The sequence below is a fragment of the Helobdella robusta genome (assembly GCF_000326865.2).
Source record: "Helobdella robusta unplaced genomic scaffold HELROscaffold_23, whole genome shotgun sequence".
NCBI classification, from domain to species: domain Eukaryota; kingdom Metazoa; phylum Annelida; class Clitellata; order Rhynchobdellida; family Glossiphoniidae; genus Helobdella; species Helobdella robusta.
Window position 1 is genome coordinate 2,252,036 of NW_008704216.1, and position 72,089 is coordinate 2,324,124.

At 36.4% G+C, this 72,089-nt stretch overlaps 7 protein-coding genes across 7 annotated transcripts; 4 read left to right on the forward strand and 3 right to left on the reverse strand.

The window, feature by feature from the left end:
• Positions 1–5,865: 5,865 nt before the first annotated feature.
• On the forward strand, positions 5,866–8,697 carry HELRODRAFT_172416 (hypothetical protein; the record flags this gene model as incomplete). The annotated part of the gene is made up of 2 exons (XM_009019071.1): positions 5,866–6,930; positions 8,365–8,697. 2 exons carry the CDS (start codon positions 5,866–5,868, stop codon positions 8,695–8,697), a joined length of 1,398 nt encoding a protein of 465 aa, XP_009017319.1.
• Positions 8,698–12,254: 3,557 nt separating this feature from the next.
• Positions 12,255–13,742, forward strand: HELRODRAFT_126953 (hypothetical protein; the record flags this gene model as incomplete). The annotated part of the gene is made up of 3 exons (XM_009019072.1): positions 12,255–12,465; positions 13,537–13,605; positions 13,681–13,742. Coding segments are annotated over 3 exons (342 nt in total), but the record flags the coding sequence as incomplete, so codon positions are not given.
• Positions 13,743–17,428: 3,686 nt separating this feature from the next.
• On the forward strand, positions 17,429–19,235 carry HELRODRAFT_172418 (hypothetical protein; the record flags this gene model as incomplete). Its single annotated transcript, XM_009019073.1, has 2 exons — positions 17,429–17,956; positions 18,795–19,235. 2 exons carry the CDS (start codon positions 17,429–17,431, stop codon positions 19,233–19,235), a joined length of 969 nt encoding a protein of 322 aa, XP_009017321.1.
• A 3,646-nt stretch (positions 19,236–22,881) lies between these two features.
• Positions 22,882–25,765, reverse strand: HELRODRAFT_172419 (hypothetical protein; the record flags this gene model as incomplete). The annotated part of the gene is made up of 6 exons (XM_009019074.1): positions 22,882–23,039; positions 23,095–23,098; positions 24,287–24,429; positions 24,547–24,672; positions 25,031–25,202; positions 25,586–25,765. The coding sequence occupies 6 exons, from the start codon at positions 25,763–25,765 to the stop codon at positions 22,882–22,884; spliced, it is 783 nt and encodes a 260-aa protein (XP_009017322.1).
• Positions 25,766–26,886: 1,121 nt separating this feature from the next.
• Positions 26,887–29,391, reverse strand: HELRODRAFT_78883 (hypothetical protein; the record flags this gene model as incomplete). Its single annotated transcript, XM_009019075.1, has 6 exons — positions 26,887–27,549; positions 27,746–27,802; positions 27,940–28,011; positions 28,232–28,401; positions 28,564–28,903; positions 29,176–29,391. Coding segments are annotated over 6 exons (1,518 nt in total), but the record flags the coding sequence as incomplete, so codon positions are not given.
• A 3,105-nt stretch (positions 29,392–32,496) lies between these two features.
• HELRODRAFT_172421 (hypothetical protein) lies at positions 32,497–41,799 on the forward strand (the record flags this gene model as incomplete). Its single annotated transcript, XM_009019076.1, has 17 exons — positions 32,497–32,506; positions 33,178–33,321; positions 33,632–33,717; positions 34,543–34,654; positions 35,334–35,459; positions 36,025–36,133; positions 36,420–36,538; positions 36,653–36,796; positions 37,023–37,148; positions 37,282–37,409; positions 37,787–37,834; positions 38,017–38,145; positions 38,720–38,843; positions 39,113–39,194; positions 39,668–39,773; positions 39,918–40,060; positions 41,757–41,799. 17 exons carry the CDS (start codon positions 32,497–32,499, stop codon positions 41,797–41,799), a joined length of 1,779 nt encoding a protein of 592 aa, XP_009017324.1.
• A 2,501-nt stretch (positions 41,800–44,300) lies between these two features.
• Positions 44,301–50,648, reverse strand: HELRODRAFT_99632 (hypothetical protein; the record flags this gene model as incomplete). The annotated part of the gene is made up of 12 exons (XM_009019077.1): positions 44,301–45,446; positions 45,624–45,815; positions 46,268–46,384; positions 46,670–46,856; positions 47,210–47,340; positions 47,594–47,730; positions 48,084–48,294; positions 48,552–48,678; positions 49,190–49,302; positions 49,556–49,799; positions 50,035–50,144; positions 50,573–50,648. Coding segments are annotated over 12 exons (1,738 nt in total), but the record flags the coding sequence as incomplete, so codon positions are not given.
• Between the last annotated feature and the right edge of the window lie 21,441 nt (positions 50,649–72,089).

A 72,089-nucleotide genomic window follows, 5' to 3' on the forward strand; every position in this document is an offset into this window, starting at 1 on the left:
AAAAGTATTAATTAAATTTTAAAATAATTTATAATAATTTATGACGTCATCTAAATTGCAAAACAAAAAAAATACGTTGTCACCTATCGAGTAAATTAACTTGCACCATGCCCCCTATCGAGTGAATAAATTTCGCGTTGAAAATTTTGCAGTATTTTTAGTCAGCATTATTTCATAATTCTGACACTATATATAGATATATATCTGAAAACCTTTCTTGGGAATCTCATCTACAATCTATCTCCTCTAAAATTAACAAACTCATAGGTCTTTTCTACAAAATCAAGCACAAATTAACCAAATCCGCCTTATAAAAACTCTACTATCTTCATTGTATGATATTGTCACAAAAAAGAGCTATACGCTTAATCTTCAACTTGAACCCTTTCTCTCCCACTAGCTCTTTTTTTATTAAACATAATATTTTGTCGATTAGTTGTTTATACATTTATTTTACAGCTATTTTGTTTTCAAGTTTTTAAATAATTTACTTCCCTCATTTTTTTCCAACTTTTATACACTCAGTGAATCTGTTCAAACTCTCAAAACTAGACACACTACTATCTTTTACTCTGTAAAAACTCGCCTTAAACTCATCTCTACAAGTTTAAAAACAACTGGCCCTAAAATTTGGAAAATATTTGTGCCCCATGCCATTCATAACATAACAAACAAGCAACTCTTCAAAAAAAGAGTGCGATCTCAGCTTTACTTACTTCACCCCGAAACCACCATCTAACGATTTATATACATTAATATATAGCTGTTGTTTAAATATGAATGGGTGTGTGTGTGTGTGTGTGTGTGTGTGTGTGTGGTGCGTGTGTGCTTTCGTCTGTCCGCTCTTATTGTGATTATTTGACTACTTCATAAGTATTATCTGAATGTATTTCATTCTAGTTAACATTTTTATAAAATTTTGATATAGTATTTGAATGCATTTGATCGCTGAAATGGATTTTCTTAATTTCTAACTTTTGAACTTTTATATTTATTTATGTGACTTAGTTAAGGGTGGCCTCTCCCCAAGTTTATTTTAAACTTATTTGGTCCTCTTTAATGAAAAATAAATAAATAAAAACAAATAAATAAATAAATATATATATATATATATAACAACAACAAACAACACACGTTTAGACGACATTTTCCCCGAGATCGGGAGTTGCCGTTTGGCTACCTATGATGAAACCGAAATACCCCTCGACGCCATCCACATCTGTCACTCGCCTCAGTATCACGCAACCCCGCTTTCACCCTGACCTTCTCCATCTGCTCTCTCCATCCCAATCGCGGACGACCCCTTCCTACCACTCCTTCAACCTCGAACTACAACGCTCGCCTAATCCCGTCCCTTTCATCCCTTCTTAACACATGTCTATACAATTGTCCTGCTTATGACATTAAACTGACCCTCACTGCCTTGTGAGTGATGTTGAATCATCAAAGGCTAGTCCCACCGCTCATAACTGTGGTTGCGTAAGGAAGGGCGTCCTGCGTAAAAACTAGCCAAAAAATAATACTTATGATGACGGAAATATATATATATATGCAATCAAATAAATATTCTCCTTCATACGCTCAGTACATCCATACATACATCCATCTATCCATCCATACATACGTACATACATGCATGGATACATACATACATGCATACATACTTAAATGCATGCATGCATGCATACATACATGCATACCTATGCACCTATGGCGTGCAGAATGTGCACTACCGATGTATGCAATACAGTGTGCACAAGGAAGAAATGCACGCTGGGAACGGGGAAGAAATGTATGACACGTTCATTTCGGTGGCTCTGGAGATTTTAACTTTTGAAATTTTTCACGTAATTGAAGTTAATAACGTGTTGTATTGTAATGTATTGTAATTGAAGTTAATAACGTAACTTGTTGTGTTGTAATGTATTGTAACTGAAGCTAATAGCGTAGCGTGTTGTATTGTAATGTAGCTTGATTATAATTTAATTCGATACAAATTTACTGTGAAATCATGCAATATCTTAATGTAATTTAATATGGTATTTTTTAAATAAGACTTTTATCGTTTTAAAATTATTAAACTTAAAAAAAAATAAAAATAATTCAATCACTAATAAGTCGTTGATAGAAATTTATTTAAATGACTTTTAAATAATTTTTAAAAAATTATTTCGCTGCCCTAACCCTAACATTCATTGGTCGATTGTTCCTGTGTATGTGAAATGGGTTTGTATGTCTTGCTGTGCGTGTAACAGGAAGTATTGGACATTCCTAACTTAGGTTACACCCAATCTATATTTGCACATTCCTAAGGGCAGTGCATTTGTCACCGCCATAATTACGTCATCATCATCGCTGACGTCATCATCGTTGACATCACTCACTGTTGGTATCGTCATCACTTTCATCATCATCCTCATCACCATCATTGACGTCATCATCATCATCGTAGTCATAATCATGTCATGTGCATTTTAAACTTCGTCATCATGTTGTTATATTTGACTTTATCATCACCATAATCATTTCTATCATCATCATTTTTTTCATCACACCATCATCATCATCATCATCATCGCCATCATCACATTTATAGTCATCACCATCATCATCATTATCATCCCCTTTTCATCATCATCATCTTCCATTTTTCATCATCATCATTTCCACCATCATCATCGTCATCGTCATCATAACATTTATAGTCATCATACCATCATCATCATTTTCTTCTTCTTCCCTTTTTCATCATCATCACTTCTACCACCATCACCATCATCATCATCGTCACCACCACCCTTCCAAGTAAACGACCATCAATTTTAAAAGCATGGGAATTTGCTCGAGTCGGAAACGGAAAAAGGCCAAAAGTAGCACCGAGAGACCCGGGGGCGGCTGCGACGATGATGATGATGCCAGTGTCGGTCCTGATAATGATGTTGTTATTTGTGGTGGTGGTGGTGGTGATGGTGATAAAGTGAATAACGGTGGTAGTGGCGTTGATGGCGATCATCAACAAGAGCTGACTAGGATCGGTAAATGATAATGATGATAATAGTAATCGCTATTGTTATTATTATTGTTATTATTTTTTTTTTTCTTTTTTATCTATTAACATTATATTTCTCTATAATAATAATAATTATGATAATAATAATAATAACCATATTATTTTTATTTATATTATTATTATTAATGATTATGATGGTGGTGGTGATGGGCTTGGGGCTGCAACTCACAAATGACGTCATCGTCTTTTTGAAGTTATATAACGATCATTATTGCAAGAATGATCGTTCTGTTGGAATTGCTATCATTACAAATTGTTATCATCGCTACGTCACCATCACAACTATCTACTTCATCGTCGTCGTCTTCATCTTCATCACCATCATCATCATTTCTTTCATCATCATCGTCATCATCCTCATCCTTAATTCTCCAAACTATCTATTTTTCACACGTTAAGAATCAGGTGTCGATCCGGGCCGGAAGTCCTTTGAAGATAACGACGATGACGTCAGCAGGACCAACCGGAAGTACAACGATAACCATCATCAACGTCATCAACATGGCGGCCACGGTGACGGTTATGATAACGACGGAAAAAGAAAGGACATGGCCGCTACTAAGATACAGGCGGGAGTGAGAGGATACATTTGCCGGAAGTGAGAGGATGGATGGATGGATGGATGGATGGATGGGTGAATAGATGGATGAGTGGATAAATTGCAGAATGAACGAATGAATTATTTGATTAATTAAGAAACGAACGAACGAACGAAAGAACGAATGAAAGAACGAACGAACTAATGAATGAATAAATGATTGATTGAATGAATTGAGTAACTAATGGATGAATGAGTGAATGAATGATTGATTAAATGAATAACATGATAGATGGAGGGATAAGGAATTGAATGAATTCAAGTAGAAATATGTAAAGCGACAATTCAATGATTCATCGGGTATTTAATGTTTGCTTGGGATAAATATATATAAAGAAATAAAAGAAATGAAAAACAACGAAATGATAAATAAATGGCGTATGCATGAATGGATGGATGAATAAAAAAATGAATGAATGATTGAATGAATGATTGAATGAATGATTGAATGAATGATTGAATGAATGATTGAATGAATTATTGAATGAATGAATGATTGAATGAATGATTGAATGAATGAATTAGTGAGTGAGTGAGTGAGTGAGTGAGTGAGCGAGTGAGTGAGTGGGTGAGTAAGTGAGTGAGTGAGTGAGTGAGTGAGTGAGTGAGTGAGTGAGTGAGTGAGTGAGTGAGTGAGTGAGTGAGTGAGTGAGTGAGTGAGTGAGTGAGTGAGTGAGTGAGTGAGTGAGTGAGTGAGTGAGTGAGTGAGTGAGTGAGTGAGTGAGTGAGTGAGTGAGTGAGTGAGTGAGTGAGTGAGTGAGTGAGTGAGTGAGTGAGTGAGTGAGTGAGTGAGTGAGTGAGTGAGTGAGTGAATGAAGGAGTGAGTGAAATTAATTATTGCGTGTATATATGGATCAATGGTTGAACAAATTAATAAATTAGAAAATAAAACTCAATCATCACTCACTCACCCACTCACTCACTTATTGTATCATTCTTTCATTCACTCATTCGTTAATTCACTCATTCACGCCTTCCTTTTTTATTTCTTTCTTCTCCCTTCTTTTATTTCATCATTTACCCACTCAATCATATAGGGAAAGAAAGACGATGAGTCCTGGCAAGGTTATTATTTAACAATATTTATATAGAAATATGTAAAATATTATTAATATTTCACAATTATTATTATTATTATTTCACAATTATTAATATTATTATTAATAATATTTCGTATGAGGCTTTATGATTTTATTTTTGTGTTTGAATCCACAAAGTAATTATTAATCGATTAGATAGGTAATCAAAATATTACTCACCTATAATATAATCATAATTAATTGTAACAATTAACAATAACAATTAATTATTATTATGATCAATTATATTTCAATTTCAATTTTCAACTCCTTTCACTTTCAAAATATCGGTTAAACATTACCGCTATTACGATTACGATTATTGCAATTATTATTTGTATTGCTATAACTATTATTATTATTACTTTTATCATTATTATTATTATTATTATTATTATTACTCTTATTATTAATATTATTATTTATTGCTAACTGATTCTGCATACAAAACTCCACTTGCCAATGGCGAAACCTCGCAGCAGAGCAGCCTAAAAACCAAAAATTAGCTACGGACTTTGTGACATTATTTTGTGCTTCTTACTAAACTTGTTTGACAAATTTCGTTATCGGGACCGGTGATTTCATGCAAAATTTAATTCAGTTTGATTGTTAGTGGAATCTGAAATGATTAAGATTATTATATTATTATCTCTTATTATCTATATCAATTTGTCAATCATTCAATCAATCTTTCAATCCTCCAATCAATCTTCAATCATCCAATCAATTTTTCAATCATTTCATCAATTTATCAATCATGCATTCAATCTTTTAATCACTCAATCAATCTTTCAATCATCCAATCAATCTTTCAATCAATTTTTCAATTATTCTATCAATATGTCAATCTTTCAATCAATCTTTCAATCATTCAATCAACTTTTCAATCACTCAATCAACCTTTCAATCGTTCAATCAATCGCATAACCAAATACAAAAACCAACCGAACACATCACTAAAATAGCAAGTGGGCAAGGATGACAACAGCAGAGATCCAATTAAGGATTTTAATGATGGTGGCGATGATAATGAAAATGATTATGGCAATGATAAGAGTAAGATGCATGATGACGTTGAGGGTAAACAACATTTAATTAATGATGACGACAACGAAAAAATGATGTCATCAGCGCCAAATAAAATTTCTATTAACGAGAACAATGATGGTAACATCAACAACAACGACAACATCAACAGCATCAACAACAACAACATTATCAACAACAACAACATCATCAACAGCAACAACAACAACGTCCTCGACAACAAAATGACAACTTCAACGATAACAAATGACGTCATGAACGTTTCAGAGAGCGCTCGTGAAGCTGCATTGAAAACTTCAGAGGCTTCAACAAATGTTGACGCAACAAAATTAACGGCTGTTGAACAGAACAATTCAGCAACAGCAACAACATCAACAAGCGTAATAACAACAGCAGCAGCAGCAGAAACAACAACAACGTTCATTCCTTCCCATCTAGCTTCTGCTACATCATTCTCGTCCTTAGCTTCATCTAATACTAACGTTATTACTACCGGTAGTAGTACCACTCATATTAAAGCTGTAGTTACTGCAACAGCCACTACTTCAAACTGTAGCATGGAGGGTAGTGTTCATTCCATCGCCAGTAATAACGCGGCCACAACAGCTGCCACAACAGCTACTACAATTATTTCTAATAATCCTGCTACTAACGCTAGCATTGCTGCTGCTACTACTAACGCAAATATTAATATTACTGCGGCGTCAACTGCGTCCGTTTCGACAGCGGCGACAACAACAAATATGATGTCAACAACATCAACGGCTTCAACAACATTGAATAATATCACATCAACAACATCGACGCCACCACTTATTAGCAACAACAACAACAACAAAAGTGATGTTGACAACAAAGCGAAGATGGCAGCTCCACAACCGGAAGAGGAAGTCGTTGACATTGATTTGGAAGATCCTGAAGTGAAGAAAGCTGCAAACCTCATACAAGCTGGCTTCAAAGGGAGAATGCTGAAGAAGAAAGCGGCCGCAAGCAAGAACTCACTGGTCAAAGTAGATGTTGACGTCAATCCTAATCCAATTCAACAAAAAATACCAGAACAACAAAAAATACCGGACCAAAACATATCAGAACAACCAAAAATACTGGAACAGCAAATATCTTCTGAACAACCTGAGGTACAAAATTCAAAAACTCGCTCAAAAACTCAACAAGTTGTTTAGTTAATTGTTATAAATAAGAAAAATAACAGCAGAGTGAAAGGAACAGGGATCGCAGAGATGTTTACTTACCTTTCGATTATTTTTACTTATTGCATGTTCATATACTAGCAGGAAAGTGCATGCATGGATCAGTTATCAGTGTGATAGCATAGTTCTAAAATTATTGATACGAATGCTTCAACATGATGCATACAGAGGCACAGATACATCACTCACACACACACATACATAACCACATACAAACACACACACACACATAACCACATAACCACATACATTACACACACACACACACACAACACCAACAGACACACATACATTTATCTTTTATAATGTTGCTCTGACAATGAGCGCAAAGCTGCCTTCATTTCTTACTCCCTTAGTTACAATTGAAATTTTCTGTCACAAAACCGCCCATGTGACGTTACACTACACGCAGCACACAGAGATTGCAGTCGAACCAGGTCACCGCGCGATTATAGCAATGCAAGACGTGTAGCTCTTCTACCGTTTGAGCTAACTCCCTAGCCAACAACATATGCATGTTTATATGCACTGTGAATCATATGTGATAGTTTACTCGTTTATATATTATTTTATATAGAATATACATGATAGTTACCATTGATTTTAGTTTACGTAATATCTGGAATGCATTTATTTGAGTTTGCTTGTATTGCTCTGATGCTCCCATAGTTGTTCATTCGATTGCATGCCTTTTTATCCTCCTGTTTTATGTTTATTATTATTATGTTTATTATTATTATATTTATTATTATTTTTATGTTTATTGTTATTATGTTTATTCTAAATTTCATTGCTTATTTAAGCTTGTTAATGTCGTTCATGTTTTGGCTGGGCTTCGTCTACGCACCCTTTAATTAATACTATCATTCGTTTATTCACTCGTTTTTATCTTATTTTCTGCTTCATTTCACTCTATTAGATAAAGCACGTTCAGATAATTTTTATATTTCAACGATTTTGATACAAATGTAAGATAAATATAAACACATAATCCTATACATATCTAAACATGCATACGTAAATACAAACATACAAAACAAGCATCCAAGTGAGCAAAAACATGCATGTGTTTTTGCATTGAAGACAGTTTTTCTGGATAAACCTGCAAAGCTTGGATTCATTTTGCGTCGTTTGTATTAATAATTGATTTCCAAACACGACGCACTGATCCTTATGCTGCAAGCTGCCTACCTGCCTCGTCTAATTCATCTTCTCAGAACGTCTCCAGGCCCTAAAATGTTAATTTGTTAGCTTCTGCCGCCGCCATGGTTTCCCTACAAAACTCAATGCTGCCCAAGGATAAAAATTACTTGAACAACCAGAGAGTCCAAGTTTTTGATAGTTGACGTGCCACGCATGAAGACGCTGTTGATTTGCAGTCATGTTTGCAAAATAGCTGGCATGAACCCTACCTCAAGATCTCGGTTGAAGAGGTTTGGCCAAAATAGTTCGGCGCTGAACAAAGCCAGAGTTTTGGCAGTTAAAAGCGAGCTTGGGTCAGCGTGGTTGAGGACGGTGCCAAACACCTCTTGTGGCACAAGGCTAGATGATTCAGTCATCCGAGTGAGTTTGGGGTTGAGATTGGGTTTGCCAGTTGTTACCGAGTATGTTTGTCACTGCGGAGCAAAGTTTGATCCACCATTGGGCTATTATGCCGTCTTAGCTCTGGACGCCGGGCAAGACATTCAGCGATGAATGATTTCCTGGTTCGCTGCTTCCAGAAAGCTGCCCTACCGGTGATGAAGGAAGCGGTAGGCCTGATCGCGGATGGGAACTTTAGACTTGATGGACACACAATTTCTCCATGGGCTATGAGACGTTCGCTTGCCTGGGATGTGACGTTCCTCTAGACGGTGGTCGAAAAATACATCTCTTTTACAGCGGTCGAGGCAGGTACCGCGGCTTTTAAAGCATAAGACCAAAAAATGTCTAAGTTTGCTACTCTCAATGACACTAAAATTTTTAAACCAACATGCATCGAAACATTTGAACCAACCGACAACAATACCCGTCTGTTTTTAAAAGAACTTACTAATAAAATTATCTTAATATCAGAAAACATTTTAGATAAAAACTGCAATAAAGAATATATCTCTGTTCTGCTTCAAAAATGTAATTCTTTTTGTATACTTGATGGGGCTTTAAATAGCCTTTCTGTGCGTGACCCAATAACATAGAAGATAGCAGAACCTGACATTGATTATAGCCAATCAATAGCTAGTTAATCAACGAAGGGTCTTATATACATGCATGCTTGCATACATACATACATTCATTCATACATACATACATACATACATACATGCATACATACATACATACATACATACATACATACATACATACATACATACATACATACATACATACATACATACATACATACATACATACATACACACACATACTTCCCTACATGCGCACAAACATACATACGCATGTATACAATTATACATATCTATTTATACATACTCACGTGTATACAACTGTATCTGCAGGCAAAACTCAAACAAGATGAGCATCGCAAGGACATTACAGGTAAGATGTATGTATGTATTTATGTACGTTGGTATGTGTGTGTGTGTGTACTAACTACTACTACCACAACTACGATGCGGTTACTTTGATGTACCCTGACGTACGATTTCCAGCCTGCGGTTTCCAATGCGTACATCATCTACAAGCTATCCCAACGCAACAACAACAAGCTATCACAACACAACAACAAAACATAACAACAACTGAGTAATAACACGTTTCAACTACATGGAACAACACAGCAACAACAATAGCACAGCAACAACACAACAACAAAAACAACACAACAACAACAAAAACAACACAACAACAACAAAAACAACAACAACACTGAACAATAACTGAATATAATGCAAAAACAGTGCACAACTTTGTAGTAAGGAACCAGCAGAGCAAACCCGCTCAAATTGACTATTTCCTACATATGCACTTAGTCACATTTGGATTATTTCTAAGCATTCGGATAATATCAGAAGAGTCAATGCTTATGAATTTCTACAATTCATACATATACAAATACTAATACATATACATATACAAATCAACAAATACAACTTGTACGAATACATGCATACAAATATCCATACATCAGCATGATACAATACATAATACAAGCGTGCAAGAACCCACTTATCGCTTTATACAAGCGTACAAATACTGACACATCAGACGTACGCACACGTACACACAAGCAGCCAACCTATACGTCAGAGAACGCTGTTGAATTTTTTTAATTATTCATGTCATTTGGATTGGAAAAAAATTCAAAAAATGAAATTTTTTTCATGGTGAAACATTCCTCTGATCACACCCAGAAAATAAAAAGATAACTTGGCTTCGACTCGTCATACAACTAACAAATTATTTATAGATGATTTTTCCGCAATTTTCGGCAAAAATTTTATTTTGAAATTTTGAAAAATTTGAAGTGTGAAAAATTAAAATAAATGGAGAAACGTGAACGGTGGCACTAGAGTTTCGGGAAGGTAAAGCCAGACGGTCCTGTTTGATTTTTTGAAAATTATTTATTCTGAAAGTTCGTTGCGTCGGAAGAATTTAAAATTCATAAACATACATACACTGATACATCACGTTCAAATTTCATTACCATACATCATACCTACCAGTCTAACAACCAGTTAACTATCCAATCAACCATCCAAACAATCAACCAACCCACCAAAATATCAACCAATCAACCATCCAATCAATCAAACAACCATTTAACCAACCAACCCTACCACATTATCAACTAGCCAATCAACTATCAAACCAATCAACTATCCAACCAGCCAACCAACCAATCAACCAACCAGTCAACCAATCAATCAACCAACATATCAAGCAACCATGTTTAAATCTAAACACAAATACCTCAATAAACATGCGACACAAGCATGCCATTTGCCATCAACTTTTGTTTGTATAGACATTAAGCATCTATAAACTTCTATAATGCATAGGAAAATAACTCTATTACACAAAAATATAGTTATAAACATCGATATACATAAAATGCGGTACATACAAGCATACAAACTCATACTTACAAACCCATACATACAAACTCATACATACAGATAAACATTTACACAAATACGTACACACACACGTACATACATTTTCTCAAAAACAAACAAACATGTAAAAAAAACAAAGGGCAAACATTTTCTCAAACATGTAAAACGTAAACAAAAAACATAAACAAAACGAAAGATACAAAACAAACCACAAAAAAACTGACGGTATGAGCAATATTGTTTTCTCCGTGCAATCAATTCCCACGCACTTTATTAGGCATTTAATTAAACAAAAAACAACTATAAAAAACAAAAATACTACTGCTGCTACTACTACTACTACTACTGCTACTACTATTACTGTTACTACCACTACTACTAGTTGTAGTAGTAGTAGTGGAAGTAGTAGTAGCAGTAGTTGTAGTAGTAGCCGTGGTAGCAGCAGCAGCAGTAATAGTAGTAGCAGTAGTAGTAGTAGCAGTAGTAGTATTAGCAGTAGTAGTAGCAATAGTAGTAGTAGTAGTAGTAACAGTAGTAGTAGTAGTAGTAATAGTAGTAGTAGTAGTAGTAGTAGTAATAGTAGTAGTAATAGTAGTAGTAGTAGTAGTAGTAGTAGTAGTAGTAGTAGTAGTAGTAGTAGTAGTGGTAGTAGTAGTTAGTACACAAAAATATATATTCGTAATATAAATTATGACAACAACATTAGTTATGACATTAGCGACAATGCAGTACAGTAACAACAAAAACAACAGCAACAACAGCAGCAGCAGCAACACCAATAGCAACAACAGCAACAACAATAACAACAACGACAAGTGCAACAACAACAATGGTTACAACACTGAACGCGCAACATTAACTATTCCTGTTCTAATGCATTAAAAAGATGTTCAACGTTCCCCATTGTTATTCGTTGATTAGCCGATAAGATTTAATTATTAAATAAAAAAAATCAACAAATCGTTCGATCAACAAAACAAAATTTAAACAAATTTATTGACTAATAACAAATAAATCAATTGACCCTGCAATAAAACTACTAACGCACAAATCAATCAACCAATCAACCAACCAATTAAATAACCAATCAACCAACCAATTAAATAACCAGTCAACCAACCAATCAACTAACCAATCAAAAAACCAATCAACCAACCAACCACTCATTGATTTGCAGGCAACGAGCGAACGTCAGCAGCAGCCACAAAAATTCAAGCGGGCATCAGAGGCATGAACACGAGGAAGCAACTCAATCAACAACGGAAGTCGAATGAGGAACACAAATCACGTGACGGGAAAGCAAACAACCAATCAAAGTCCAGATCGTCCGCAAACGCCCACAACGATGATCGCAACGACGACGACAACGATGTTGATGAGGGGGGCAAATCGTACAGAAGTCAACGTAGCGTTCATAATGATGAGCGTCGTAAAAATAAACATGACGTCAGAGAAGATGATGACGAAGATGAGGAAATGAAAATGCGCAAAAACAAAGCGGCTACTCGCATTCAAGCGGGTGCCAGAGGCATGTTCACCAGGAAGAACATGAAGAACATGAACAATACGAACAATATGAACAACGCTCAAAAAAAGAATCAGCCTGATAAAGATGGCGACGTTGAGAGTAACAATGGTGACGACGATCATGAGGCTGACAATGATGATGACGAGTACAGACGCAAAAACATGAACGCAACAAAGATCCAAGCGGGGATCAGAGGCATGCAGACGAGGAGGCACTTGAAGGAGAAACATTTTTACGACAACAAAACAAAAACGAAACGAAACTCCGACAACGATGACGAAGATGATGAATCGAACAGCCGGATGAAAGTGTTGAACGATTCCGCCACTAAAATTCAAGCCGGTGTGAAGGGGATGAATGTGAGGAAGGAGGTGAAGCTGAGATCGTCGAAGACCATCGACCACCAGGAAGATGCCCTGAAGAGCGCCAGGGATGATTACTCAAAGTTATTTGTGGACGATTTGGACCTGGCTGCCACGAAGATTCAGGCGGGAGTGAGAGGGATGAAGGTGAGGAGGACGCTGACGTCCAACAAGCGACAGCGACATCCACACAATGCAAATGACGACGATGGCGATGATGACACGAAAGAAGAACGCGAGAGAGCAGCGACAAAAATTCAAGCAGGAGTGAAGGGGATGATGGTGAGACAGCAGATGAAACACAACAAAACAGACCATGACGATCACAAAGACAGAGAAAACGAAAAACGCGTCAAGAAACATTCCCACGGCTCTAACAAATTCAACGACAAGGATTTGGCGGCCACAAAAATTCAAGCCGGTCTCAGAGGCATGAAAGCCAGGAAAGATTTCAAAAGAAAGCAACATCACTCTTTGGACGGGAATCATTCGAGACAGGAAAATGAAGAGAACGCTGGCGGAAGCACGGGCAACTCAACCACGAGACGTCCAGTCAACAAATTGGATGATGAACAAATGAACCGAGCCGCTACGAAAATTCAGGCTGGAATTCGAGGCATGCAGACAAGAAGATCCGTCAAAATTGAATCAGTCAGTCACAGACACGACCAGCAGCAGAGTCCCAGACCGATATCTGAACTCCACAACAGTACCAACAATTTCGACCGAGACACCGCAGCCACCAAAATCCAAGCAGGCATTCGCGGAATGAAAGCTCGCAAGGACGTGAAAATGATGAAAAGAAGTCGGTCAGTTGAAGGTCCGTCAAAAGTGAAAGGTCAAACTGATGATGAACTGGACAGGGCAGCCAGCAAGATTCAAGCAGGTGTCAGAGGAATGAAGGTGAGAATGGATATGAGGATGAACTTGAATGAATTTCAAGGTGAGTAGTTGATGGTGTGGTGGCCGTGCTGTTAGGAGAGTAAGAAGTTGAAACGCACGTTGCACATTTCAAAGCGTGAACACTATTTTTTAGAAATATTTAAACATTAATCTCATGAAACGAGTCGACACCATGATATGCAATCCGCACTGAACATTCAACCTCGTCACTCATTATGAACATGGCAAAATCGTACAACGACAAAACATATCAACAATGATGAAACATGAGAAGTGCAGCACGACAGTAACAACATTCCACGCAACATCATCAACAACTACTAAATTAACAGTAAAACATCAACAACAACGGCAACAGCAACTAAATTAACAACATAACATTAACACATTAGCAACGTAACAGCAACAAAACATTAACAATTGTCACGATCACCGTCTGCAGCTCACATGTGCGAAGCGTGCCAAGATGGCAAAATTAGAAATTGAAACTCGGTAATAAATTTAGCATGCCCACACATAATCTCACATACACGTATATATATACTCACACACCACACACACGCACGCACATATACAACACGCACACACTGTCATGTACACATTCACACACATATATACACACATACCACCTATATTCACACGTACACTCACACACACTCCTACACACAATCCATATGTATCTATCCACATGCACAAACACGTATACAAACATGATACAGATTTTCGTACACTTGTATCCCGACCCATTCATACATACATACTCCATATCTTCGAGTGTGTGTAAATATCACTGGTACATCCATGTTTACGTTAAGAAATCGAGAATCAATAAGAGAATCTTTGATTTAACTGTTGTTGCTGCTGTTGTTGTTGTTGGAAAGTTCACATCATTTTTTGGACTTATATGATGGATAAATTAACTTTTAAAATTATTTTTTAATCATATTCTCGTGTTTGTACTTTTTAAAACTGTCGTCGTCGTCGTCTTTGTCTTTATTTCAATCAATCAATCAATCAATCAATCAATCAATCAATCAATCAATCAATCAATCAATCAATCAACCAACCAACCAATCAATCAACCAACCAATCAATCAACCAACCAATCAATCAATAACTAATTAAATGAATAATTAGTGATTGTATGTGTAGTAGTATTGCGCACGTACAAGCATGTAAACAACAGTTAACGTGTATTTTTTGCACACACACACGCACATGAATGCTAATTGTTGAGGTCATTTTTGAAATTGTCACAGAAACGCAAGGAACGCAATGAATACATACCATCAATATTTTTTTTTATTTATAATTAAATGAATGACTCATTCACTTGTACTCTTTTTTTAGATTTTCCACCATTGATTAATTAACAATTTTACTTCAAAACTCTTTACAATTAGAAGTTATCAAGATAAGTTTCAAGTTCATGCTATACAAATCAATTCATTCTTTAAAAGTCATCGTCATTAAGATAATAATACTACTACTAATAATAATAATTCACTTGGGATTTTCACATTCTTATATTAACTTTACATTAATTTCGTATGGTTTTCGCTTTATTTCTACATCACGTTGATATTATTTACTTAAAATTACTCCAAAAAAAAATTTTGATCGTGCTGGCATCTTCGAATTATCACAAGACTCACTGATCATTATCGATAATTTTATTCATGTTTTTCACAAATCATACTATATTATCGACAAATTATTTTTTTACAAAATAAATTATTTTATACAAATTATATTATTTACTAGATATCAACTAATTTATTCACAAATTATTTGTACCGTGCATAACTCCCCGTATCGGTAATGGTTATTCTCTACACATACGTAAACAAACACGGACAGACAGACAGACACACACACACACACACACACACACACACACACACACACACACACACACACACACACACACACACACACACACATTACTTTTGATTTTATGATAACAGATAGTAATTACTTCGTTGTTAACATTTAGTAACAAATTATTTCTATTTATTATACTGTGAAGTAAATCGACAACTAATCAAATAACAAAACCACACACACATACACACATACACACACACACACACATACACACACACACACACACACATGTATTTACAAACAACACATAAACACACATATGTATCTATCTACAATAGGAATGATTTTTATTTCAAAGACTCTCACGTAATCATGATCAACATAATAACAATAACAACATAACAATAATAACAATAACAATAAAGACATCGGTAATGATAACAATAACAATAATAATTTTTTATAATAAATTCGGTAATAAAAATCGTCTATTTTTTTCCTTAAAATTTCAAAAAAAATTAAATAAACTCAAGCACTCTTATTAATTATCATAAATCGATTAAAAACTAAATAGACTAAATTAAACGACGTGAATTAATTAAATTTAATTAATTAATTAATTTAACCTAATTAGTTAATTAAATTTAATTAAATAGGTGAAAAAAATGGTCAGATGTCAACAGGCAACGTTAATGATAAATAGTCTCAACAATATTCAATCGATAATAAAAATTCAAATTATGATATCAATAATAATAATAATAATAAAAATAATAATATAATAATAATATAATAATGATAATAATACTAATAGCGAAAGTCGAAACAAATGATTCTGCCGGCGAAAAACATTAAAACGTTGTTGATATGATAGAAAAGATACTATGATTGCAATGCTAACTCCGCTGCCTAAATGAAAAGTCTTCCAGAGCTGAACGGCGCGAAACACACACACACACACACACACACACACACACACACACACACACACACACACACACACCCGTATGAACATACATCACATACATCACTTAAGTTGTACGTACATATACTATGCACACATATTTTGAAATATGTAACGCGTAAAAGATGAACAGAAAGGAGAGAACTACATTGACTGATAGATGATTCGATGTATGTATAAAAATCTAGATAGATAGATAGATATAGATAGATAGATAGATGGATGGATGGATGGATGGATAGATAGATAGATAGATCCCCTAAAATCCACTCTGACCCTGGTCTAGGCCCTAAGTTTTAGATAGGTACCAGTGCGTCCACGTTGTGGGGGATGGGCAACAGCACTGTGGGAGATGGAGACAAAGGGTATGTCGGCGGGCCAAAGGAAAAGCTGAGGCTGTGTTTAATCACAGGTCCAGATTACTTGGATGCCAAAGCTGAGTACGATTAACCTGGTAGCGCTACGCATGTCGGACACGCGGAGACTCCATCTTCACCTTTGCTGGCTAAAGTTAGAATGGTCAGAGGAAAGCCTCTGTAGATAAGTTAGGATACTTCTCAGAGGACTAAAAATGGAGTGGTATGGCTTCTAGTGGACCAAACACCCCAAGTCAAGGTGCTAGATACCGTGCCGAGGACTGAATGGCGCCGGGGGGATATGGCGTCGCGAACGGTTCGCCCTGGGGCCTAGGTCCAACCCCAAGTAAATATTAGTGGCCTTGCTTCAGCAACCAGGGCTCTGCTGAGGTTGACCTTGTATTTCCCGTGGCTCTCGAGGGACCAACATGATAACTAACGTAAACAGAAAAAGTGGAGATAGAGAAAAGGATGATAACAACTGCCAGGCATCACTGAATGCTACTACTGATCAGGCGAGGATCAACGCCTGGGAACAACTTGGGCAACTCATTGATGGACTTTTGGAATTCGTTAAGCCAAAATCGAATGTCCACAAAGAGATCAAGACAAAGATAACAAAAATCGCCAATGCTTTTCTTAAAGTAAAGGCATTGGAAACAGGTAAAGAGGCGAAGCAGCCTCTAAGTCAGCTGCCAGAAACACAATTCCTGCCACTAGAGATAAGGACACGGAATATAGAAGAATTATCGGCCATAGATACCGGAGCCGATGCAGATAGCGAGTTTGCTGTAGACATTCTGCCTCGGCCTGTCAAGCGAAAAGACCGAACGCCGCCAAAGACTGGAACTAAGAAGAGGAGAGAGGAAGTACAAACAACTCTGCCTTCCCCAACAATGAGCAAAGATGAAGAACATTCAAACACTGAGACAGAAACTGGATGGCAACGAGTCAAGGTAAAAAAAAGGAAGCAGAATCAAAGTATGGAACAGAAAAATAACCGTCCGCTTCAGAAAATGATAAGGAACGTGGGAAGACTAAGAACAAATGTCCTAATTTTTCGTCCCAAAGACAAGGAGAAATATGCAGACATTCTTTGCAGAGTGAAGAAAGAAGTTCCGGATGAACAAGTATGCTCCACGGTTGAAAAGATCCGCAGGACAGCTACTGGCGATCTGCTAATAATTATTAACAAAAATAACGCTGACGGAGGCCAAGGATTACAGAAAACCATTTCGGAAATCCTTAAAGACGAGGCAACGGTCATATGTAAAGGACCACAAGAGGACCTTGAAATAAGAGATTTAGATGATGTCACAACGAAAGAGGACATTCTAACAGCCTTACAAAAAGCGGCCGGAGATGACTCTAAAATAACAATCGATGACATAAAATTGCTTCGTAAAGCGTATCGAGGCACACAGGTTGCATCGATAACCCTGGCGGCTCCTATTGCAAAAACGATAATGGGTGAACATGGCAAAATTAAAATTGGATTGGTCAACTGCAGAATTGTGTCAGCAAAGAAGCCAAATAAATGTTTTAAATGCTGGCATTATGGTCACCTTGCAATACAATGCAAGAGTCCCATAGACAGATCAAAACTTTGCATTAGATGCGGAAAAGATGGTCACAAAATTGCAGAGTGCAAGAACGAGGCCCGTTGTGTTTTATGCATTGAAACAAACCACGTGGATAATTGTGCTCATGCAGCTGGTACTGCAAGATGTCAAGTTTATAAAAACGCGGTGCTGAGTATTAAAGGAAAAAAACCCAAGTATGAAGATTCTACAGGTAAATCTCAATCACTGCGAGGCGGCACATGATCTGCTTATGCAGACTGTGCGTGAACTGAAAGTAAATTTGGCAATAGTATCAGAACCTTATAAACATTTGAATACACAGCCGTGGGAAATGGATAGAACTGCAGGAGCAGCCATCTGGTCCTGTAGCAAGCTGCCTTTCCAAAATGTTATAAATACAGAGGCATGTTTTGTAGCAACAAAAGTAGAGGATATATATTTTTATAGTTTTTATGCTCCGCCCAGCCTTTCCTTTGATGAATATGTAAACTTCCTTGATCGACTGACCCAGAGTGCGAAGCAGTACTTTCCTGTGGCCATAGCTGGAGATTTTAATGCCTGGGCTGTAGACTGGGGCAGTAAAAAAAACCAATGCAAGAGGGAACGCGCTACTAGAAGCTATGGCAATATTAGATGTAGCCCTGTTGAATAACGGAGATAAACCTACATTTGTAAGACGAGAAGCGAACTCAATAGTGGACCTCACATTTGTAAGCTGCTGCCTGGTAAAAGGAAACCTTTCATGGAAAGTTATGTACTTCTAAACGGCAAGCGACCACAATGCGCTACTCTGGGAAGTGACCACTGACTTTAGCTCTGGGTGTATGCTGACACGGACCAATGCTGTCGGATGGAAAGCAAAGTCCTTTGACTCAAATGCTTTCATGGTGGCCCTAAACCGTGAACCATTGGCCGTTCAAAGCACTGAAAAGAATGCAGAGGAATTAACAAGAAGATTAGTAAAAGCTTGTGATGCGAGTATGCCCCGTAAACATTATGTGGACAAGGGATCATCAGTTCACTGGTGGAATGCAAATATAGATGCTCTTCGAAAAGAATGTCTTAAAGCGAGAAGAGCATCACAACATGCCTGGAAGAAAGCAAATTACTTGGAACTGAAAGCAGTGTATAAGAAGACTCGCCTAGAACTCAACAAGGCTATTAAAGTCAGTAAAAGAAAATGCTGGCTGGAGCTTATCAACGAGGTGGAAAAGGATCCATGGGGCCGGCCATATAAATCGGTCTTGCTACATTTGAAAGGACAATCAATGCCTTCGCCCACATGACACAACTATTGAAAAAGATTGTTGTTTGTCTGTTTCCTAAACAAAATAGGAACACTAATTGTACAAAACAATATGAGACTATCGATGTCCCACCAGTCACGAAAACTCAATTGAGGGAAGCCTGTGACAGAATTAAAAATAACAAAGCCCCGGGCTTAGATGGAATACCTAACAATGCCTTGAAGACAGCCATAAAGGAGGCACCGGAACTATTCTTGGATGTCTATAATGCATGTTTTAGAGAGGGAGTTTTTCAGGAAGATGGAAGCAACAGAGGCTGGTTCTCATTCCTAAAGGGAAGAAGCCGCCGGAAGACCCATCATCTTACCGCCCATTATGTATGCTGGACACAGCCGGGAAAATATTGGAAAAAATTATCCACCAAATGACTGAACAGAAGATGGATCTCCAGTTGACTGACAACCAGTTCGGTTTCCGGAAAGGCCGTTCAACGCTAGATGCTGTTGGTATTGTAGTACAAAAAGCTAGGGATGCCATTGCGAGGAAGGGAGGAAAGACAAAATACTGTCTAGTGGCCACGTTGGACATTAAAAATGCCTTTAACTCCGCTAATTGGGATTGCATTTTGCATGCTCTTGATGAGTTGGATGTTCCATTATTCCTACAACGAATGGTAGCAAGCTATTTCACAGAAAGAATACTGATGTACGACACAAAAGCAGGACCACAACAATACAACGTTGCGGGGGGTGTACCTCAGGGCTCGGTACTAGGACCCATCCTATGGAATGTTATGTATAATGGCCTGCTGAGGTTGAAACTGCCATCGGATGCCAGTTTGGTGGCATATGCGGATGATGTGGCCGTAGTTATCGTAGCGGAACATCTTGAGGAAATTAAGTATATTTTTAACAACTCCTTTCCAAAAATTAGTGAATGGATGAATTCAGTCCACCGGGAGCTGGCAAGACACAAGACGGAGGCAGTGCTTATTACAAGGAAAAGGAAATTAGAAACCATTACGCTGTCACTCGGAGAACAGGAAATAACGACACAGCCCTACATACGATATTTGGGGGTGATGATTGATAGTCGACTTAATTTTAAACAACAAGTGGAACATGTCTGCACTAAAGCAACTAAAGTGAGGATAGCCCTGTCACGATTAATGCCTAATGTGGGAGGTCCAAAACAGAGCAGGAGGGTGTTACTGTCTTCTGTTGTCACGTCAGTATTAACTTATGGGATTCCAGTCTGGGCGATGCACTAAAAACCCATGACATGCAAAGAAAACTCTCGTCGGTTTATCGAGGAAGTGCTTTGAAAATTGCCAGCGCTTTCCGCACGGTTTCTGGAGAAGCAATTTGTGTTACAGCTGGTGTGTTACCCTTCATGGAACTGGCCAGAAAAAAAAGATATTGTATCAACGGAGTAAAACAACTAACCTGAACAAAAATGAACTCAGAAAAGAGGAGCGACAATATAGCATGCATTGATGGTAAATGCAATGGGACTCGGCAACAACTGGCAGGTGGACAAACCGTCTTATACCTCAAATAGATGTCTAGCTGAAGCCGAACCATGGTGAAGTTAACTACTACCTGACGCAGATGCTTTCGGGACATGGGTGTTTCCGGGCGCACCTTCATCGCTTTGGTCATGATGGTTCTCCAGAATGCCCATCCTGTCCAGGAGAAAATGAAGATGCGGAACACGCATTCTTTAAGTGCCCTCGCTTCCACAGGTCTAGAGAAACTTTGGAAACTGTTCTCCAACAGAGAATCCAACCAGAGAGTATAATTAAAGCTATGCTTTCTTCAAAAACTGCGTGGGATGCCACTGATACGTTTGCGTTTGATATCCTCAATAAGCTGGGCATCATAGAAAGGCAAAGAAAAAATATTAATTAAAGATAGAAGGCTATTCGAATGTCGCAGTTTTCTTTAAAACAGACGAACTAGCGAACTGCTATGATCCTCCCCTCGCGTAGTAATGCCTAACGGCGGGCCAGCGAGGAAAACTGGGGCCAGATGACGAGGAGGTTTTTAGTCGGTATGGGTTTACTCGAGTCCGACATATCCACGGAATATATCCTGGAATACATAAAGTATTTTCCCCATCCAAAAAAAAAAAAAGATAGATAGATAGATAGATAGATAGATAGATAGATAGATAGATAGATAGATAGATAGATAGATAGATAGATAGATAGATAGATAGATAGATAGATAGATAGATAGATAGATAGATAGATAGATAGATAGATAGATAGATAGATAGATAGATAGATAGATAGATAGATAGATAGATAGATAGATAGATAGATAGATAGATAGATAGATAGATAGATAGATAGATAGATAGATAGATAGATAGATAGATAGATAGATAGATGAATATGCATGACGTGTATTAAAGTATGCAGGTTTAATGAAACAACACATGCGCGCGTGTATGCTGCGACACAATAAATCAAAAAAATATAAAATACTCAGCTTAATCAGATAAGCAACATTTTATTAATTAATTCATAAGCTAATTTATTTCACAGGCCTCAAACACCTGGCTAACAGTTTAAGTCTTAACGATGCTGCTGTAAGCCACACATGAACGGTGAAATAGCACAACAGAGTGTTTGTCGCTCGAAAATGACAAAAATAACATAAAATCTCAAGAATGGGAAAATAAAAGATAATAAATACATTAACGAGGCAGACCTGCAGGAGAACTTACAAAGCAACAAAATCTTTCACCTGGAAGTGGTTGACGCTGGTACAGTTGAATGACGCATTGCCTGCTAATTATATAACGAGAAAGTTGATTTTTAACAAAGTCATGATGTGGTCAAAATGTAAAAATTGAGAAATTTTACCCAAACAACACGTGATCATTTCCCCCATCCCTACAACCAACATTGCATAAGGACAAAACCCAACATCCATCCTTCAATCCATCAGACCATTTCCTCAAATTAAAACAACCAAAACACCTGGCCCTTGATTTTAAACGACCAATCAAATCAATCCTTCAGGATTTTAACGACCAATCAAATCAATCCTTCAGGCTGAGGTTATCGAAGGCGGCTCCGGCCGCCATACTTCCTCTGATGCCTGTGACCTTGCAAGAGTTTTTCCACAGCGACCTCTGAAGTTCAAGGTCGTACGATTCCAGGGATGACCTTGACGGACGGCCGTTCTTGTAATACTTCCCTGTGACCCCTTCAACAAGTAAGAGAAATTGTAAAGTTTACAGGGCACACATTACCAGGCTACGAACGTACAATTGTGTCTCGATTTTTAAGAGGAATTAACGGACAATAATAATGATAATGATGAGACTAGTAATAATAGCAAGATTAAATAGTAAAAATGCTATGGAAAAAATAATAAAAATTGTTAGGTAATAACAAAAACAAAAATAATGAAATAATAAGTTCAATGTTATAGTGAGGAGAATGCGTAATTTGATTGATCGATCAATTGATTGATTGATCGATTGATTGATTGATTAATGATATGATAGATTAATTGACGAATAGATATTATTATTAATATTATTATTATTATTAATTTGTTATTGCGAGCAAACAGACAAGCAGCAAACAAACAAACCATCATATCTCTCTGTGGTAGCAAGATCAACAATGAACATGGCTGAACTCCTGTGAGTGGTTGCCAACCAACCAATCAGTCAGTCAGTCAGCCAATCGGTCGGTCGGTCAGTCAATCAATCAGTCAATCAATCAGTCAATCAATCAGTCAATCAATCAGTCAGTCAGTCAATCAATCAATCAATCAACCAACCAACCAACCAATCAATTAGTCAACCAGGCAGCTTAATCAACCATTCAAATCAAATCAAACCGAATCAAAAAATGAAAGGAATCAATGAACGGATGTGCTGGCCAGCAACCTTATGGAGCGAGCAACGCGTGAGCAAACCAGACACTGGTTGAGACAGACTAGAGAGAGAACGCGATGGAAGGGAGAGGGATGATGGTGGAGATCTGTTACTGGGAGATAACCTTTCATTGATTGATTGATGGATGAACGGATGAATGGGTAGATAAATGAATAAATGAATGGATGGATGGATAAACAGGTAGACAAATAGATGGATGGATGAATGGGATGATGGATAGATAGACGGATGAATGAATGGATGGGTGGCTGAGGATGGGTGAATTGATTGATTGATTTACTGATGATTAGATAAACAGATAACTAGATGGATGTGACCTATAAGCAATCATGCAAATCAATATATTCTTTAATCAATCACATAATCCATAAACCCTAACCAACCAACCAACCAATCAACCAACCAACCAACCAATCAATCAATCAACCAATGAACTAACCTACCAACCAATCAACCAACCAATCAATCAACCAACCAACCAACCAATCAATCAACCAATCAAACGATCAGTGGAACCTGGATCGACGGCCAGCACAGTGACATTCTCAGCCTTCACCTCGTCAGCAAGCTTGTACGTGAAGAGCACGCTGCATAGTTTGGAGTTTTTGTATGCCTGCTTGTCTGTGTATGTATCCATCTTCAGTAGTTGCATGTTGTTCGGGTCCAAAGACTCTAAATCTGAGGTGGAATGTTATATCGTCAAATATATTGAGATGAAAGTTTGAAACTAGAAAAAATATCAAACACATGCAACAGAACTAAAATAAAACGAAATAAATTGAAATAAAAAAGAACCTTTTTGGTACCATCTGCCTATCTTGTTGTGAGATCTGCACGTGATGTTTATGATGCGGCTTTCTTCATCAATGGTGGCCGTTTGTGAAAGGTAGTCCAGCAATAAATGGGTCAACAGGAAGTGACCTGGTTAAATATATTAACATTTAGGGTGACCTACTTACATTCACTAACATTTTGGGTGACATATTTACATTCATTAACATTTTAAAAGATCTCACTTAACTAAATGGGATGACAAATGAAAAAGAGTAAGATTAAAAAATGAAATCAGAAAATTTAGGCAATGAACAAACTTAAGAATGCATGAAATAGAAAAAAAATTATATCAAGCTTTCACAAAATCTTAAACATTAAACTTAAATTTATAACAAATAATAAAATTATATTATATTGTATAATTATATTAAATAGTATATTATGAAAACAAATCACTTAAATAATGGTGAAATAATAATAATCAAAATTAAAATAATAAAATAACCAAAATAATTAGATGACATGTTGCACTCTAATCCCTCAGACGTGAGTTCAGGCGAATGATTTTTGCCCTTTACGAATGCCCCGGCATTGTTGATCAGTACGTTGAGCTTTCGTTTGCTTCTCATAAATTCTTTTGAGAAATTTCTTATGGAAGATGAGGAACAGAGATCTAACTTTTGAATGGAATTGTGTGTTTAAAAGTGAAATTCTTACTGTGGAACATATCAATATTGTTTTAATTAAATTTTAAATGATTTACACTTTTACAGGAACCGTATTTATGTTGTTTTATGAGTAATAACAAATAATAAAAACTAAATAAAATTGTAATTTTTATTTTATATATAATATATTTTATATTTATATATTGTTAATTAAAATGTGAATACTGTCATTCACAACAAATGAAGTTAAAACAAATTATAATTAAAATGAAATCGAATTTAAAATAAATATATCAACATAACAAAAACTACCAATTAATAATTATAATAATTTAATTTGTAAATTAAAAAAAAATGAAAAAGACTACCACTACACAAAACAGAAGACAGACCTCCATTGATTGGACAAGAGCAGACGGATATTGTGTTTTTATTTTAGTGACAGCATCTTCTGCTTTCTCTTTGTCCCTGCAGGCAAGCACCACATCGTTCCCACCTTCCGCCAAATATTTGCTAATTTCAAATCCCAACCCCGAGGAGGCCCCAGTGACGATTATGACCTTACCAGTCATGTTCTAAATTTTTATTTTTAACAGTTGTCTCGAAAACTGAGCTATAGAATTTACGGTTGTCAACCGTACAAAATGTCATTTCAAAGAACAGATTATTATTAATCTCATTAATTTGCTATTTTTTAAATCTTATAAACCATTTGGATGATCGGATTTAAAAGGCAACCTAGAAGAATTCAATGGAGATGACTAAAGGGCGAACTTTTGATGAATTGCAATGCCATGTTGATCCAATCCAAGAAGCAGGCAGGTACTCTTTTGATCCACACATATGGAACCGTATGGAACCAAGCATTTTCACAGAATAACCTGCTACCATCAACCTGAATTTTTAATTTATATATATATATACTCTATCTAACCTATTAATAAACTAATGCAAACGAAAATTGTCACGACGATTTATTCACAATGCAAAGAAATTAACGAGTGAATGACTGGAAATGAGGTTGAAATAAACCAAAGATGGGATTAAATTTACGACTTAGACACCAAAGGAATATTTTAGTGATGATGACGTCATTATGATGAGGACGACGTCGATGATGACTACAATTCCAACTATAATATTAAGAATGAAAGTGTAAAGCGTGCACAAGTGATTGCGCGAACATCAAATACACCGTTTGAACAACCCTCTAATTCAGCATAATAGAATGTTGGCACAATTAACCATCGAATTAAGAAATAAACATAAGAATTGAAATAAAACGTTTGGTCTGAACGTCGACCCGGAAGCAATAACGTCATCACAATGTGTTTTTACGCCTCGAACGATCACCAGCCGGCCTGACCACGTACATCAATTATAATATATGCGTTACGTCATTGCTCCTCCTGCTTCCAGTGGAACGTGTGACGGGAGGGATACGTTAATAGTTTGATTTTAAACGTGCTGAAAGAAAGTTTGAATTAAAGGAACTAACAGCAATTTAGCACCATGATATAATTATTAAAAAAATAAAATTAAATAAATTGAAGGTTTAAAAAAAAACACAAAACTTAAAAATGTGCCTAGACTAAATAATCGTATTCATCCCGACTACAACAGCTTTTTAATAAGCTTTATTATATTTTTACACTATTTACAAACTTAAAGTTAATTTTGAAAAAAAAAACTGTCAGAAACCAGCTACATTTTTCTTCTTTTTCATTTTGCACTTCACTTCTTTCATCATCAAGTTTTGTTCTTCAGCAACTTTTCCGTCATCCTCGTCATCATCATCTAAGACATCTTCATTTTTATTTAAATTTGACAAATCATTTTTTTCCTTCAACTTTTTATATTTTTTGTCTTTTAATTTCTTCTTTGGCACCTTGGAGGCAGTTTCACACGTTGCTTCCGAACTTTCTTTAGATTTCTTCTTGAGCAATTTCTCACTTAAACTCCAGTTGAAGGCCTCACACGACTTCTCATCTCCAGATAGGTCAACAACCTTCATCTCGTTGTCACCACCGACAGCAAAAATAGGCTTCTCAAAATCACAACACGCTGCCAGGCAAAATGCAGTACCGATTTTATAATTCTTCTTGTTGACGAGTTTAGCATCATTACTCAGACTCCAGACCTTGACGAAGCCGTCTTCGGAGCTGCTAAGCAGACAGTCGTTGAATGGCTGGCTGTTGACGAAGAGCATGGAGAGGTCAGTAACAGATGAAGGACCATGTGCGTCCAGTTCAAACACAGGAACATCCATTCTTATGTCCAAATAATGGATGAAGCCATTAGATGTACCAGCAAAAAAATTAAACGGAGAGGAAATATTCCACAAAACTTTTTCTACCTGGAGTAAAATTTTAAAATAACTTCTACTGAAAAAGAAAACTATTTAAAAGATTGTTATCAAAATCTTATTGAAAAAATTGGAACAAGAAATGTAGGCCAATACTTGGATAAAAATGCAGAGGTGGACAAATGATCAAAACAAAAAAAAGATAAATGAATAAAAAATGAAATTGAAATTAAACAAAATAACCGACCTCCCCAGACAAGCTCCACCTTTTGACTGAATCATCGTAGCATCTGCAGTCAAACACCTGCATTGTAATAAAAAATGATAAATCATAAAAATTTGAAAAGTTTCAATCAATTTGTATTTAAACCTCAAACAAACAAACATCTTTAATGAATTAAATAATTGAATGTAAATTGATAAAGTGGAATGCAGATGAACCTGAACAGTTGAGTCAGCACTGCCAGCAAGCAACATCTGGGCCTCAACAGGATGCCACTGAATGGACTGAACCTGCCAACGAAACAGCACACAAACAGATTTACAGGTATGTATTTATACCGCCACCAACAAGAACGTTCATATTCAGTAGCTCTTATAATTATATTAATTTTAAATTTATTAGTTTTTTTCATTTAATTCACCGCAAATAAACATGTCAAAGCAACTTAATACAGTGAAGCATGTGTGGATATATAAAGAGGCGAACATGAATCCATTGAATAGCAGAAACCTTATCTTGGTGTTTGCCTAGGAAGACACAATTCTGTCTGCCTGGACCCCCCAGATCCCACAAAGCAATGGAGGCATCTGCTGATGAACTTGCTAGAAGGTTCGACTGTTGCTCGTTCCAACTCAAACTCAACACTGCATCACTGTGGCCACACTTTTCTTCGCTTGCAGCTGTCGCTGAAGATTCAAGGTCGTTATTATTATTACCATCCTTAACGTGAGTATAATCAATAATTATCAATATAACAAAGACTAATGCAGCAAGCCAGTAGATTTTTTTTCCAATAAAAATTGATGAAAAATTTGTTTAAAATTTGTCTTTAATGAAGTTACTTTTTAATTTCTTCTTCTTTTTGGAAGTGCGCTCCTTACAACCTCGTAACACCAACATTGGATCAAGATAGTTAACCATCTCCAAATCCCAGAGTGACACATTCCCATCGAGATCACCAACTACCCCGGCGTTTCGACCGCCAATGATGTCCCCACCCAGCCACTGAACTACGAGTGGACATGAGGGAAGTATGTAGTCGTGGTGACAGTACAGACTGTCGTTTCCTACTTGTTCATTGTAGACCCACATTTCCAAAGAGAAAAAACCATCATCTGTCTTCCCCGCTAATACGACATTGTCATCAGGCGATATGTTCAACATTTCATCATCTGTGTCATCCTTATCAGACTAGCAAGTTTAAATATATAATAATAATCACACAATATACAATATCTTTTTAATCTAAATATTTTCTTGTTAATACATTGCCCTTACAATAGAAATATATTTATATAAGTAAGTTCGTAACTTTGCAAAAAAACCGATAAGTACTTATAAATACTAATCACTAATTTGAGCAAATAAATATAACTACAAAAAACAATTAAGCTTAAATGGACTTGTCCACTTTCTGATATCAAAAAGACATTCCTTCTAGCAAGTTCACTTACCTTTGTTCCTTTACTCAAATATGGATCCTGCTTATTGTCCTTAAAAAAAGCCAAACTTGACATGCCATAAGAATCATCTGAGTCATCTGCCATGTCATCATCTTCACTATCACTGAGGTTGTATCGCTTTCGTATCTGTTCATCCTCCTTATTCCTCATGCTACTTTCCCCATCGTCTTCAACTTTGTTCTTCTTCTCTGATTGTTTATTTATGGATAAATAACATATTTTTAGCTATGATTATTATTTTAGTCATTTAGCAGTAATAATTAATGTAGTTTAAGTTTATTCATAAAAATAATATATATAATGCTATATATATAATAATATATACAGTCAGCATATATATTATGAAATGTATACTATATATAGTACTAATTCATTACCTTGGATTGGTGCTATTTGACTAGATTTCATTTACTTACAATATTATATATGCCATGAATATTATTATAAATTATATCACATTATTAAATTATATTATATATGCCATAAATATTAAAAATATCACAAATTAAAAATCAAATAAATAAATGAAATATAAAATAAATAATATGAGTAACAGTAAATATTGAAAAAACTAACTAAACTAAATTAATAAAACCTTAATTATTAATAGCGCCTAAGTTTTTAACTAATTTAATAATTGAAAACTATATTTTAATTTTATTAATAATATTATTAATAATAATTAATGTTATAAAAAATAATATTAAAAAATTAAATTTTCAAGGACTTCAATCATGATTCAATTTGAATTTAAAATTTAATTATCTCCATTTATTTTAAATCAATTAATTAATTATAATAAAATAAAATATATATGCTGACTTTTACTTTTTACTTTCGTGCTTGCATGTTTTGTCAGCTTTTTCAAGCGAATAAAATTTTCAAGTTTATTTTCATCTTCTTCACCATCTTCATTGGCTTTTTTGAGTTTTTTAGCTTTTTCAGGTACATTAGTGAGCACTTTCTTCCGGATCCAAGTTAGGCAGGTGACGGCATTCATCGTAACTAAATTATAAATAAATAAATTACTAATAAACTATAATAAATAATAATTAATCCAGCCGAGATACCGCGGCAGGCGAAGCACGAGCAAATGAACGACAACAGGAGTAAACATTGCATAGAAAATAATCACTAAAAACAAATATATAATACACTCACATAATCTATTTCCAAATTTATAAATGCTTTTAAAAATAATTTTAAATAATTATTAACTTGTAAGAATTAATTTTATGTTTAAAGTTAATTTTAAAATGAAAGATTTTTGTTTTGTAAATTGCAATATGACATATAATATTATATAAACGTTTTATAGTGTTAAGCAGAGTGGCGCAGTGGAAGCGTGCTGGGCCCATAACCCAGAGGTCCGTGGATCGAAACCACGCTCTGCTAAAACTTTTTTTAAGTAAATTTTATCTTTTCTTATTGGCAACGCGTCAAAATAGTCGACAAGTATGCTATTAAATAATGAATAGGTTAATACTTTGGTAAGATTATTTTTGAATTAATTTTTCGTTAAATGTAACATTAAATGTTTTAAATTGAATTTTAAATTAAATGTTTTTAATTTCAATTGAATTTTTTATTGATGTGGGTTCATTTTGTTGAAAAGAGACACCGACATAAAAGTCAATTCGGCAACTGACATTTTTATTACACATGTTAAACAAATCATTTAATTCAATCAGCAAATATTTACTAAATTTTAATACCATTAAATCACAATTTTCTGCTGTTTGATGCCCAATTGATAACTTAGCCAAAGATTAGCCAAAGAGCTATTGATGCTATCACCGTGCCGTATTCGTCGTGTCCTTGAAAGTGACTTTAAAGTGACTTTAATATTGCCTTCAGTCAATTTTTTGTCGTAGTTTAGTTTAAATTTCAATTGTGGGAGCAGAGGCTTCAACGCCACAGCCCCTCTTGGCAACTCTTCTGATGAAGAGGAATTGCGTTGGTTTTAGTCAATTCAGGGTAGTTCTACAAAGTCAACGCAGAGATAAATGATAAGAAAGCACACAGAAACACACCAGCATGCATTCTTTGTAGTATAGTAGGTATGCAATGTATACTATACATTTAATAATCTCGCATGAACGCATCAAACCGAAAGGCTTCTATCGAAGATGATAATTTAGATTAGCTATTAACCTAAATGTGTCAACGTAGAAATTTATCGCAGTTTCTGTCTTCGAGACGATGACGTGAACAACAACCAGCGGCCTATTAAATAAAACAAACGTTATCTCACAAATCGCACAGTAATGAAGCTACTTGGACATCCAAATAACTCAATTGAATTCAATTTGGTAAAGATTCATGTCATTTCATTTCCACTAGTTATTGTTAATATAAACTTTCGTTGATACTAAACTTTGGTCATTAACTAAACACACTATTGAACATGCATGCATTTATAGATAATTACATATAATATGTTTAAATACCAGTGTGTCGGAGTCGGATGAAAAATATTCGACTCCGACTTCAAAAAATCCGACTATCGGTAAAAATTTCCGACTCCGGGTTCCGAATTCCAAAAAATTTGTAAACTTTTGCATCGTGATTTCACCTTATTATCACTACTAAACTAAAAATACTGTAAAAACACTTAAAATCAATCAATGTAACTGTTTTTCTTAAGAAAATTACTTTATTTTTATGTTTTACAACATATTTACTGAAAGAAAATTGTGATATAATTTTCAGTATTAATGATTGCTTATCGCTACATGTATTTATCCTCTAAAAAACACAATCATAAAAATTTTTTAGAAAAAATTGAATATTTTTAAAAATAAATAACATTTTCCGGATCGGCCAAAATCTCTGACACCGATCGACTCCGACACTTTGATAAATAAATACATAGGCTTCATATTTTTCATATTCTAATTATATGGTTTTGAATATACATGCGTATATACAAACTCATTTAATGAATTTACCATAATATACGCTCGTATAAGTCATACATACAGTATAAGTCATATACATAGATTATAATTATATCCTAGTTATAAATATTCTCTCTACTTATATAGAGTTTATTCTATATAAGATTCATACGACCTACGTTGTAATTAATTATTTTCGTTGAGAAACATAACACACCCTTCTCTCACTCTCTCAGCGTCCATGATATCCGGGTGGAGATCGCTTCAAAATAGAGTTAAATAAATAGAAATTTTCAACGTGTTTCATCGGCGTCAGTCTTCCAATTTAATTTTACACTTTTTTGTTCTGTTTTTAATTTGTCGACATTTTTTAATAATTTTTATATTAGAAAGTTGATCGGCTACAACCATGATGGACGAGGGTTTGTTTTTTTCCTTTTTCTTACTAAGTACTTACTTAGTAAAAAGTTAACTGTTGAATTTGTCAGACGTCATTAGTCAATCCAGTCGTGCTGGAGGAATTTGTTGTTAATAATAATCAATTTCAGCAGATTTTTAAAATATAGTGTTATTTTTTTATTTCTTTTGAACTTAATTATTAAATTAATATTGGAACCTGTATTAATTCAGCAAATAAAATATAATTATAATAATACTAATAGTCCTTGGGCCTGTAATACTCTGACTTTACACCAGAGAATGGGAAAGTTTCATTAGCAAAAATGAATAAAATTAATATTTAATATAAAGATTTAATAACCAAATCTACATTAAAGTTGGTTCTAAAAACTAGAAAATGTCTATTATAAGTTCTGAAAAAACATAGGTAGTCAAGATGGATGTTAATTTACTTTCAACCTTTACTTTATTATGCTACAAATTTAATTGTTTTTTAATTTTTAATAATCTTCTTTTCAATTTAAAGTATTTAACTTACTTTTTGCCGCAGTTGCAATAGTATTTGTTAAGATTGAGCCTGAATATGAATGAATGATCTGTTGATGAGCCAATATCACAATGAAGCGTGCGTGAAGCTGAAGAATCACATCTCCGGTCATTTTGATTTTTACATAAATTCACAAATTAAATTCAGAAATTGTCATGACACCAAGCAAAAAAGGAAAAACGACCAGCATACGCATAGAGAAAAAGAAAAAGTATCAGGTGGACAGTGAGCAGATAGCTCACAAAGCTGGAGGTCAGCACACTGGCCTGGTCATCAACAAGCAGGCTGCTGGTTAGATTATTTATTTTAACATAGATCATTTTATCTTGCATCTTAAGTAGTAGATCATGCTAGATAAAATGACTGTTTGTTTATAGTTTGGCAACCTTTATATTCAATTATTATGTTGGAATCAATGACAACATTTTTTTGTTACATACAAGTTATAAATACGTCCTACCTCCTAAATACATCCTACCTCAGGAAACTGGGTCTCTGGATGCTAAACGAAGACTGATTGACAAGTTATAAATAAATAAATGAATCTGTCATGGATGATGTGAATCAAATGAGCTAACTCACTGATAATGTTTTATTTCAGATCTTCCAGACAGTTCTATGGCACCTCACCTACAACTTGAATTCAAATGCTTTCTTGTTGATAGGAAAACTGGTAAAATTATTCCAGTAAGTTTTTCACATTGAATCTTCATCCCCATCATTGTGATTAATCACTTTCACTAATTGATGTAATGTTAAGCCTTTGTTAACCGATTTATAGTTTTATATTAATTTATAAAACTCTGTACACTTTAAGTTTTGTTTATGAATACCAGAGTTACATTGTAGTTTAAATAGAATGACATCCTGGAAATTTTGATGGTATATTTTAAGGAGAATCATTATTTTAATACTCTATAAAAAAAAGTGATTTTCGTTTTGTCATTGTAATTATAACCAACAATGATTGAAAGAGTGATGAGTTATTTTTTATAACACTGTTATAAAAAATAACAAATTCGAATATTTTATAAACAATTTTGTAACATTTTGTAACGTTGTTCTATGTTACCTCTGATAGCAATTTATGTTTGAGATAACAGTCATTTAAAGTTTGTTTGTGAAATAATTATTGACTGGCTTGAAGCCAAGATGTTAGCTTTCATTTATAAAGTTTCCATTTAATGTTATAATGTTTTTGGATATGTTTTGGCTGTAATTTTTGTTTTTATTTTATTTATTTTATGTAAATGCATGTATAAATAAATGCATGTATAAATAATTTCTGTTTAGTATGCTGATTTAGCCATTATGATGTGTGGTGAACTGTCTTACTAAATGTTTATGTTACATAAATTATCCAATTATCCCCTGAGAACTACTAAGGAGTGTATATAACAATAATTATCTATTCATTTGATTTAGATGTATATATATATATGCATTTATATATATGTATAGATCTATTTTATATTTACAATATTCTTGACAACTTTTAATTCTTTCATATAGGAAAGTCGTGTTTTGAAGTTTTGGTTTGGTGAAGATACGGATTACTTTGATAAGGTCAGCGGTGCATATGAATTCTTTAAAGAGCTCATCAAGCCAGAAACATTCCCCAGAGGTCAGTTTGCATTTGTGTGCAATGTGCATTATCTGTGTAACATGAGATAGTATGTTTAGACTATGAAGAGCATCATACATACATATTGGATGCATGTTTAATGCACCTGTAATGCATGAATTGTCTTACTGAATGTTTATTAATATGTTGGGTAAACTATGTTATTTGACTGTAGGCATGTGTTAATAATATGGGGTTTGTTAGTGTACATTTCTAATTTATGTCATGAATGTGTTCTGCACCTACTGATGCGTATTATTATTATCATTATTATTATTATCATTATTATTATTATCATTATTATCATTATTATTATTATTATTATTATTATTATTATTATTATTATTATTTAATTGTTATTCTATTATCTTTTTGCCTATGCATCATATCTTAAACATTTTTATCTCCAATGTTAATTGCACTGTTGATACAAGGCATTGTGAGGTTTATGGCTGGGTGCTGGTGCTGGGTGATATGTTGCTTTCTACATTCATTTGATAGTTAAGATGGCAAAAATTGTGTTATTTTTACTTTCCTATTGGTTTATTTATTTTAAATAGACCAATGTAATTAAACCTTTCAAACTACAAATGACTACTACTTACCACAACACATCATGTCCTTTCATCACTACACCACCACATCACCACATCACCACACCACCACATCACCACACCAGATTACGTGGGCTTCATCAAGAAGGTCATGAAGCAGCTTCAGGTACCACAGTATGACAAGATGAAAAGAATCGATGTTGACATATCTCCACTTGACGAGTCTGAAGCCAACAATCCTCAAGATGAAGGTCAGTAATAAGGAGTGAGGGTCAAGTTCAAGGTTGTATTAGTTAATTTTGATTGGAAGACTTAAGAAACATTTTTCATTTATATTATTGATTTAATTAAATTTTAGTCATTTGTGTGTGTGATGGTGTATGCATGTTATTCAGTTAATCCTTTATTAATAAATGTTTGGTGTATTGAGATGTATTGTATTTGGTGTATTGTATGGCCTGTTATGAAAGTACGATGTTGTTGTTGGTCCTGTTGTTTGGACTGCAGTGATGCTAATTAGCATTGTAACTATTGTGATAATTATTATAATTATTTTACTTTTCGTAATTATGATAATAATAATTATTATTACAATTACTGTTGTTCTATCTGTTGTTGTCATGCTTTACAGGAGGAAAAAATTGTTGCGCCATTCTATTACTCAATCAATCATTAACTCTTATAAAATTATCTTAATTGACACTCCAGTAGAGATTAATTACATGAATGTGTAATAAAATGATTTATAGAATAACTATCTCTAATTAATTAATTAATTAATTAATTAATAATTATTAATACTACCTGAATGGATAGAATCAGAAATGGAAGCTAAAAAGCCAAAGGAGGTGATAGTGCAGGAGCAGTTGTTATTGACCCTGGAATCTGCCTACCCCAATATTCTGCCCACCGATGATTTGGCCCAGTTAGTTAAGATGGTGATGATGATGATAATAAAAATGATGATTATGGTGATAATAGAGATGATGATGATGACAATAATGGTGATCAAATTTTTATTTCAGCTCACGGATACAAATATCTTTGCTAAAAATATGCTACCACTTTCCATGACACACTTCATTATCATCATTATCTGCCTCATCACATTATCACTATGAAGTGATTATTACGCTGCCATCATCACTATAGAGAAGTAATCAACATCATTATCATCGTCACGTAACATCATTATCATTGTCTCGTAACAGGCTGTTGAATACAGACTCTCGGACGATACAGGATCAGCTGAGAATCCTGACCAGCAAGAACCTCATCAAGGAGTTGGAACCTGGAAAGTGGGTGAGGAAGGTACTGGATGAGACTACCGGTTAGTTGTAGGTGAATGAAGATGGTGATGACGATGTAGACGACGATGGTGTGGATGATGTAGATAGAGATAATGGTGGTGTGGATATAATTATGACCACTGACCATCCAACAGAGGTTAAGATAGTGAAGAACATGCCTGTTGTGACTCAAGGTAGCAAGCCAACCGTTGCCATCATCACCTCCAAGTATTACGAGAAGCTTGCAGTTGATGCAATGATGGAGGACAAGACAACGTTTGTCAGATATAAGACGGAAGGTATGTTGGGTTTAGAAGTTTGGGGTTATGCTTGTTTTGTATTAAAACAAATTTTCGTTCATTAACTTGTTGTATTCAAGCAATTTATTTTGAGAAAATGTATGGGTATATTGTTCATGTTAGTAAATTCTTTCATAAAATGATGAATAATTCAACTAGCACAACAACTGAAATATATTTTAGGATCAATTTGTTGTCTTGAGAAGTTATTAAATTTGAATTGCAGGTGAGTCCAATGTCTACACGATAGGTACGATCGGACCCCACAGAGTTGTGTCCACCAAGTTGCCACAGATTGGCAGGCAGATGGCTGCTCAGATCTCCTCTGGGAACACTACAACACGCCTTCTAGGTTGGTTCATGACTCCTTGATTTTGTTTTATTTATTGTTGTTTTTTTTTTAATTTTTCCTATGTTTTTGTTAATGTGCATGTTTGATGTTGGTGTTATTATGATAATTATTATTACTACAAATATTTCCACAGGCACATTCGGTGAAGTGGAGCACGTTTTATTGGTGGGCGTATGTGGCGGCGTTCCACACTTCTCAGACTACTACAACCACGTTCGTCTCGGGGACATCATTGTTTCAATGCCCAACAAAAAAGGACAGGTTTGTCAGTATGAATGAGTAGTTGAACATGAATGAATGAATAAAAAAAATTAATAAATCAATGTGATTGAACGAATGATTGATTGGTTAGTTTAATGGTTAATCAAATCATCAAAGCGTTACTTTATTCTAGAGTTGTAAGCTGATTAACAACAAAGTATTTTGTTGATGTACTATTTTAATCTCATTGGTTTAGTGACTAGTTATTAAACTAGATTCGCTTGAAAACACATGAACAGATGTTCAGACACATGCATCTATCTCCCGTCTTACAGGCTGTGTGCAATTTTGAATGAGCAGAGAAACACTTTGTATTTTGAGCAATCTTTTCCTAGAAACAAAAGCCTTATACTTGCACAAACATTTTATTGTAACAGATTTTTAATTATAAAATGAACTTGGAGGAAATTGTTCTCAGAGGGCAGGTTAGTTGTGCATGGATGTACGAACTACTGCCTGCAACTTAAGGGAAACACTGATGTTAACACATCATGCTAATATACCCACCCAACACATTATGCTAATATACCCACCCAACATATGCTAATATACCCACCCAATACATTATGCTAGTATACCTACCAATGATACCCAAATACACATACAGGTGTACATCTACTGCGACAAAGTGGTTCCAGATTTGGAGAGGGGACAAGTGCAGTATGCCTTGAAGAGCTGGGCGCCACAGGATAATATACTCAGGAGCATTGCCGAACAGCTTTATGACAAATCTCAGGTTGACGCGTGTTTGCATGTTGATGCTTGTTTGCATGTTGATGTGTGTTTGTATGTTGATGTGTGTTTGTATGTTGATGTGTGTTTGTATGTTGATGTGTGTTTGCATGTTGATGTGTGTTTGCATGTTGATGTGTGTTTGCATGTTGATGTGTGTTTGTATGTTGATGTGTGTTTGTATGTTGATGTGTGTTTGTATGTTGATGTGTGTTTGTATGTTGATGTGTGTTTGTATGTTGATGTGTGTTTGCATGTTGATGTGTGTTTGCATGTTGATGTGTGTTTGTATGTTGATGTGTGTTTGTATGTTGATGTGTGTTTGTATGTTGATGTGTGTTTGTATGTTGATGTGTGTTCAAGTTTATGTATTGGTAATACAGGATGGTGGTTGATTTTTTTGATGTAGTAGTTGTGAATATTTATTTGATTAATTAAGCAAAAGTGTTATTTATTAATTTAAATTGTCATCTTTTAGCTGATATGTTTATTTTTTACATTTTTGGAATGTGGTGTGAGAATGGTCGTTATTATATGATTAAGTTAATTAACAATCTAATTGTCCTTTGAACCATCAGAGTGATCCGACCTTTGAACCATGGAGTGAATACTTACGAGAAGGTCAAGCTCTCCTTCAAGGTCAACAAGTGACCTTTGAACGACCTCGTCCTGAAACTGATCGTCTGTTCATGAACATCGGAGGTCCGTCTTTGTTTATTGTCAGTTGCTTTTGTTGCAGCCATTGGTGTTTTTAATGTTTTCGATAGGTAATTTTTTAACTTATCACAGTTTGGTCATTTTTGCTTTGTCGATTATTGGATAAAAATCAGCACTACCAAAAATTATTTTGAAGCACCTCAAACACAACGACTATTGTTACTCAAAGCATAAGTGTTTAACGATTTGAATTCAATGGTTCTGCACAAATTTAACCTATTTCACTACCCTACCCTTGCTATCTGTCCACCCAGGAAGTGACATGATAGAAGTGGGCCACCCTGCTGTCCCTGAGGAGGTCAAGGGTAAACAGAAACAGGGTCAACCTGTTGTCAGGTTTGTTTTTTATTTTTTTATTTGTTTTTTCTTCGTTTTATTAGTAATTTAATTGTTTGACAAATGATAACTATTTTCAAACTTATCAAATATATAAATAACGTGTAACACACCTACCTTAAGATGTTTTGTACACGCTATATTATTTGCACGTGCGCTGACCACTCTTAAAACAAACTCATTTATTTACCAAGAGGCAAAAACTATCCATGTTTTTATCTGTGTATAAATGCACATACCTACATGGATGCATGTCCTACCTCGGGGGAACTGGGTCTCTTGACGCGAAACGAAGATTTATTGATTGATTGATTGATTGATTGACATGGATGCATATCCACACATGTATTTACATACACTTGTAGTTTGCATGCACTTCACATAAAGCAAACGCATGAATAACACCACAAATACACACAATTAATGAATGCACCTCCACATACACATACACATACAAAAACACACACACACAGACTTGGCTGCATAGCATCAGGCAAGCCGATTGTGAAAGATGACCAAGTGAGAATGGAGTTCACAGCCAGGCACCAGTGCATCGGCGTCGATACTGAATTCGATCAGGTCTGATGATCCTGTGCTTCATATTTCTCTATATTCTTTCCTCTCTCTGTGTACTTGCGTGAGCGTGTGTTGTTGTGTGTTATTTATTGGAAATATAGTTACGCTAGCTTATCATCATTCCTCACCACCTCACTCTAATATCAGGTCCTGGAATCAATAGTGGGAAACAGAAAGGACAGTTTTATCCTGGTCCGAGGAGTGTGCGACTACTACGATGGTACCAAGAATGTCGTCTGGCAACCTTATTCTGCTCTCGTGGCTGCCTCCTTTATGAAGACCATCATCGAGTGCCTACCTGCCGAGGCCAATGATTGATTGATCGATTGATTGGTTGACTAAATGATTTACTAGTTGATTGATTAATCGGTCAATTAGTTGATTTGGTGACCAGTTAATTATATGGAATGTAGATTGATTGGTTGATTGGCTAGTTGACCGATTTTTAAAGCCAGTTGAATGGTGAATTGGTTGGCTAATTGATTGATTGATTGACTAGTTGTTTGATTAATTGGTTGATTTGTTGATTGAGTGACCAATTAATTAAATGGATTGTGGTTTGATTGGTTGATTGGCTAGTTGATCGATTTTTGAATCCAGTGGAATGGTTAATTGATTGGCTGATTGGTTAATTGATTGATTGATTGATTGATTATATTATCATTATCATCTCCATTACCATCAATATTAATTAATCTCCCCCGTCGTCATTCTCATCGCTGTAATCATCTTCACCGCAGTTATAGGCGTCATTAACTTTATCGTAAAGACTTGAATCTGCTTACATTTTTCGTTCATAACTCTAATCTCTCCCCTTCTTTGATCATGGATCCATGATGGTCATTTTTATTTTTGTTTTACTGATGTTATTATTATTATTTTTTTTTGTTGGTACTATTATTACTTTATATTATAATTATTTTTATTCCAGTTTTATTTATAGTTGCTGTAATTGTTCTTATTATTATTTTTATTGTTTTTATTATTACCTCCATTATTATTATCACCATCATCAGATGTTTACGATGGCTTTTATACTTCGAATTAGTTATGTTGTCTTGTATTTGTATTTATATTACGATTGTTTTACGGAATTAACATAGCCATCATCATCATCGTTAGTGACGCCATCTTTTTTCTTTCCATGGAGTCATTTGACTTCATCGTCGTCGTCGTCATACTTCATCGACGTCAGCATCTTGTTGTTGACATCGTCATTGCTCTGTCTCCTAATCATCACTGCGTTACTACGTATTGTGTTTTGTATTTGGAAGTTGTTTAACGATTGATGAATCAATTTCATTTATTTTTTACCAGAGCTCTTACGATTGTACCTATATGTATATATATATATATTTATTTATTTTTATATTTTCTATATAGATTTCAAATTTTCAACTTAATTATCTTGTTTGATTATAACGTGCTATGCAGCCTAATGATTAATCGACAATTTCCATCTCACGCTCTTGTACTGTTGGCTGGCTTGGTGAGTAGCCCACAGTAACAATCAGTTGCTAAGTTATCTGGTTCGATTACAGTGACAGCCCTGTCCTGTCTTAGTAATTGCGTGTGGTCAGGTGCATGTTTTAAGCTTGAAGGCTTTTACTGTTGGTAAAAATAGTTTTAGGTAATAATATCATGGAGGTTATATGTTGCATTAGTAATATGAATGATGAAGATGAAATTAAAATACATACAACAAGTTAGATATATAATTGTGCTAAGTCATCGAGTTAGCTCAGTCGGTAGAAGTGCCACGTCTCGCACTGCTATTACGCGATGGCATGGTTCGAATACTGAAAGACCATCATAGGCGATGGTGCGGTGCTTGCGCGTGCGTGAAGAACGTGTGTGTGTGCGTCGTGTGTTGTGCATGGTGTTGTACAGTCTTTGTGACAGGATGGTTCAGTTCAGAGTATAGAATACGAGGGAATAGAATGTTACGATTATAGAATACCAGAGAATATAATGTTACGATTATAGAATACCAGAGAATAGATTGTCTAGTAGTGCTAAAACGCCCTAGAATAGCAGAGGAAGAAGAATATGATGTAGGAAACTCTTCGTTTGACAGATCTGCGTTATGGAGAATAAAAAAGAATTAACTGAAAATGCAGTAATATTTCTTCAGTTGAACTACAGACATTTGGATACATGGCATATATAACCGAAAAGGGAGTTTTATGACTGTTATATTTTGTTAGCGTCCGCCTTTGTGAGTTTATAATTGTTTGGAAATTATTTTTACCTCTCGTGTTTTACTTATAATTAATTATAATATATTATGATAATTATGTTTACAAATTGTGTGCAGAGGTTTCTGCTGTCTTCGTGCCGCCTTTCTATCTACGTCATATATATATATATATATATATATATATATATATAAACGTTACTGCTTGTTATTACGTCACCGTTGTTTAGGTGTGGATGGAATGATTGATTGGTTGATTGATTAAATGAATAAACATGATGGCTGAGATGAATGGATGGATGGGTGGATGAATACATTGTTTGAAATTGTTTAGCTCGCTTTCTTTTTAAATTATTTTTTGACCGAGTACGTATTTATTGTTGTTGTCTATTATTAATTTGTTTTTTCATAATTAAAACATTATAATTGTTTTATGTGTGTGTGTGTGTGCGTGCGTGTGTATGTGTGTAATAAATTATGTATCTCATTATTTTGATGATCATCATTCATTGACTGACGAGGTCAGCAGATAGGATCGATGGTAAGTAATAGGTGTACTTCAACAGTTTTTGACTCATTGACGAGCAGATGACATCATCGCATGCAAAAAATCGTGATTTTTTTCACAATATTTCTAATTATAATTTTTTTATGGTTCAGTGATTTGACACTTGAAATAAAACGCCTCACAATTTAATAGCATCACCAGAAGGACCAACGTCACTTTCAAAACGACGACTAAATCATCCTCATTAATCTTCATAATCATTTACCCTCTCACCATCTTCGTCATCACGTCAGGTTCTTCATCACGTCATCACAGCTATCGTTGTTATTCAGAGCTCTACCAACAATTAATTAAACACTTATCCATACTTTATGACGTCAAGTTCCTCTATCTTTTTAACAAGCGAGCATCACATATACGAAGGCCTTATTAATTCACTATATACAATTCATCTTTAACATTATTTTCTATGTTTTACGCATACATACACATATATAATAATTATAGTTCTTATGCTATATTTTCATTTTGATTATACGTAATTATCATCGAATGTGGACCAAGAACCCAATTGTTTTCATATTTTTATTTACATATAATTAGGGGCACACTTAAACACACGCACACACACACACACACACACACACATATATATATACATATTAGTATTTTTTATTTCTAATTTTTCTATAACTTATTTTTGAGCAACTAACATATGCCTTTATTTGTCAGTGGACCCAGCAAACGCTTGTGATGAACAATAATTGAAATTATTATTCATTGATTATTATATTGCATAGATATACAAATATTTTTATATCCATGCTATATTATATGTTATTTTTTAGTTGTTGTGCTATATTAAGTTTATAAATTTATGTCTAGAAAGAAATTAATTCCATGATCGGCTACATTTCATACACACAAATGTCACCCCATTACTTCATGAATAGTGCCTCATTGTCGTCCTTATTGTTTCATTTGGAGTATTTTTTCGATAATTTCATCACGTGTGCGTAGTGTATATCTTATATCTATCTATCTAGGTATCAACGAAAACATGTACGGTATGCGTTGTACTTGTAAGTACACATTCGTAAATTCATGTATGGCAGTGTTTGATTTGACATGCACTTACTTACATCATTGTATATCGTTACATCTCCACTCCGTGTTTTCCATGTGCTGTTGAGTAATAATAATAATATAATAATTATTATATTATCTTCATTGTTATATATATATATATATATATATATATATATATATATATATATATATATATATAAATTTTATTTTTGTAAAGCAATGAAAAAGAATGTAGTTTACTTTTAATAAAATAAAAAGTTCTAGAAAATTCCAGTGCCCTTCAATAAATAAATAAATAAATGAATGAACGAACGAACGAACGAACGAATGAGTGAAAATCAAATGCTAGAAATAAATATTAGTAATTCACACACTCCTCTTAAGTAAACATATGATACAAAATACTGTTTGTTTGCAGCGAATGGCTGAAAATAAATTAAGGTATGTGTGAATGAATGAATGAATGAGCAAATTCACACCGCGCTCGTTCAAAATCGATTTTTAGTTATGTAAATGTCAAACTTATACACGCATGTATGTCAAAACAAATGTCTCTCTGTTGTATACGTGTATGTGTAAAATAAACGTATGTGTAAAGTACACGTATGTGTATGTATAAAATACACGTATGTGTGTTTGTTCGCTTGTTTGTTTGTATGTGTGTGTGTGCCTTTCCACGATTGGAATATTCACACAGAACTAAAGAAAAAGAACTAAATAATGAATTAATTGATGATTTTTATTATTAAAAGATAATTAGACAATTTGAAAGAAAGCAAATTAACGTTAAAATTGAACCAACGAAAATAAAAAAAGCTGTAAGATAGAAAAGCGCATCTTCCTGTCCATTACAATGAAAGTTATGTGAAATATATTTTTCAGAAAATATAAGGAAAATAAATAAATTTGTGATAATAATAATAATAATAATAACGATGATCATCATCATTATGAAGTCCGTTTAAAAGTAACACCATTGATGTAATATATATTATATAATATAAAAATGTTAAACGTTTTCATGATGAAATGAGAATGAAAAATGTTCAGCTGATAAATAAATGAATGAATAAATGAATGAATGAATAAATGAATAACATAATTGTTGGTTGAATCAGATGATTGCACGTGAATACAAACTATTGGTTAAATGATCGATCTATTGATTGATTGATTGGCCGATTGGTTGATTTGACTGATTGATTTGAGTGATCGATTGATTATTCATGAGATTTGATTGTTTAATTGCATGATCAACTTGCATTAAGCTTCGAACGTCTATATTTTTTCAGAATTAAAACTAGATAAATTCTGATGGAACCGCCATCCCAGCATGTGAGGAAGATACAAATAGAATAAAACTGATAATGATATCGTCGCATGACTAAAAATGATTAACAAAAATATCGTCCCTTAATAAAATGAAAAGTGCACTCTCACTGACCATCAGCTCCATCTATCGACTGACTCACTGTAAGATTCTATGTTGACAGTGCAATCAATGCAATTGCCATCTTCTCCATTCGTTCTATTTATTACTCCAGTTCAGCAGCGTACGTCATAACCACGGCAAATTATTACATCATTTTTATCACCATCCTCATCCCGTCATCACTCTGCGGTCGTCATCACCATCAATACCAATTCAAAGCGTTTTGTACTGCTGCCACACAAATAAAATACTAAAATTTATTTTAGGGTCAATTAACTATTGTATTATTCAGTAGCCATTCATCATAAATGGCCAACCACCCACATACGCACGCAAACACACGCGCGCACACACGCACTAATTCATCCACTTGCGACAGTTGGGAGCACCACAGAGGCAAGGAATCTTGTGCTGGTCATCTTCCAAGTCAAACTTGTAGTCGTAGCAGAGCTAACGTTGGCAGTAAAAATCACGTTTAAAAAAATGTTAATAATAAATACAAAATAATAAATTTTTTGTTAAACAATTTTACGGTTAATTATTTATTAATCGTCTTCATAGCCACAAACACCATCATCACTATCACCACCACCACCACCTCATCATCATCATCATCACAAAGCCAACCTCCTCGCCCTGAGCAATCTTCCTCTTCGTGATGATGATGATCTTATTGTCCTTCTCCTTCTCGAATGGCACCATCTCGGCCACACAGTTTGGATTGCAAGAGTGGTTGATGTAGCGGGCAGGCCCACCACTCATTGTGGCGTCCACCACGAGGTTCGTGTTCTCGATGCGGAACATGTAAACGCCGTGGTTCTGTTGTTGTTTTGATGTTTATCTTCGTCATCATGCGTCGTCATTTCTTACTGATAACTTGTTACGGTACGGTCACTCATTCATTTCCATATCGGTTGTTGTTTATAGGCGAGACAGACGGAATGTGGCGAGCGAGCAGATTGTCGTAGAGAAATGAGACATTGGAACGAGAAAGATTGGATAGTAGTAAGTACACCGCAGAAAAATTCACATAGGAATTTTCCAAACTGAAAACGACCGACGCACCGGGCATATGAAATACGCTCACACCAACATGTAGAACGGGTAAAAAAAACAAGAAAGCATGTGTACACGAAGCATGTAATTATACACTTTTATAAATTGCATGCACACATACATGCAGACATATATGCAGACATATATGCAGACATACAAGCAGACATACATGCAGACATACATGAAAACATACAAAGAATGAAACAATTACTAACGCTTTTTTCATAAATCTTCTCTCTCTTCTCAGCCAGTTCAGCTCTGATCAGCTGACCGATGTACTCAATGACCATGGTGTGCTTTTCAAGTTCACGGGCTGCAAACAAGCCTAGGCCCTGTGTGGGTTAACGCCATCGTCGTCGTCGTTGATGGTTTGGCTCAATCGTTTTTTGATAAGATGAAAAAAAAATCGAGAAAACGAAGTTATAAAATATTATAAACCATGGGAATTAGAGAATAGGGATTGATTACATATTCACACACACATACACGCACACACATACACGCACACACAAACACACGCAGGTGAAAACACGAACACATAATCATGCATCCTCGAACAACAACAGCAACAACAAACACAGAGTGAAATAGACAGACAGAGAGACTGACAGACAGACCTGTATATTAGACCTTCTGAGGTAGACATTATTTCTCCATTCAGTTTTTAACCTCCTGTATTGCTGCGTCTTCGAGTGGGCGAACTGTTTGAGGTAAGGAGTGGACTCACTCGAACGCAACATGCTCAGGTGAGACTGCAAGTTCCGACTGCCGCTACTGCTGTTGCTGCCGTGCAAGGCGTGTGGCCTGTTCAAGTGTGTGTGTTCGTTTGTTTGTGTTCGCGTGTGTCTGTGTGAGTGTGTGTGTGTGTGTGAATTTAAGTGCATCATCATGAATTTGTATCTTCATTCATGCAAATACATGCTAGAAATGCTTGTGTGTGTGTGTGGTGTGTGTGTGTGTGGTGTGTGTGTGTGGTGTGTGTGGGTGGGTGGGTGTATGTGTTTGTTTGCCAGAATACGCAAGATAACCACACAATCAATCATGTCATTATAAAATCAGGCAGGTAGCAGACAGACAAACAGACAGACACAGACAGACAGACAGACAGACAAACAAACAGGCTGCGAATAAATAAAGAGGCCCGAATACTTATGTACCTCTTAAAATGCATCCTTAGTTTGGGTTCAGTACGCGCACAGCCACTGGGGTTGACGGCCAGTGGGAGTTTGTAGAGGGGAGTCCTTCCGAACTTGAAGTTGTAATTCGGCAGCAACTCGACGCTCGGCAACTGCGGTGATCGCAATAATAATAATAATAATAATAATAATAATAATAATAATAATAATAATAATAATGATAATAATAATAATGATAATAATAATAATGATGATGAATGTAACCGAAACGACAACGAAAATGGCTGTGATAATGACTAAAATTACAATTGGAAGGACAATAAGAATTTATGATGGACCACTACCACCACCACCACCACCACCAGCACACAACCAGCACTTCAGCACTACCCCAACAGGACTTACCGACTCGACGAGCTTGACAATGGTGGGCTCTCCCAGACCAAAAAGATCCTCCCCTGACAGGTAGAGAGGAAATATCTTCACAAGGTCGTTCTCCCGCCTCATCTTTTCCAAGGGCGTCAATATCTGGGACCACACCCCTGATAACATGATTATAAACAACAATGATGACGATGATAAAAAAAAAACAAGATAAAAAAATAAAGAATAATAATGATAAAATAAAAAGATGACGATGTAGATGATGACTCCAAAGGGATTGGTGGCAACAACTATTGTAAGTTAGACTGCTTATTCGTTTGATTTACGTTTAATGGATTGCATCAGCGAGGGAAAGGACTTCATTTCAAAAGTGACGATGGATATCAGGAAGCTTCAGAAAGCCGAGTGCAATGAGTAACAAGATGGCATTCAATTTAACTAGGACGATGGTAAGAGTGAAACGGCGATGATGAATTATATCATTTATATCGGAAGAGTGAGCCGTCTCTACCTTTGCAAGTGCTATCTTTGAATGTTGTCTGTTCAAATCCTTTCTCAAAAACGACCACCGAGAAGACCGGTCCGCCACCACCACCACCGCCGCCGCCACTACCACCATCACTACCACCGTCATCTCCACCGTCGTCGATCTTGCAGAGGTATCTGCATCTTTTATTTGTCTGCCTGTAACTCCAGTAAAAACGAGAACTCTTGAAACCCACCTATGATTGATAGAATGAATGAATGAATGAATGAATGAATGAATGTTATTTGATTAATCTACCAAATGTTTGTTTGATTGGTTAGTTAAAAAACTTGTAACAGCATTCATTGGCCAAATTTTAATCAGATTATCAGCATAAACAGTTATTAAACGCATTCCTCCAGATAACAACGCTTCTTCGTCATTGCAAACATTCCTCTAGCCACTCAACTCATCATCAGCGTCCCCATCACCATCATCATCAGCACCGCCAACCGGATATATATAGTCGGCATTGTTGTAGAGACCACTTTGGATCTGATGAAGCAACAACTGGCCTAGATTGTGTACCACAACTCCTCCAAGCCTCAAAACACACTTCCTCTCTTCGTGCTGCATCGTTCTGTGCGCGTGTATGTGTATATATGTATGTGTATGCTTGCCTATGTGTACATAAGGATTTGTGCATACAAATCCTTATGTACACATAGGCATGTCTGTTTATGAACTGTATTGTTGACACGAATTTATTTTTTGCATGACCTAGTCATATAAAACTGCGTCAATGTGCATGTTTGTGGGTGTGCTGTATGTTTCCCTATGTATTACTGCGTGCTCAACTCAGTCATTAATTATCGTGCACGTGTTTTCCTCATGTACGATTAGGTCTATTCGTGAATATCACTGCCTGCACAGTTGACAGGAAGGACATCAGGAAAAGTGTGTCTGACTCGTAATGTATTACTAGATAGATAAAAATAAGCTTGGCTAAAAAATTAAGAAAGTAGTTGGAGAGAGAAAAAAACGAAAAGATAGAGAGAGAGAGAGAGAGAGAGAGAGAGAGAGAGAGAGAGAGAGAGAGAGAGAGAGAGAGAGAGAAAGAGTGAGAGACATAAAAACACACATAAACCGACCTGGCCACTTGTTTCTCTTCATCTCTGTTGACGTAGACCCTCCTGAAGACAGACAGTGACGTGAGGACGCTTGAGGCGTCTGACCTCGTGGCGTGCTGCCGACACAGTATCGTCTGCATTCAAAAGTTCAATAATGACGTCAGTGACGACGAATGAGCAAGAAGATTGAATGATGGTTGTTTATACAGATTATAAAGTAGCAAATTATAAAACAAATCATGAAAAAACTAAAGACAGGTTCTCACTACTTTCAAACGCTATCACAAATAACACCACCAATAATCATCATCGCCGTCGTCGTCATCATCATCATCATCATCATCACTATTCTCCTCATCGTCATCCTCATCATCATTCCCCCTTCACCTTGTCCTGATAGAAAACAGCTTCATCTTTGATGGCGCAATCCAGGTGATAGACATTAGCGCACCTGGGTCGGAAGCAGGCGATAGTGGCGCCAGACTGTCTGCAGACGATGCAATCGATGCCAGTGCCACGTCTACAGGCTTGTTCGACGTTCATTAGAGAGCCGTTCATGGTCTCGTAGACCTCATAAGACCAGAGGGCGCAGTTCAAGTGAACCCACTTGTCGACATTCAACAGAAGTAACCTGCAGTGTTTGTTCGTTGCGTGTGTTGTTTCTGCTGGTGTGCTGTTGATGTTTATTACTACTTGAATGCTCCTCTGCAACGTCACACAAACGAACTTGAGACGTTGAATGAATTGACGGGCGGTGCATACAAGTTCTTATATCGTTATGTTTCTCATATTAGACATTCGCCTTTATCACTATCACCACCACCACCACCACCATCATCATCATCATAATCACTAAACCAATCTACCTTCCAGGTCCATTGGTGTATGCGTCTCCAGTGACCTTGCAGAGAACACATGACCTTGAGTCGGATATTTTCAATTTCGGTCGTATTATTGTTCCTTGTGCTTCGAGGGACTGCAAGATGATGATGATGACGATGATGATGACGATGATGATGAGTACGTGACAAAAAATATGATGACGATGACTGTAATTGCTCTGATAAGCACTACAACATAACATGAATAGAAGAATAAAAGAGCGCGAACATCACCCTCCCATGCCCCAACCAAAGTAAAAAAAATCCTGTTACATTATAAAATTCAGGATGAATAAAATACATTAAAGGCATTCACCAAAATACATACACACTTAGAATCAGGACTACATTATAACATACCAGAAGATAGAAACACATAAAGAGACCTACGATCTACGTATGATCAAAACATATGCAAATATGACTCTCATCATTGTAGTTATTAACATTAAAACAACATCACTGTCATCCTATCATCATATTCATCACCCACTAAACCATCACCACCGGGCAAGTGACTTACCTCGGCTGCTTCTTTCTCAGCAAAGACCTTCTGAACGGCTGGTGGCCTGATCAGACTGGCATTCCATCTATTCATCTTATCCGTGTGTTTCCATGGTTTCGTCTGCATGCACGGATCAAAGAATGAATGAGTGAATGAAAGAACGAATGAATGAACAATATGAAGAAAAAATAAAATGAATTTTATAAATAACAGACTTATCAAATGAAAATATCTGAATTACGTATTAAACTGATCAACTGAAGCCACCGACCTTATTAGAGGCACTGCCACCACCACAGACAGCTGCACCGCCAGTAGCAGCAGCAGCAGGACCAACAATTCCACCTACACTCAACCCCTCTCCCTTCAAATTCCTTCCATCCCACCTTCTGTATGACGTCGGTGAAGACAGCAGATAAGATGAAGTGGCAGCACTCAGGGTTGTATTCAGCGTGAGTGGGGTTGTTGAAGTTGTGTACAACCCACTTGCCATCCCTGGAGTCATGTACGAACCCTTCGTCGAGTACACGTGAGATGACGACGTGGATGAAAATGACGCGCCTAATGACGACGACGTCACGACATCACCGTGGTAGCCGTCACCAACGACTTCGAGTTTCGGCTTAACCAGAGGGAATGAGGATGTGGCAGAAGAAGACTGATTGTAAAATAGTGACGACACTGACGACTGAGGTAGCGTTGACGACGACGACGACGATGGCACTTGTGAAGACGAGTAAAAGACGGACAGTTTAGCGTCCAGTACCCCGGAGAAGGGACGCTTGATGTCGATGAAAGTCGAGTGGGAAGTATGCGATGATGAGACTATGGCAGTGGAGGCCAGCATGGACGTCATAGATGAAGTCATCAGTGCGTCGTGACGCATCTGCTGCTGCTGCCGCTGCTGCTGATTGTGTTTGACGAGTTGCTGGCAAGTTGTTGTGAAGTGCTGGCAACAAGAAAGGCTGCAAAAAACTACGTCCTCCGTGTCGCACTGTAAATGTGTGTTTGTATTGCACGTTATTTGTATGAGGTTGTCGTTCGTCGCATACATGTTCACATCTACAAACACACACAAATAAACGCTTTATCCAAACGCAAACAACAGGCATCCGTAGTAACCTCAGCGCCTTCCAGCACGTTCAAAAAGATCTCTGATTTGGGCTTCTTGATTCCCGAGCCAGAGACGATGCCGTCGCAGTTTTTGCAGAATCTCGTCTTCATGCGCATCAGTGACTGTATGTTGACGGCCGTCTCGCGATCTGATTGTTGTACGTTACGTGCATGTACGTGTGTGTGTTTTTATGCGTGCAAATGAGCGTTTAAATGCAAATACACGAGTGTGTACATGCGTCTGTTTGGTCATTCAATGAAGTAGTTAATGCTATCAACTTTGCACAAGCAGACAACGATCCGACAACATCCAGTCAACGAATCCCATGACAAACAACAGACACACCAACAATTAAAGAGAAACCATCCGGAGAAAATTACTGGCAAGCAGTGTGGGAGCAGCAACACTAACGTTTGGCATAAGAGTTCCATGGTGTTTTGTACTGATCGGGAGGTGGGGGTGAGGGACTTCTTGTGATTTCGTAAGTTGGAGGAACTGCAATCTTCAGCAGGTCTGCTATAGCTGCAATAACCCCGCCTATGTTCTCGGCTGAACTTACTGATAAGGTCAACATGACTGACACCTGCAAGAGAGGTCCAACCAGGTTGATGTGAGTGATTGAATGGGGTCAGGTATAATCTCGTTTAGATCAACAATAGCGATTATTTTTTTACAAGTAAAGATTTGAACAAACTTGTTCAGCTGGCTCAGAACTCGTGTCCGTCGTTGTTTGGTGCTCGAGGAATTGTTGTTGCTGCTGGTGACAGGATTTCAGCAAGTGCTGCTGCTGAGTCAGTTGCGGTTTCTGATCCAAAGAAGATGCCTGTGCAAAAAATTTCGATATAATGAAAAAAAGAATTTAAATAGTTAAGTAAAAACTTAGACATGCTGAACTGAACGTAAAAATTTGCGTAAAAAACAGGTGAATGTTGGTATGCACATGTTTGAGTAGGCGTGGGATTGCTTGGGAAAGACCAAATCCATCCTATTTGCTATGCACCTTTTATTCATTGATTGATTGATTGATTGATTCATTCATTCATTCATCCATCCATCCATTAATTCCTTCATCAATTCAGCCATTATAATCAATCTAATGATTAAATCAACAGAACGGTAAATTGCCGGTTGAAACAGAGAAATAAGAACCAGGTCTCGTTGTTGCTTTGTGAAGACTGGCTTCACGTCCACCTCGTCCTGCTCCTCCATCACCTCCTCAGTCGTGCCGGCTGCTGTGGTGCTGCTGGTGGTAGTGGTCGATGCATCTGTGCTTGTCGGCGCTTTTCAAGTGGTGGGGGAAATAACAATCAAATTATCGAGTTTTATTAACAATTGTATTTTCCATCTCTACATCACCATCAACATCATTTCAAACAAGAACATTAACGCTAGCAGCTGCAGTCATTAACTCATTAACATCATCATTTTGTTGTTACACTTATCAGGGCCATCATATCATCATCATTTAGTCATAACCTCATTAATTTGTTACTATTTCACCATCATGAGAAATGCAAACCACCAAACAAATACCTATGAGATGTTCATGAAGAATGGGAATTTGTGGTGAGGCACAACTTTCAGTTTCGCTTTTAACAGCAACCATCGCAACACCAGCAGCACTGCCTTCCTCAGACTGCACAGTGTTATTTGCACATGATGACGTTGTTGATGTTGATGATGATGACGACGGAGGCTGATGAACTAATGATGACAAATAAGCAAACGACGACGACGCATAAGTAGAAAAGGATGACGTGCTTCGTAATGCCGGAAGTAGGAAATTACAATCGGAAGTCAAAAGTGATGACGACGATGATGTGGATGATGACGACGATGACGTTGGTGCGCCTGTCGGCAGATCTTCAAGTTCTGGTGATGACGATGGCGCCAACATCGGAGGAGTTCTACGGCCAGAAAGGAAGGTTCATCAATATTAACAATGATTATATGAACAACAACAACAACAACAACAACAACAACAACAACAACAACAACAACAATAATACTTTTAACATGAGAACATTATATTAATAGCATAGATAATTAAAAAGATGGTTGCAGTTGGTAAAATGATAAGAATGATAACCACTAACGGTCCATCAGTGGCGACAGGATGACGAGGTTCGATGTAGGGAGGAGACGGAGGCTCAAATTTGATGTCACCACACGAAAACATACTGCTGATATTATTGGAGTTGTTAACGCTACAGCCACTACCACTACTGGCAAATGAAGTAGACGTTGTAGTAGTAGTGGTAGGTGAAATTTGTTTTGCGTCGGTTGCAGTATTTGGATTAGTAGGCGGACGGATGTGTTTGGCTTGCTGTTGCTGTTTGATGTAGTTCAAGTAATTATTAATAAGCGAGGACGTTGATGCTGCTACTAAGGAGAAGGCTGACGACGTTGTCGTCGTCGCCACAGATGAACTTTTAAGATCAACATTTGTCGACGTCATTGTAGTTGTTAAAGTTGCTGATGTGAAAAATGTTGTAGTTGATGTTGTTGTTGTTGCTGCGTGTTTTAAGGCAGTATCTATGCTTATGTCCATCTGCTCAATTTGATCCTCTGAACGAATTTAAACATTTTTAATTTAATTTTCCATTAACAATTTAATTATTACGTATCTTCGTTTCGATTTAATTATTTAAATAAACTTTTGCCTTCCCAGAAAATAAGGAAAAAACACGAGGATGTGTAAAAAGTAAAGAAAACATAGAAGCCCGGCAATAACAAACCTTTCACAAGAGAAACCATCTTAATATCCTGATTGCCCTTGAAAGCACTGTTCATCACGGCGCCACCACTCCTACCACTGCCATCGCTACCACTGCTACCGACTGTAGCAGTAGTATTACTAGTAGTAATAGTAGTAGCAACAACGGCAGTAACGGAAGACGACGGCTCATTACAATCATGACTTTGACTAAACTTTGAACTTTCTGGCTGGCTTTTAAGAGCAGAAAGGAAGGGAGGATTGAAATAACGATTGAATTTCTGCATTTGAGGCACTTCAACGCAACCAAATGATCCTTTGGTACATCTCTGGGCCTGGTTGACCATGAATCCCAGTGACGGCCAAAAATGGAGGTTGTTGATGATGACGTCAGGCTCCTTTAGCAGAACTGGTTCATGTAGTTGCTGCTGTTGCAACTGTCTTGACAGCTGCTCTGTTGCTGCTATCAAACTGTTTACGGAGGTCTTCTGTTGTCAGATGGAATAAATGAGTGTGTGAGGGAACTCGTTTTGCAAGTGTGCATGTGTCTCTGTTGAACTAAATGGCAACTCGAATGACATCGTAATTTTCATTCTAACAATAGCATGCAACAACATCATCCAATGTCGAAAACATAAATACCTACCGACAAAAACTTTAACATTCAACGTAACGTTACAACGGTAACTCACATCCATAGGCAACGACGGAGTCATTTGTTTCATCAACTGATTCTGTTGCTGCTGCTGTTGAAAATGTTGCTGCTGCTGTAGCTGCTGGAGTTGTTGTTGCTGCAACTGCTGTTGCAGTTGTTGTTGTAACAAAATGTTGTTGTCCCCGACTGATCCAACAAATTGCTGCTGCTGCTGTTGTTGAAGGAGTTGTTGTTGCAATAATTGTTGTTGCTGCGTTAGCAACATCTGTTGTTGATGTTGTTGTTGAATCAATAGAGCGCCTTTCTTTTGTTTTTTCTTACCACCATAACCTGTCGTAGTTTCCAACATGTTGCCTGCAGTTGCGACCACAATATCGTCCAACATTCTTTGTTGTTGCTGCTGCTGTTGCAACAAATTGTTGCCAAACTTCATCAGATGTTGTTGTTGCATGTCATGTTGCTGATGTGGCACCATTAAATCTGTTCAACAATTTAAACAACAATAGTGATAGTCGCCAAAAAAACCCCATTATGATCAACATCATGATTCTTTCCATCAAAATCATCATTATAACCATCACAACCACCAAATAACCGCTATCATCACCAACCAACCAACCAACCAACCAACCAACCAACCAACCAACCAACCAACCAACCAACCAACCAACCAGCCAACCAACCAACCAACCAGCCAACCAACCAACCAACAAGCTAAACTAATCAACTAAAAAACTGACTAATCAACTGACCAACCAACTAATTAATTAATTAATAGATCAACCAATACAGAGCCAACTTGCCAGTCTACCAAGCAAACAGGCAAGCAAACAACTCTATAACAAACAACAAACCTGATCCAGTAGCACAAGAAATGCTTCTGGCCAATCCATTAGTAGCTGATATAGGAGCAGCTGCACCAGTGGCTGAAACACTGCCAATGTTATTATTATTGTTAGTACAGCTAGCATCATCTTGCTCAGTTTCAATGGTGAGGGGCATACTCTCGATGAGAGCCAGCTGCCTTTGCTGTTCAGGGGTCAGGGTTATGGAGTCATCTTCATCATCCTGTGTTGCAAGTGTATTGTGCGTGCTACATGCGCATGTGTTTGTTCATGTGTTGCAGTGTATGTATGTGTGTGTGCGTGCGTGAGTGTGGTAGATGGCCGTAAATGGGTGATCAATTGACTGACAGTGGGATGATGATTGTTGATTGGAGCTTGTCGGTTGATTGTTGACCGGTAGCTGATTGGTTAGTAAAGTAGCTAGCTTATTAGTTACTAGATAATTAATTACCCATAAATGGTTGATGATAGTTGACATGTTCTATGGGCAAAATCAAAAGCAGAGAAGAACATGTTGAAACCAATAAACTAACTTCACTGAGCTGAGCTGTGGAGGTAGATGGGATGCTTCCAATATCCATTTTGTTGCTGTTGTTGCCCAACTTGTTGCCGTCCAACAACTTCTTCAACGTTGCATCATTTGTTGTTGTGTTACTGGCAACATCCTCTGAAAGAGTATTTTGGTATGCACATGTTCATGTTTGAAGGCGTATGGGTATTGTATATATGTATGCATATATGGGTATTGTATATATGTATGCATATATGTGCATAAATAGGACGGACGCAAGGACGGGGTTGAGTGGTGGTATTGAAAGAGTGGAAAGCTTTGTTTACTTATGGGATAAGCTGAACGCGGATGGAGGATGTTTGAGCGCAGTTACAGCTAGAGTTCGTGTAGGATGGATGAAATTTAGGGAACTGGGTGGGGTATTGTGTGGAAAGAAATGGTCAGTGAAGATGAAAGGGAGGGTATATAAAGCATGTGTGAGAGCAGCGATGGTATATGGTGGTGAAACTTGGGTGTTGAGGAGAGAGGAGGAAAGTGTACTGCAGAGGGCTGAAAGAGCTATGGTGAGGATGATGTGTGGGGTTAAAGTGAAGGATAGGAGGAGTAGTACAGAGCTGATGTCAATGATGGGACTGAATGAGGACATTGTGACAGTGATAAGGAGATCGAGATTGCGGTGGTATGGACATGTGTTGAGAAGGGATGAAAGGGTCGGGATTAGGCGAGCGTTGGAATTCGAGGTTGAAGGAGTGGTAGGAAGGGGTCGTCCGCGATTGGGATGGAGAGAGCAGGTGGAGAAGGACAGGGTGAAAGCGGGGTTGCGTGATACTGAGGCGAGTGACAGATGTGGATGGCGTCGAGGGGTATTTCGGTTTCATCATAGGTAGCCAAACAGCAACCCCCGATCTCGGGGAAAATGTCGTCTAAACGTGTGTTGTATATATGTGCATAAATGTAAATTCGCAAGTAAAATCATAAAATATGAATAAATTTGATTGAGGAATAGTTAGCCAACTTACTATACCAAAAAATGAGGCATGCAAAAAGAAACAACAAACACATTCATACCAGAGAATTGAGAGAACCCATGTTGTTGTTTTAATTGTTGCAAAATTCTCTGTTGCTGTAAAAGCTGTTGTTGTTGCTGCTGCTGAGTAGTAGTTGAGTCAACATTCCCAGCTTCACAGTTGTTTTTCAACATCATCATCATCATCAGCTGTTGTTGTTGTTGCTGTTGCTGCTGCTGGCGTTGATGCGAGTCCACACTTTCAGATCTACCAACTGTGTAAGTTTGCACGTGCGTTTGTGAATGTGTGTGTGTTTGTGCACGTGTGTCTGAGCATCATGCATGTATGTTAGTTTGTTTATATAAATGTATGAACAACACATCAGGATGAAAAAAAATACAGGTTAGTAATAAACATTTAACTATTAGAGAACTATGCAAAAATTATACATTACATATATTTTATATATATACATTTATATATATTATATATATATATACATACATACATATACTTATTTATTTACATATTTTTGTACGCTTATTTGTATGCAACAAAAGGCCTACACCTACTTTAGTGTTTACAGATACAAGTTATACTTAAATTATGTATATTTCTATCTGTATGTGAGTGTTTGTACAACAGTTTGTACATGGAAGTAAATAATAAGAGTGTATATCTAGGTGTGCATGTATATGCTTGTCTGTATATATATATATATATATATATATATATTAATATATATAAATATATATATATATGTATATATGTATATATGTATGTATGTATGTCTGTATGTATGTATGTCTGTATGTATATATATGTAAATATATGTGGGTCTGTATTTACTCGAAATCAATCAAATGTTTCTAGGTTGTAAACAGCAGTTTACAATCAAATGTAAAGAGCAGTTAAAATAACTAAAATGGAGTTTTCAGCTTCTTTACTAAATATTTCAACTGGGATTGTCATAACACGCGCACACACGCACACGTTGGTCGATATACCTTATACAATCTTAAACCTTTAAAGTATCTATCACAAATAACAATACATTGTTGGAGATTTTTGTCTGGAGTCGGAATTTTTTGAATATCTCGTGAAAATGTTATTAATTAAAAAAAATATTTTTCTTTTTTGAAATTATTTTAAGATTGATGTTTTAAAACTTTGTTGATTCTTTGTTTGTTTGATGTGATTACTTAACGGTCATATAATTAGTTATTATGATCTTCAACTTTGTGCAATTTGACACTTTTACGTGTCATCATTATCGATGATTCCTCTGCTTCTAAGTTTATTAGTGGGAAGGATCCAAATTGCACATCGTCTGTTGACTGGGCTTACTATGATTTGCAATCTACCATAAGAAAAATCAAAAAATTAAACAGGAAGTTAACTAACGCGGAGCATACTGTGATTTTCATCAATAATTACATATGTGGCAGTTTTAATCCAATGTATATATATATACCTATATATATACACACACACACACACACATATATATATATATACATATATATATATATATATGATAACATTAGAAATCATAACATGAGCAATAAATTTACACAAATAAAATTTTCTTCTACTAAAATGTTAATTGATTGACCGGACTGATACATTATGAAAACCAAAAAGTAGGAAAAAGGTTAATATGTAATATAATAATAATAATTATAACAATAATTATAATAATCATAACAACAATAATAATAATAATAATCATAATAGTTTAAAAATGAAATAACATGCCAAAATAGCTTGCAGACAGATGTGATGGACATGCAACAATAGCCACGATCAGCAGCAAGTATCTTTAATAAGGTTTTTATACAAATTTCATTAAGCCACTGCGATCTTAAACTTTTCATAAATTACTAATCTATCATCACATTATACCAACGTTTAATTTGTTAGATGAACATTTTGTGTGATAATATTTATTTAAATAAATTCTCTAATAAGCAGTTGCTTCTATTTTATAACATATCTATCTATCTATCTATCTATCTATCTATCTATCTATCTATCTATCTATCTATCTATCTATCTATCTATCTATCTATCTATCTATCTATCTATCTATCTATCTATCTATCTATCTATTAATCTCTCAGTAAAGCGAGGGTTGAACAGAAATTTCCTCACATCAAGTGTAGAAGTGAATGAATATGTTTCATTATATTGCAAAGTCCACCTCTTCGTTTTAAAATTAATAATAAATTGTCTAAGAGAGAGAACGAAAAATTGAAATCATGGTACAAGATGCAGTTGGTTTTAGAAAACTGTATCTATGGACAAAAATACTTAAGAATAGTTTGTTGCTAGGATTGAAAATTTTGAATTTTACTTAAATTTTAATTTTTAGTGAATGATTCACATCAGCAAGAAGATGCCAACATAATAATTATGCATTTCAAAATTTAATATTACGAACAAAGACGCATTTAAAAGATTCATTGACTTAAAAGATAACAAAAACATTAAAAATGACAATCTTCAACCTAAAACCTAAAGCCATACGGAAAAAGCAAGAGAGAAAAAGCCAAATCAGTAAATGTTGATTATGCATGAAAGTGTCGAGTCATGAATAAGAATTTTAATTTCCACCTAAAAGTAGAAGCTGACCAGTGGCACAATCAACTCCACCGGCAAGTAACATGCTTTGAAAATTATCTCTCACGTGCATTTCAGCTAACTCCGCCAACATATTATAGCAAATGTGAACGAAGGTGTTGTTAGGTGAAAAAAAATGAAGTCATTCATTCTCAAAACATCGATCGAGCCTGATGCCAGACAGCAAGCAGTCAAAAAATCAGATAGAAGGAACCAGTCTCATCATATGTGATTATCAATTTACATCAACATCTGTACTCTATTCATCTATCTGTCTATCGCTCTAGTCTATCTAGTCCATCTAGTCTATCCATCCATCCATCCATCCCTCTATTAACCTACCTACCTACCTCGCCCATTGTATCAACAGATAGATCCATCAATTATATATATGACCAAGTTGTTATTGTAATTAGTAGTAGCATAGCATAACGGTATATATATATATATATATATATATATATATATATATATATATATATATATATATATATATATATATATATATATGTGTGTGTGTGTGTGTGTGTTTTAGTTATATAGTATCTGTTAGGTTAGCAAGCATAACAATAGCAAAACACGACTTATTATTAGTTGTTAACTTTTAATGCTAGGACTTTCCTAAAACAAACCTCCAATTGGAAAGCTTGCATTTGAAATGCTCAAAGCTGATTGGTTGCGATCATTTATAAGTCCTGCCTCTAACGAAATGCTCTTATCCAATAAGTTTTTTTTGCGTCTGCGACATTTTTTGACTGGCTTAAGTGCAATGGCACTTGAAACATGTTCATTACTATTGGCTTGACCTGAACGTTTTTTTGAGATTCATTATCATAAATTATTCTCCATATTAAATTTCCAACATAAAATAATATTAGTTTTTAATAACTAGACTAATGATGTGATGGCATGGAAGATGTTTGGGTCAAAAAATGAACCTATCTATTTAGATACTAATTCAATAATCCATCCGTGTATATCATCTAGCAAACAGTACACCAACTTTTCATTTTTGATTAAAGATTGGAAGCATAAACACACATGTACATTGAACTGAATTTAATTTCAGTTGAAGTTAATCATCCATTCGTTTCAAATTAAATACACAATATTGAAAGTCTCTACTAATGAATGGGATGATAGACTTTTTCGTTCAATTATTGGACATAAAATAAATAATTCCAACAGACGAATGAAACTAATTGTATAAACTATAAAGAGAGCATATTCTATTTAGTTAGCTAATAAATAATTATGCAAATAATTTAAATAAAAATTTTGTAATGATTGAAAAAATGATAAAAATAAAAATACCTTGGCTGTACTGTCCAGGAATTAAGCTTCCATCAAACTGTTGCTGTTGTTGAGTTTGTTGCTGCTGCAGAGTTTGTTGTTGCTGCTGCGTCAAAGTATGTTGCTGCAACAAGGCTTGCTGTTGCAGTGATGACGATGACGATTGTTGAGCATCATTACCAACACTCACTGAAACATTTAGTTGAGTTGATGATACTGGGCCAGATTGTTGTTGCTGCTGTTGCAGATGTTGTTGCTGTGGCTGTTGTGGTGGCGGCTCTAAAATTGTGGATTGTGGCTGTGCTGGCAGTTGTGTGGAAAATCCTTGTGGGTATCTGGAAACTGTAGTGCGGATTTTTTGAGTAGAAAGTCAAATTTTCATAAAATACTTTTCATTTTATTATTATCATTATTAATGTTATCATTGTTTATTATTATCATAATAATTAACAAAATTATTACATAAAATTAAATGGCAACCATTCAATTAATATAAATAAACTAGTAAAAATCATATATGTATGTATGTATCACCAAATCTAGTTCCACTTTGTTCATTGAATTGCTGCTGTTGTTGAAACAAACTGTTGCCAACATTATTCTTATTGAGTGGATGTTGAAATCGTTGATGTTGTAACATTTGTTGTTGCTGCTGTTGCAAAAGTTGTTGCTGTAGTTGCTGCTGCTGCGAGAGGAGTGCAGGATCCACTTGAGTGCTACTACCTGCTGCAGTGCAGGTGCATTTGTAGTTTATTCGTGTCATTAGGAAATTATTTAAGAGGAATACGACACAAAATAACATTAAAGCGATGTGCAACATCGTCCTATTGTAAAAATTTATTTCAATAATTTTAGACTATGTTATACTGATAGCAAAATGGTTCAGATCTAAACACGTTCGAAAGCAAAGAAAACATTATCCCACCATCAAGTCATGATTATCCAACGAATCGTAACCATCATAACGTACCTGAAGGTCCAGGAACGCCCAGATCATCCCTCAGCTGCTGCTGCTGTTGCAGAAACTGTTGATGTTGCAGTTGCTGAAATCTCATTTTTTGCACCTTCTCCCTCTGCTGGTAAGTCTCACTGAATGGATTGTTCTCATCCTGAGTGATTGAAAGAATAAGTGAATGATTTCGGTGGTGGAGAAAGAATTGAATGAGAAATAACCCACAACACAATTACGCAGATAATTACAATATAGAGTTGATGCAATGGAATATAAAGCAACCAAACAAATAACTAAGAAGAACAAAATGAACAACCACAATGGTTATAACTTTTGCCGCCAACCAATATGACCACCATTCTCTTAAATCCACATCATCATAACCACCATCACCATTATCTTTTTCATAGCCAGCACGATCAAATCATCGTCATCATCAGAGCGACGAACCCCTTGCAGTAGTGTGGTTCTGACAGCAGCCAGAGGATTTTGATTGGTCTGCGCATGTTTCAGCCTCTCCTGGACGTAGTTCTCGTACTCCTGGCGAGCCGCTGGAGGCAGCCTGACAACAGGAGACACCTTCGACTCGCAGCTACTTCCACCACCACCTCCTCCACTGATGCTGCTGTTGCTGTTACTATTAGCAACTGTCAGTCCAGTAGTGTTGTTCAATGTATTGTTCACAGTAGCAGAGATGGTACTACTGCTGCTGCTGTTGTTACTGCCAGCTGCTGCTACAAAAGCTGCTTGTTGCTGGTCTAAAAATTGTTGCTGTTGCAATTGTTGCTGTAAAGAATCTTCGTGTAGTTGGGAAGGGGTTGTTGATGATGAGGATGGCAAAGAGGGAATGGGTAGATGCGTTTGCTGTACAGGGCTCGACCAAAGAGATTTATCCTGGAACAGTCGGTGGGTGACGGTGTAGTTCAATCATATTAATTGAGTTATTCACTTAGCAATGACTATGTGAAATGAAAAACCATCAAAAACCATTTTACTTTAACTTACCAACATCATATGAAACTTATCTTAACTGATGACCAAAACTTGATACTAATAGCAACAACATATAACCAAACAAATGATGGCAACAAACGAACGAACAAATTGCAGCAAACCGACGAACACCAAACAACAACAACAACAACAACAACAACAACAACAACAACAAACAGTAAGTAGTACAAACAAAAACAACACTGACCAAGAGTTGATGTTTAGTCTTATATTCTTGCACGGTGGTCTTGTGAGTTCGATGCTGCTTGCGGAAGAGATCCAGCTGTTTCTGCAGCTTGCTCTGCTCCTCTGACGTCGTCAGCAGGTTCTGCGCATCCAAGTCCTTCAATTCATTGCCATTCTTTCGGGCCTGTTGGAGTTTGTATATTTGTGGCTGTACGTTTATGTCTGCATGTTCATGTCTGTTGATGTCTATACTTTCAGGTTTATATCTACGAGTGGGTAAGATTGATAAAGAAAATTGTTATTTGTGTGAATGTAAATTCAAAATGTCACCACCGTCTACCGACCACTCTCTGCTTGGCTGTGAGGGCTTTTTTGGTTTTCCTAAATTTTGCGACCTGTGTTTCAAACAGCTGGACCTGTTTGTCATTTAATTTGGCACTATAAGTTGTTAAAAACAACTAACACTGACTAGGAAATCAACAAAAACAACTAAATCAAATCAAACAATCAATCACTCATTTGCAAACAAAATAAAACCTTATTAGCCAGCCACTGCTCGTTGAGGACCAACCACTCTTCATACTTCCTCTGGACTTGCTTGTCTTCTTCTGTCAGGCACTCTTAAGATGCGGAGACCGTGACAACAATAATAATAATAAATAATAAAAACTTTTATTAATCCAGAAAAACAGTTAAAATAGTAAGAATGAAAAAGGAATTGTTAATTATAGTACATAAACGAAGCCTGAAACTAAGCGACTAAAAAAAATTAACAAATACAATAATTGCAAAGTACAATCACAAAAGTTGGTAATAATTATAAAAATAATGATCAATGATAATAATTCTCAACCACCAACCGGCTGGTGGATCTGCTGGTCGTTGAGGGGGAGGAGTTAAGCTGACGTCAACAAACCCAGCTGGGCCACTGGCAACTCCAGGAACCACACCCCCAGCGCTACCACCCAAACCCATTCCATGGGATCCAAAGTAGGAGGAATGATGGAGAGGGAGACCCATCTGTGGAGTAGAGGAGGCAGAGGATGACGATGACTGAGTCTGCGATAGTGACGGCTGCTGAGTCATACTCATCCTCATTTGCATTGGCAGTCCTGGTGCTCTAGATGAAAATGAATGGACAATCTATTTTACAACAACAAGACAGCGATATAAAAATAATAATAATAATAATGATGATGATGAAATAACAACAATGATGATGATGATGATTGCTAAGGACATTAAAAACTTTCGGACGTCATCATTTCATCATCATTATTTATGTCATCAGTCATCACCCTCAACAGCTGCCCCCCCCAAACCACTAACCTCAATCCAGTAAATAGCCCGGGCATATTTTGGGAACCAGTCTGCACGCCCACCATAGAATCTCCAGCCATCACTGCACCACCACCACCGACAGCAGCGCCATCTATAGCACCTGCACCGCCACCAGCGTCAACACCGAACCATCCACCATCTGTATCTTGGCTGCCTGCACTGTGTGATGAAGCAGTCAGTAGTGATAATGATGAAATGATAATGAAGGTCATGTCCAGGGTGATAAAGTTCATGATAAAAAAAAAATTCAAAGGTGGTCATGTCATATAAGTGATGAGAATGACGACAACGACGATGATGATAACAGAAACACATGATGATGAAGATGATGATGATGTCTAATGAATGATGAAATGAAAGGTTTATTTCCTTAATTTCATGTATAAAACAAGAGAATTGACACTCTGAGGAGATCCTGTGCAGTGCATCACTCCCCATGGCTACTAACTACATTGTTATTAATGGAACTGCAGCACTCATGCTCTTGGACATTTCCATGCATAAATATAGTAAAATAAATATTGACGTTAAGTTTAACCAACAAATTTTCGTTGTGAGGGCCTCAACGAACATTACTTAAAATGTCAATGACACAATAATTAATATTAATGTTACTAATAAATGATGCAATCTTAGTTATATTATATTTCAGTACATATTGGGCATTAATTAGACCTTTTTTAAACCTTTTTGAGTAAATATTAATACACGACTATACTGATGTGAAAGCCAACAACACCTAAAAAAACTTGGGTTGGTAACAAACAAATTTTACTTTGCAACCAAACTTTGGTAACATATGTACCGAAAAAATTAAGTCTATAGTGCTTTGGTCAACAACGTATCATGATAAAACTGTTGGCGATCCAAAACACAAACCAAAAATCATTCTTAATTATAACGCTACAAAGAGAAGCGTCGATAACATGGACCATTTGACCACAATCTTTGTCGAGCCACTAGAACGTTTGGACAACCCAGTTCGGCTAAAGTCAACTATGGATGCAATCCAACTTCTAGAGTTGAACATTGAAAAAAAGAGGAAGTGAAAGACCAGCTAAGTTAAGGTTTCAAAGGAACCCCGTCATCCAAATGTGATAGGAAAATATGTAATTTCTGTGAAATGTGTTTGCTCTAGACGTGCTTGTCTACCAAATTCCACAAACAGCTCAAAAATACTGCATGAAAAATGCTTATAACTATCCTATCTAAATGTCTAATTTGTAGAAACATTAGACAACACTTGCATGAGATTTGTTTCATTCTTTTATACCGACGCTAGAGTTTAAAATCCTACTTATATTGAGTTTGTGGGAGTGTTTCCACGCTACCAATACTCCATTTGGTGCACTGTTCCATTGCATAAAATATGCTCATTTCATGTTTTCAGTTATAAAACGTATTATAACTTATTTTTAAAATTTGAATTGTTGCAATTGATTTCTATATGAAAGTTGAACATAAGGGTTGGAAACTGTCTAGCAAGTATCAATTGATATTCATGTTTAGAGCAGACTAGCAGTTATAAAAATAACTGTCAATAGGACGAAAAAAGTTATCATCAAGCCGTATATGCAACATTATAAAGATAGAAGGATATGACAGAAATAACACTAGCTTACAGATGTTGATGTTGTTGCAATTGCTGTTGTTGTTGCAGTAGATGTAATTGTTGCTGTTGCTGTAGCCGTTGTTGTAAATGTTGTTGCTGCTGCTGTTGTTGCTGAATTAACAGTTGAGAATTATTATAAGTCGATGTTAATTGCGAATCAGGTTGCTGTGTAAAGCTGGTCATGATGTTGTTGTTGTTAGTGTTATTGTTGTCATTGACGTTGTTGTTGTTACTGCTGTTGTTGCTATCCATCATAATTGGCAGTGAAGGGGTTGATGATGAGTTGCTGCTGGCAGAAGAAGTAATGTTAAGATCGGATGAAGTGGTTGTTGAAGCTGCTGCTGCTGCCGTTGTTGTTGGAAGTGTCATTTGTTGTTTTTGTTGTTGCTGCTGTTCAGCTTGTTTTCGTTTTTGCTCCAGTTTTGCCTAGAATTTGCAAACATTCAATTTTTCACATTATACACTGAGTTTTAATATATTGATGAAAACAAAACTGAACCAGAAAACACCTACCTCTTCCAGCAAATCCTCCAAGAGCAGAGGCTGTTCACCTTGAAACTTGGATGATCTTGAACCTTCGGGAGTGTCCATGAACTTCTGAGAAAGGATGGGGTGGGGAAGGTTCATGAGGGAAGTAGGTACCATCGAACGAATACCTGGTAAAAAATGGATAGGTAAATAAAATGTACAAATATTCAATAAATTCTTGGTAATTGTAAAAAAAAAATGGCTGAAAGAAGAGATGAATAAATAGATGAATGAACAAAATGTCAAATAGAGAAGAGACTGGTGAATGAATGGATGGATGACGAAAACATTTAAATTAGAAATGAACCTTGATTGAATTGTTGCTGATATACAGATGCAGGGTTGAACTGCAGGAGAGGTCTGTTCACCCTCAAGCCCATCAACATTCCTCCTCCCATTAAAGATGATGATGACGACGACGACGATGATGATGGCGGGAGAGATGTTAAAGATGATGAAGAGGCTGGAGTCAACAACCTTGCTGAGTTTATCAGCCTGCCACCCAATATGTTATGAGACAATCTGTATTGTTGTTGCTGCTGCTGCTGCTGCTGTTGTTGTTGAAAAAGTTGATGCTGTTGACCATCCTTAAAAAACAGTTGCTGTTGTTGCTGCTGCTGTTGTTGTTGAAACATTTGTTGTTGTTGAAACTGTTGTTGTTGATCTAACAACTGAAGTCCAATGTTACCTCGAATGCCAGCAAAAGGCAACACCTGTTGGGGCTGTCCAATTAGAGCATTCAACGAAACATTGCTGTTGTTGCTAATGACGGCGCTGCTGTTGTTGTTGTTGTTGCTGTGAACATTCAACATGTTGGCGGCATCCATAGTAACAGATGTTGTCGCTCGAGATTCTGTAGTAGTTGAGGTAATTATAGTAGCAGGTGTGTTACCAGCAGTGATCGGAACAGTAGTAGCAGCAGCAGTAGTAACAGAAGTAATAGAAGTAATATTTGCTTGTGATGTATCAGATGATGCAGTGGATGTAGTTGCTGATGAAGCAGTTACGGCGACTGTTATTGTGGTTGTTGTTGATGTTGTAATCAGGCTGTTGACGGAATGAAGTGTTGACAATGCTGAACTAGTAGAAATGGTTGACGCCTGTATGAAATAAAAAGTGTATTAAACACTGCCAAGCTACTTTTAAAAAGAAATAAAGTTACATACAATTCTCAATCCGCATACAAATAAATACATGGGCCGGATGTACAGATGAGCAGCAATAAAAAAAAACTCACATTACTGATGTCCATTGTGGCGACGCCAGTCCCAACGAACGTTGTAGTAAGTGGAGTTGTAGCAGTTGTTGTTGATGATGATAACAACGCTGCACTTTGCTGCTCAGACTGTTTCAAGAATTTGCTTTTGTTAAGTGACTGCCAGTGAGACATTAACTGTTGTTGTTGTTGTTGTTGCTGATGCTGTTGTATTAACTGCTGATGTAACAACTGTTGCTGCTGAGGAGTAAGTTGATGAGAATTCGCTAGTAGCTGCTGTTGAAGAAGTTGTTGTTGCAGTTGTTGTTGGTTAGAAGAAATGTTTGTTGCAACGTTGCCAGAAACATTAAGATGTTGTTGTTGTTGCTGCTGTGGTAGTCTGGTCCATAATTGCCTTGGAGGCTGATATGGTGGAGGTGGCAATGTTGAAAATTTATCAGAAGCATTTTTGACTTGTTGTAATAATTGTTGTTGTTGTTGCTGCTGCTGTTGTTGTTGCTGTTGCAAACGTTGAAGCTGTACTTGCTGTTTTGCTGCCATTAACAAATCATCTTGTGACTTTAGGTGCTGCTGCTGATGTTGTTGTTGTTGCTGTTGATGTTGTTGTTGTTGGAGTTGAGGTTGTTGCATATCTAAGGATGAAGATGTTGTTGGGGTAGTTGCAAACCTCATGCTTGCCATCATTAACAACTGCTGTTGCTGTTGCTGCAACATCCTTGGATCAATTTGCAGCTGCTGTCTTTGTTGGCTCTGTTGATGTTGATGTAGTCTTTGTTGCAAAGCGAACATTGCTAGAGCCTGTTGCTGCTGCTGTTGTTGGGTTTGTTGGAGAGGTTGTTGAAAACCAACAACAGGCTGTTGTATTTGTTGTGAGTTATCGTTCTGCGCAAGTCTGATATAAGTGTTGGCGATGTTTGCATTAACATTTTTCATCTGTGTTGGAATGGCAGTATTTGAAGTAAGATTAACTGTCGTGGAAACGTTCATTCCTCCAAGTGTGGTTGTTGTATTAACGATATTTGTTGATGGAAATTGTTGCTGTTGTTGATTCATCATCGTCGATATATTATCTTGGCTCATGCTGATAGAATTATTGGCACTGTTAACAACATTATCAATTCTATCAGTGTTGATATTCTGTTGGTGCTGCTGCTCAAGAGATGATGTTCCCATTTTTGTTGAGTCATTTTCTGTAGGATTAATCCTTTTAGCTCCACTACTGCCAATCAAATTTTTCTTACCGCCATCATCACCAGCACCATCACCAGCACCATCATTGTTTGCATCATCAGTTGCTCCATCAAGTTGGCAGATAGGACTGAATGCAACTACATCATCGTCAGCATCATCATCGTCTTCATCAACGACATCTTCGTCAGACTCAATGCTCATTTTTTTCATGCACTCATCGTTGTTATCATCCTGTTTATCGTTGACCTCGTCCTTAGTAGTGTCCCTGTTCTTCTCCCATATAGCCATAATCTCTTCGTCATCTTCATCATTATATTTCTTTCTTGCTATCATCTCCTCATAAAAATTATTATCAACCTGACAAAAATTACCAATGCTGTAATGAACATCAACGTCCAGTTTAATCCTCTTGCTTAATCTACCAACCCCGTTGTCACCACCACGACCGTCATCATCACCACATTCAACATCCGGTTGCAGTTTTCTCCTTTTCCCTTTCCTCTTCATTCTCTTCGTCCTCGCCATCCACACCGTGGTGGTGACGACGTCGTCATCATCGTCATCATAGATGCCATCCAGTTGATTTATGGCACCACAATTTGTCTCCTCCTTATCTGCAGTAGCACCATCAGTATTACAACTGCTGCTGCTGCTACTACCAAAAGGAGTGTCAGATACAATATTAGTATTGAGTTCATTGTTGCTGTTGTTTTTGTTGTCACTGTCATCACCATCGTTAGTATCCCTGGTAGTGATACTTAAAATGGCGGAGGAGGGGATCATGGTATCACCGGCGGGACCCCCAATAGAACCACTATCCACTTTGACAACTTGCTTGATTAGGTCATCATCGTCGTCATTATAGTCATCGTCGTTATTCATGGTGTAACTGATGATATCACTGTCAGCACAACCTGTGTCCAGGCTGACGTTATCATTGCTGTTTGATTCTTCACAACTTATAACTGGGTCGTTGACAGCTAAAACATCACCCTCATCTGATATTTTTACCTCATAAATGTCTGTAGAAGCAATGACATCTTGTTGCTGCTGGTTTTGCTCTTTGGCTTGTTGATCTAAAGGCGGCTGTTGTAGTTGCTGCTGCTGCTGTTGTTGCTCCTGTTGGTCAGCACTTGTGTGGTGATGTGCCGCCATTGATTGATTTTCACCGACATCAACATTATCAACTTTTTTAAATTCATCTGTACTATCTTCCCCATCATCACAGTATGAAAGTAATGTTGCCAAAGTAGAGGCTGTTGATGTCACTGTCGTTGCTGCTGATATTGTTGCTGATACAGTTGCTCTTGTTGTTGCTGCTGTTGACAACGTCGTTAATTCTTCCTTTTGCTGTTTTTGACAACTAAACTCAAAAAATTTTTCCTGAAAATTTTGTTGTGATTGTGATAGCGTTGATAATGCTGTAGTTGTTGGTGTAGTTGTTGCTGCAGCTTCAGCTGCTGCAAATAATGCAACATTCTTCGATTCATCTTCAATCTTAGCCCTACTGTCATCATTATTATTAGGCAAGCTAGAAGCATCAACATTAACCAGTGGTAATTTTACGGAACCGACAATATCATCACTTACTGTTGCAAACTTATTGTGATTAATGTCAGCAATTGATGCAGATGTGGATATTGTGGTTGCCACAGAAGCTGTTGCTTTCGCTGGCGTCGACGTCAATGTATCAGAAATTGTTGGGACTGATGAAACTTCGGTCATTTCAATTGATGAAACTTCGGCTGATTCAGTTTTATCACATGAAAGGGTCGTGTCATCATTGCCTCTAGCTGTTGTAGAAATTGTTGACGTTATCGATATTGTTGACGTTGCTGAGGTGTTCAGTGGACCGTCAACTCCTAGGTGACCATCAAATATTGTCTTATCAGTGGCATCATCCAAATCAACGTCATCAGTATATTCCAGCAAGTTGAAACTGTCATCAGTCGAGCCTGCAAGTATGCCATTTTTTTATTTGTTTTTTAAATATAAATTTATTTATTTCTCAGAAAATATTCAGAAAGTTTATAAATTTTATAATAATATATATATATATTACGACACAAATTTTACGAAAAATCTTGTAAAAGAAAATTCTGTGCCAACCAAATAAATCTTCAATCTGATCATCAGAGTTACTCACTACTGCTACTACATCCTCACCTCCCTTGCTTGCCACACTAGGCAGACCCCCACCCTCTCCCATTCGTCCTTCTTCGCTAGCAACAGAAGCATCTGTAGTAGCGACACCTCTGCAAGCGTTCACATCATTGCTGTCAGCATCATGATGATGTTTCATTTCAGTGTCGTTATTATCCTCTGTATTAACATTATTACAGTTGCTATCCGCCTCTATCTTATTCAGATTAATACTATTCAAGTCACCATTTTCATTATTACTGCTACTATTACTGCTAACACTGACATTGGTATTTGTAGTAGTGGTTGTAGTGACTGAAGCAGCATTAGCAGCAGCCAAATTAGCACTTTCAAACAATTTGTCGTTCTCTTTTGAATTAGCAGATGCAGCAGTGACAGGAATAGTTGTGGCTGTATTAGCAATATCAATAACAGTTGAAATAGAAATGGTAGAAGCAGTAGTAACTGTTGATGTGGGCGTGGAAGTAACCGTTGAGAATGTTGTAGTTGTTGCTAGGAATGGGGGTTGTTGCAGTTGCGTTTGCTGCTGTGGTTGTGGATGTTGCTGCCGCTGGTTGAGTAGTTGGTGGAGGGAGGAGAGCTGAGGATTG